The sequence below is a fragment of the Mercenaria mercenaria genome, chromosome 16, assembly GCF_021730395.1.
Source record: "Mercenaria mercenaria strain notata chromosome 16, MADL_Memer_1, whole genome shotgun sequence".
NCBI classification, from domain to species: Eukaryota; Metazoa; Mollusca; class Bivalvia; order Venerida; family Veneridae; genus Mercenaria; species Mercenaria mercenaria.
Window position 1 is genome coordinate 73,180,170 of NC_069376.1, and position 72,089 is coordinate 73,252,258.

Genomic DNA, 72,089 nt, shown 5'->3' on the forward strand with positions numbered 1-72,089 from the left:
TTCAGTTTAAATTTAATTTGTTATACACCATCCACATCAACTGGGCATGCTTTTATTGCCTAGAGTATTGTACCAGGCGTTTTGCACCTGCTTCTGTTCTGACACTGTGTATATTCATTCGTTCAAATGCAATGTATGCTGTCAAGGGTTTCGAGAAAACCCCTTGAAATCGATCGAAATACATATACGTTTTTGTAGTCGTATTACATTTGCACCGAAAAGGTCTATTGTAAGAACAATCATACGGTATACCTGACATGGATGAAGTACTAATTCATATGTTATTATCCTGTTAATTAAACTTGACAATCAATACTTGACACGCGTATTACATAAATATGAACATATCCATTTTCCATGTTTTATTTATAGAAATTAGGTCAGTCAATATTCTAATATCTTAAAGGAACTTAAAATTGTTGGCGTGACTGATTATCTTAATTTAATGTATATGTAACCGTGATTAGTTATTTTAAACTATTAAATGCAATAATACAAGCTATGTAATAGGGTTAAATAAGTTACTGAATGAAATCGTGACAATTTGCCAAGGTCAAATAAACCATAACCGAAAATGTAAACAAGGATACCACTTTATCAAAAAGGAGAAAGGTAAGTTATTTTTAGTTTTGTTTTTATTTTAACTTAAATTTAACAGTTGACAGAAATAAACATAGCTTCCATTTGCAATTGAAAGTTTTAACCTAATTTTTCAATTACGTGGTTTATTAATGTAACTAGTTAATGTTTCCGAAAGTTACCTGAATATACATTCGGTAGTTGTCATTAATTATGCACAAAATATAGTATTTCTTTTAGGCATGATAAATGCATTCAACCAACCATTCAAGTTATAAGGGTAACAGGTCAAGACGGGTGTAATTTAATATAGCAGACCCTTACCTAAATACCTATTTTGAACAAATTTCAGTTTAAGGCTGTAAGATTATCACGGTAACTTTATTCCATTGTAAGTCGGACATAATGAAAGTGTTTATACTTAAAAATGTATAATTCAAACAAAAGCTAATACCTTCACTTATGTGAGAAGCTCTTACAACGATTTGTCGCTAATTTAATATATCCCACTCCCTCCCCCCACCCCCGCCTCTCCCTTGCGTCCCCTAAACCTGAAAAATCATAAAAAGAAACAGTGATTAGAAGAATAGTTCTGTAATATCAATTCTTGAGGTCCTTGCTCATTGAACCGGGTTGCGAACGCCATTTACTGCATTTTCTCTATTCAGCTATCATAATGTGAAAAATACTTAAAAACATAAACATTTTATTTTGAAACTATATTAAAATAGTTTGCATTCTTTTTATGCGACGTAGTATTTTGCACGTTTGTTATACCGGAAATCATACTTAACTTCATTCACCGAGACAAACATAAACTGATAAAGCGCATATCTTTTTTATAATTTGCATGTTTTCGACTTACCATTGTGTTTTTAGAAACATTTTGATCGGAAGTTCTGTTCTACCTTAAATTGAACTTGCACATGAATTATAAGCCAATCACGATATATTTGAATGCTTTTTCTGTCTGTCTCAGCGTGAAAAACATGTCTAAACGAAAAAACGAAGATTTAACTGAGCAAAACAAAGTTCACGGAAGTCTTAAAAGGAAGAAGTCACAGGACAATCAGGAATTACAACATCCAAATTCCTCTACAACTGAACATGCTGCCATCGAGGAAACGGGTATGTCAACAGCAATATATTTTTTACATATTTATATAACTTTCAAAACGTTTATTCATTCGTAACATACATAAAGAATCCTTCTCATGAACATACTTAATCGATTGGTCTGTTAATATGCTTAGTAGCATTCTATGCATTCAAATTATCTTCCAATATTTATTATTCCTTTGTAACATTTTGAAAAAAAAACAAAACAACAGTTTACCCGACTGATAAGACGGAAAGTCGTTTTCAACGTTTAAACTTGTTTAACCTTATCAACAGCAGTAGGTTACCATAGCATGCCCTTTTTGAAATGTGTTTACCAATTTAAAAATTAATCTTGGACATGAAAACGTGTTATTTTTTGTGTGAAGTTAGCACTGAATTTAAGACAGTTATACAATGTTCTATTATACTGATTATGTTTTAAAAACTATAGACCAATATTATCAATAATTGGATTTGTTGGTGACCCGAAAATATGTGGAAAAGTTGAGACGGGGAGGGGGAGGGGAATGGGTGCGGTGTGAAGCTTTGCTCACAACACCAATCATTGATTTATTTGACTGAGTACTTAATTTTAGCCTAACCCAATTGAAACATCTATTGACCCTTCTCAGAAATATAGAGGGCCACAACTCGACCACCATTTAACGCATGAAAGGCTAGAATATTGTTGGAGTTAAAAGAATATGAGTGATTGTCTAAACTCTTACTGCCGTATCTATTACTATACAACACGTAAGTAAATTGTATGGTAATAGAGTATTAGTTACATGTCGTTGTTTTAACAATAATAATGCAGTTTAGGTTATATTGCAACTTTTCTGCCCTATTTCGGAGGAGGACAACATGTCATTTACGATAAGAACGTGCACGCACGAGCGCCATTCTGAATATAATGACAATTGTGTGATACCCCGTAGACGTTTGACACACGACAAAACTGTGGATTACATGGATAATACATGAATAACCCATTTATAATCCTGCCGAGCTTTATTGATAACTATCGCACCATTTCGGAGATATCTAGTTTTTTTATCAGGTAAAGCCATACACACAAAGCAAAATACATCTAGCTATGAAAAGCAAACAAGAATACGAAATTAGGGCTTACATTAAAGTACGTTGAAATACCCGCAAGGCAGATACTCAGCGAACTGAATACTAGTAATTATTTCAAATGGGAAACATAAATTTAAAAATGGTCAAGCAGTACTTAAAGATAGGACTCGTCCTGGCAGGTCCAAAACATCAGTGACGTCAAAGAACATTGCTGCTGTAAGATGTCTGATTGACGATTGTCCTTATTTATTTATGTATTATTTACATGTCAACGGGGAGATCTCATAAGATTCTCACTAAGCACTTGGGATTAAGAAAGGTTTGTGTCCGATGGTGCCTTAACCGAGAGGCAAAGGTCATTGGGGTCATTTGTGTTAAAGAAAGGCTGAAAGTTCTCAAAATAAGATATTTTCACAATGTCACAGCTCCTGATACATACTTTTGTGAGTTACGGCGTCGCGTTGGCAACAGAAAGTGTCTGGAAAAGGTGACCGTAGAACAGAAATTGCAAAAAGAAATGAACAAAAAGTGTAAAAAAAGTTTTGTATTCATCGGGTACTGTTGTACAAATTCCTACACTGTTAGGAAAGCCAGCTACTGCGGTCAAAAACTGAACTTCGCGGTGTCAAGTTGATTCTTGACCACGCTGCGGCTCACAAACGTGCCATCGTTCAAAGGTTTCTCGGAGATGAAAAAGTGATGCAAGTCAATTATCATGTACCAGATCTAAGTCCTTGTGACTTCGTCCTCTTTCCAAGGCTGAAAATAATGCTAGCTGGGCGCATATATTTATCAAATAAAGCACTTGGGAATGGTATTTTCAGGTATTTAAGACCATACCATGGGGAAGTCAACGGCGATCACTTTAAATGTGTTTGTTTGTTGTTTGTTTGTTTGGGTTTAACGCCATTTTGCAACAGTATTTCAGTCATATAACGGCGGGCAGTTAATCTAACCAGTGTTCCTGGATTCTGTACCAGTATAAACCTGTTCTCCGCAAGTAAATGCCAACTTTCCCACATGAATCAGAGGTGGAGGACAAATTATTTCAGATACAATGTCTTTCATCAAATCGTCACGGAGAACATATGCCCCGCCCGGGGATCGAACTCACGACCCCGCGGTCTGTAGAACAACGTTCTCCCTACTGAGCTAAGCGGGCGGATCACTTTGAATGGACAATTAAAAACAATACAGAAGAAAAATGAAAATGCTTAAAGTAACGTTTACTAATATACTGTCTTATGCGTAAATTAAATACTACTTCGAATCAAATTTGAATAGAATACACTCATCGAAATTATCTGTTTGTATTAAGATAGGTTGTGTACAACAGACGTTAGTCATTGAAGTTTAATGCACAGATTAGCATATATTGTGCATGTGGTATCTGATAACGGATCCGTTTCAGTTAAACTATATGATTATACTACATGTTCTTTCACTCAGGCATGACATTTTTGCATTAAGGACTAAAATGATTCCGTCAAAGTTTTAGTTTTGTAGATCTAATTGCTTACAGATTCTAAGGATGACTTCAAAAGTATACAGATGAACATCAGGCCGTACTATATTTCAAAGTGCCATATCAACTGTTGCGCGTATGAGTTAATAAATATAACATTGTTGTCAGCAGAAACCATCGCAGTATACTTACAATACTACCATCGGTTTTCCATTTCAAATATAATTATGAGTAATCAGAAAAACTTCTTTCTTTTAGGGTTTTCAAGTGGGATTTGCAATAACGAACTTGCAATAGGCGGCTCCATACAGCCTTTCAATACAGAACTATCCGGAACAATTGGTCCATTTGTCCGGATAACTGACACTGGAGAATTATGCTTTTTGACGGCAAGGTACATTTTTGGACCCTATCAACCGCTTGAAACTTTCAAAGGGACATTGGTTTATCAGAATATATTTTGCGGGGACAAGACAAAGAAATTGCAGCGGATTTGTGGACATGTAGTTGCAGCTGAGTATAGCGAAAATATGGACATTGCTTTGGTGAAGATATCTAAAGAGTGCATACCTGTTAAGTTCCAGTTTATAGATGTCAAAGAGGAACAGATGATACAAGCAGGCAAGTTTAAGAAATCTGCATAAATCTCAGGTTTGATACTCTAAACATACAAAAACAAACAACATGCAAATGTGCTACATAGAATACAAAAATATGGCCAGACACAATCCGAATAAGAAATATATATATTTCGTTTTTAGCTCCCCTGAGCAGGAAGTGCTCAAACGTGAGCTTTTGTGATCGCCCTGTGTCCGTCGTCATCCGTCGTCTGTCGTCAACAGTTTGACTGTTAACATTCCAGAGGTCACAAATTTAGCCCAATCTTAATGAAACTTAATTTTTGCTAATTCATGTTTTTTTTTCTTAGTTATATTTCGTGGCCAAGAATAAGCAAAAGATTTTCAGCACTTTAGAGCATTTCTATGATATGAAAACCATATATGGTCATTTAGTATGACATGTCTCCTTATCAAAAATAGAAAAATATTGACATGTTATGTTACGAAAAATAATCTGTTCTGAGAAACATCACCCTCTAAGAATGCCCCCATGAAAACAGCCGTTTAGCAATTACGCGTATTTAGATATTTTTCGCAAAAAATAAAACTTATTCAAGGAATTTCACAATGAAAATGGTCTACATCTTTTCTCAATACAATAAGATATAATAAAACTAAGCCAAAAATATAACTGACACCTCCTCATACCACTCATTACACCAGATTTCATCCAAAGCATGGAACTACATTTTGGACTACTTCACAAGTAAAACTGAACAGTCACTTCCGGTTTGGTGTAATCCGTCCTTAAGCGATTCTTCACAATCACGTTTTAGGCAAAAGGGTTTGTTCCTGCTTTTTTGTTGTTGTTGTTATACTTCGGGAGAAGAAAACACAAACACACTACCTGTTACGTTTGGATAAAAAGTTATCTATCTGTTTGGCCTTTTATTGCTAATTTGACCAACCAGCACCACTTTTTCAGGTAATTTAAATTTGCCTTGCATTCAAATCGTAATCGAAATGGTTTAACAGCGGGGAATCAACAAACAAAATACATTCGAATACGCCTGTGCCGAGATACATAGCTTTCACCCGATGAACCTTGTTCATGATTCCTAGATCGGAGGTTAGTATCATAACTTTCGGAATACCCCTCTATGGAAACAAAACAACAAAAATAATTGATGTTTAATTCAGCTATCAATGTAAAACAGAAGAATAAAAAAGATGATTGTGGATGGCGCCTTGATAAAATATACATAATGATAAATATCGTTTTATTAATATAGGCTTGGACAGAACAAATTTTCCTTTGTGTGGAAATACTAGTACAGCAATGGATGCAAGAGGGCTTACATCACAAGAAACAGAAACATACAGACTGGTAAAAGTTGGAATGGCAACTGGGTTCACATCAGGGATATTCTATCTAAAGGAAGGCAAAGTCATGACTGATGAGTACTTTTTTCAAATTCAAAGGGAGACGGCAAATTGTAGTTTGACCGAATTTGTTACATATCAAAATCAGCTCCGTGTGTTATCCAATGGTGATGGCAGGTTTGCAAAGGAAAGCGATGCAGGAGCAGCAGTTTATCTTGTAGACACAAACAACAGATTTCATTGTATTGGTACGATTTGCCGCGCTATGGAAGATGGTGCACTTGTAACTCCAATTCAGGATATCCTCCAGCATCTTAGTCGTCAACTTGGTCAAACACTAGAACTTGTTACATTCGACTCTCAAGTACGAAACTAATTTTCTGCACAATATCATCATTCTCGCATACCAGAGGCCAACTATTGTTACCTGGTTGAACTTCGCCTTTGCATGTTTCATCAATATTTTAATTTATTTCGTCACAATTCTTCTCTAACCAATTAAAATCGTCCTTTCAATATTAACGCAGATTTAAGACGAATAAATTTGTTCTAGAGTTGGATTTTCAACTACTTTGTTAGTGGAGTATGGTTTGGTTAAGTTATCGTCTTTATTGTTTGTTGGCAAGTATTTTGTTGAGATATTTCGGGCCGAATATTGCAAACATTGACTGGCTGAAACCTGTCCCGGTAGTTATTACGAGTGCTCATAAATAAGAGGTTCATGCCGCCATGAAAGGTTTTTGAGAAATTAATTTTATATGAGAGGATTTTCAAGTGAGTTTTAGATTATAGTTATATTTTCACCGAATGGTATGACAATGAAATATATGTTACACCAGGGGATGAAAAAAGGTAATTATAGTACAAAGTTGAGTTTTCTTTTCATCATAATGCTTACAAGGTTGAAAAAAAAAGGCAATGTTCAGTCTGTACTTGCCAACAATTACTTTACAGCAAACACGGAGCTTTAGTTGTACGAGTTGAAAAATACTTATCAGTTTCCGACCGATAGTTTCGACATGTTGTAACCCCACCCCCACCCCCCACAGAAGAAATACATAGACCCCCTCTCATACCTACTGCACATAGAATTACGTAGTCCTGGAATAACTTTAATACTGTGGCGAGTACCGCGTTAGTGCTCAAATCTAATCTTTAAATATCAAATATATAACGTACGTATGGCGCGGGACCATTGAAAAGCAAATGTGCAGTTCAGAACGGTATGCCATTTCAGCACTCATTGCATGCACTCATCCAATCTTGTCTCTAAGTAAAGACAGTTGAACTTACCTTATTTTGCTGTGCGACATTTAGCGTTGGTGTTGCGACATATAACGATGGACATATGTTTGCGACATTTAACGTTAAAGGTGCGACATTTAGCGGCAGATGATTTTGCGACATTTAGCGGTGGTTGCGACATCTAGCGTCAACCTTGTGACATTAAACGGTGGTTGCGACATTTAGCGATATTGCGACATTTCACGGTGCCACAGTATCTCTCTGCGGTTAATTATCAAGATGGTATTTGGTCAAAAAGATAGAAAACTTGATTTGATAAGTGTTATAACATATTGATAGCCATGCTTATATATATATTTAGTTTTTCAATATGAAACAACAATACGATGGGTCAGTGCAAAATGGTCGTAACTTGATTTTTTTACCAAATACACTTTTTTACATAATTTGCCTTATTTAACAGAAATACATCACTTGTTAAAATATCTTAATCACATTCTTAAAATTAAAGTGAAAAAAGTAAAATTGTCAAAAGGTTGTATCTCAGGAAGACACTTTCAGTCAGTGCAACATGGTCGTAACTCAACATACGTCTTTGTTGCACAGAGTTAGTATGCTATTTCACTTTGAAATTTCTGTGCAACATGGTTGTAACTCACAAAGAGTAACATATTACAATAGTTAAATGATAAATAAGGATGATTTTAGTTTTTAAACAACTTAGAAATGGTATTTATACTACAAAATTAATATTATTACCATATTTCATATTTTATCAATGCAAAGTGGTGTTAAGAATTTATTGACCAACATGTTTAGGATTTTACCAAAACATTAAAAAGTCTTGCTCTGTTAAAAAAATACTCTGTTAACTATTTCTCAGCAAAACCTCTTCCAAATTCAGTAGTTTTTAGCATCAGAAGCCCTATTCATAATGTCTTGACTTAATTTTAAGAGGAAAAAATGCACCTTTTTCAAACCTGTCAAGACACACGCATTTCGGCCCTAGATCACGCTCACATGCCTTCTATTCAAGGTCACACGCATTTTAAAGAAATAAAGAAATCAATTGTTTTTTTTTTCGTAGAAAATTTATAATAATACTGAATCAAACATGCGAGGAGACATTGACACGGTGTTTCCATACCGTATAATACAGCTTTTACATTCACCAGTGCAACGTGTTATTTCCACCTCATGAATAAACGTCACAAAAAGTAAACACGGAGGGAGACTATTCAAAACTAGATATATTTTGTGTTAAAAATCTATATTTTCCGTGTGAGGGCGTTTCCGGCTTTTAGGGATTATCGCCCTCTAGACCCCCATGAGGGAAAACCTTCCCTTTGAACCCCGATCACACTCGTGGCCTTTGTGGAGCCTTGACAGCTATGCTTTTTATACTTGTAATTTTTAAATAAACTTTCCTTTATGCAAGTTTCATGTAAAACTGTGAAAGGATAACAATGAACATTTTTCCTTTCGTATGCATATTTCCATGAATTGTGCAAAATACAAAATGGTATTATTAAAGGTGGAAATTTTTCTGTGCTATAAGTGAAGCATGACTTCTGCTTGTAAAGCTCGTATTCCGATAAGTTTTATTTGGATATACAGAAGATTTTGTTAGGTATATCGAATATTTGTATAAGTTGTTAAACCACTAAAACATAAATGATCAGCATTAATAATTTTACATTTAAATTTAATGAATGATTTACTTGATTTTTATGTTGCAAAACACCAACATAAAGGCCTGGCTGATCAAGGGCCATGGCCAAGAGAGCCCATGCTCCCCCTATATCCCCCACCCCACACTGACTTAAACTCATCGAAGTTACATGCAAACAAAATAATATTTTTTCAATATATAGACCCAAAACTGCACCAGAGGCCACCATTTCATGCCTGCATTTCAAAATTTCCAGGAGGGGAGATGCTCCCGAGCCCATAACAGGAGGGAAGTATCCCCTCTATACCTAAACATATAGACCGATGCAAATGCACTAGAGGCCATTATTATGTCTCCCACACCACTGTGTGGTGGGAGACATATTGATTAACTCTGTCTGTCCATCCATCCGTCTATCACAGATCTTGTCCACACTCTTTAAGTCGAACAGTTCTCATCCAATTTTCCCCAAACTTGAAAAAATGTGTTTGCCAATAAGTCCTCATCCAAGTTTGATAACTAGCCAAATCAACCCAGGCACTTTGGAAGTATGGCCCTTGAAACATTGGTTTTTGATAAACAAAGCACTGAAAGTCTGATTGCATTGTATTTGATAATCAAAGTTCTGGAAGTCTGATTAGGTTGTATCAAAGCTCTGAAAGTCTGATTGGGTTGTTTTTGATAATCAAAGAACTGGAAGTCTGATTGGGAATTAAGAATATATAGGGAGAAAGGTTTACGCTTGAACATTTCTCGTCCGATCTCATACTACTATTCTGATGACTTGGCAGCTGTGGGAGACATGTGCTTTTCTCAAAAGCAGCTCTAGTTTCATACCTAATTTTCAAAAACTTCCAGAGGAGACACATTCCCCTCCCCAAATAGGAAGGAGGTATTATACCAAACAGGAAGGCGTTATCCCCTCCTGTACTTCGAAATTTAGGCCCAGAAATGCACAAGAGGCAACCATTTCATACCTAAATTACAGAAATTTCCAGGGGAGAGCCCTTCCCCTCTCTCCTCACTTTAGTCTTACTAAAAGTAGGGAGGGCTAACCTCTTGTACCTCAAAATTCAGACCCAAAAATTCACAAGAAGCCAGTATTTCATAACTATGTTTAAAATATTTCTAGGGGGGAAACCCTCTGAACCCCTTCTATACCTTTACATTTAAACCCAATTGCACCTGAGGCCACCATTTCATACCTATGTTAAAAAAGAAAATCCAGGGAGAGAACCACCTGACCCCCTTAACAGGAGGGAGGTATCCCATCATGTACCTCAAAGTTGTGACCCAAAAAGGCACTAGAGGCTTCTATTTTATACCTATATTCCAGAGGGAGACCCCGCTGACCAACCTAATAGGAAGAGGGGACCCTCTTAATACCTGAAAATTTAGACAAAAAATATGCATCAGAGGCTGTCACTTCATACATATATTACAAAATTTTCCAGGAACAGACCATACTGACTTTCAAATTTTACATCAGGTGTATGGCATCATTTTTGATGTTAGTTTCATGTGACTGTGTTGTTGTGTTTATCATGTTCTTTAATTATAACATTTTCAGTTTTACTCAAGCTAAAGAACAAATTTATACCATTGATAATTGTTTAAGTGTAGATTTTTATGTAATAAAAAGACATTTAGACTTGTATCAAGAAGCATGCACATGTTTATTTGCAGAATAGTATTTTGCTCCTGGGGCATGCGTTATTCATGCTGCAGAACCGGTGCATATTTCTTGTTGAAAATCTAATAACTAAACAAAGACATATTCAAATACCTTAGACCTTAAAGGCTCATAATGCCTATATTCTGTAAAATATGCAAATATCTTGTACTTTAAAGACACTCAGTGTCTACATACTGTAAAATATTCAAGTACCTTGGACCAGTCAAGCACTTTTTGTCCATTTACTGTAAAATACTGAAATAACTTTGACCATAAAAGCTCTCAGAGCCTATATTCATTAAAATATGTAAATATTTTGGACCAGTCAAGCTTCTTTTGTCCATTTACTGTAAAATAATGAAATAAGTTTGACCATAAAGGCTCCCAGTGCCTATATTCAGTAAAATATTCAAGTACCTTTGATCAGTCAAGCTCTTATATTATGTCCATTTACTGTAAAATACTGAAATAACTTTGAATATTAAAACTCTCAGAGCCTACATTCAGTAAATATGCAAATATCTTGGACCAAGTCAAGCTCTTATTGTCTTTTTACTGTAAAATACTTTTAATAATTTAAAATGTGTTTTTGTAGTAGTACATTTTTATTTCTACATATTATATGATTTTTTTTGACATTTTTGCGAGTAAAACAAGTCAATGAAAGTACAGAAAAAGATAAATGGATATGCTTAAAAATATTGAATTAATAGACTTTTGAATAAACATCTCTGTTATGAATTATCTCCCATAAATTATTTGTTATCATTTAGTTACGACCTTGTTGCACTAAGTTTTTGACAAAATTTCCACACATTTCAGCGCAACATGGTCGTAACTGAAAACTTTCAAATAACTCCTCAGTGAACATTTTTTTGACATTTTTTCCCATAGTATTGTAGTTATTATTGTTATTTGATAAAAATAATATAGATTGTATGTTTTTCATTACATCATTTGAATACAAAAATGTTTTTTGCTTCTCCTGTAAAGTTTTCAAAAAATGAGTTACGACCGTGTTGCACTGACTCATCGAATATCTTTCGTAGAAGAGTAGTCTGTTTAAATTTAACATCATCTGCCAAAGTATTAAGGTAAATAATAAGATAACACTGTATTAAGAAAAAATACAATTCAACTTTTGACATTACGAATAACATTAAATTTCATGTACTGATATTTCATGTCATGGGTTACTTTCAGATGGCAACTGATTCCTTTAACCCCTATGAGAAGGCAATTTTTGATCGAGCTTTGAAGACTGGAAAGGAAAATGACAGACACATACGAGTAAACATTATAGGCTTTTATGGACAAGGAAAAACATCTCTCACCAGAAGGTTATTGCAGGACTCATTAGATGATATTGAAAGCACCGATGGTATAGACGTGCATATAAGAAAGTGTAAAATAAGCAAAGGCGGCTGGGAAACATTTGGAGCAAAGAATGAAATTCATGAGCTTTCTCGTCGACTTGTCGCGGTAGCACACTCAGAAAATGTCAAGGGAACAAAAGGCAATGAAAATACCGAAAAGTGGGAAGACAGTTTAGATCTCACATCCCCGCTGAGTGAATGCAAATCAGCGTCACTTACATCACTGGACAGTGATACAAAAAATGGAGAATCGAGCAAACGTACGCGTGAACCTGAAAATGCAGGAGGGGATATAAACATCGAAAATTGTAATATTTACACAAAAAATAGAACACTGTTGAGACATTTTTCTGAAAACCTACGTCACAATAAAGCCTTACAAGACGATGAGCTGCTGGCAACTATTTGGGATTTTGGAGGACAGTTTATTTATTACACAACACACCAGATATTTCATTCAAGAGATGCAATATATCTGTTGGTGTTTGACCTAAATAAAGATCTAGATAACGTTATAGAAGATACAGACTTCCCTGAGAGACAGGAAAAGATGAAAAACAGTTTGATGTTTTGGGTGAATTCCATTAATGCCTTTGTTGGCACAGACGATAGCATGGAACCTGTCATCATCCTCGTAGGAACACACAAAGATACGTTCGAAGGTGATGTAGACGCCAAATTAGAAGAAGTTAAAAATCTATTTGCTGGCACAGATGTACGAAAACATATTTATGAACAGACATTTGCTGTCGCTATTTTTGACACGCATGATAATGTAATTAATGACTTGCGCAGTATAATTCATCAGATCGGAATCAAAAAGGCAGCAAATAAACAAATACCAGCTAACTGGATTCCATTAGAAATGTTACTGTTAGAAGAGAGAGAAACACGTATAGTTACATTTGAAAGGGTAAAATGTATAAATGCTCATTCTGATTCGCCAATAGAAGACGTGAATGAGTTAAAGCTCTTCCTGAAGTACCATCATGATAAGGGGACTCTTGTTTATTTTGATGAAGAAGAACTGAATGAATATGTCATATTAAATCCTCAATTTCTTGTGGATGCATTTCGATGCATCATTACATCTAAATCAGTCTGTGACGGAAGTGCTAGGCTGTATCAGCTTTGGAAGAGAATGATAAATATGGCCATTTTAGAACAGGAATTACTAAACGCTGTTTTGAGTAAGAACAAACAGTTCTCCAAGTTTTCCGCAATTGTACTTAAGTTTTTGAAAAGGCACAGAATTTTAGCAGAGATTCTTAAAATGGAAGAAATCAAAACTCCGAAATCAGTCACAATAACTAGAACTGGAAATTACATGATACCAAGTTTTTTGAAAGCTTGTTGTAATAGCGAAACGGCTGAAAAATTTATTCACGGTAAAACGTTTTCTAGTGTTATTCTTGGGATATCGCTGGAAAACAATATCGTGCTAAGTACTCTTTATGAAAGAGTTACAGCTGCTGCAGTCGGAATATGGCCTCCAATAGTCTTCCGAGATCAGTATTTAGTTTTCCAGAATGCAGGTTACTTTCTGCTAGATTTCCAACATACAGGGAAGATCACAAAGGTGGAAGGAAAGGGTCTCGAATTGATGGTAATAAAACTGGTTCCATCAAAAGAGGATTTAGCGGTTATAAGTGACGGTTTTCGAAGATATGTGGAGATGGTCGTGCGTCAAGAATTTAGAAAACTTCATGATGACCCAAGAAATGATCCATTTAGTCATTATATTAAATGCAACCATACCGAACATAATGGCAAAGGAAGTACGTTGTCTCATGTATTTGAAGAAATCAAAGGAAAAAAGAAAGTTTGTTGTCCTGATTATGAAAACCATAGCATACAGGTTAGACAAGCAGATGATGAATGGTTTCAGAAAGAAACATTATCAGAAAACAAACAAAAACTTGCTGATCGTAAAGTGACAGAGAGAGATTTAGTGAAGATAGCACAAGCGATCGGTTCCAACTGGAAGCTTCTTGCGTTTGAACTAGATATTCCCGCAGATGAGGTTGACAGGATTGAAATGAAAAATCATCATGCTGGAATTTCAACAACGCTTTTCTACATTCTCAAATATTGGATGGACCATAATTCCGAGAATGCGTATTTGTCAAGTTTAATAGCATCAATACAAAGTATTGGCGAGCTTACAGTGAACAACGATAAATTAAGAAATGTAATTGATGATTTCTGAGCCACATTTGAAGAGATCTAAAATACTGTATAGTCTCTATCTGAAATTAATCTTTCTTACCACTGTTGTGAATCAAGTTTTGAGCTGTGAAACGTCTCCCACTTAATTGAAATTTGTTTAGCTATGCGTGTCGTAAGGCTAACAGGGCAGTATAGTCACAGCACCATGTGGGATGCCAAATATGACAGAATGAGAAACATGTGCAATAAGACGGAAACTAAAACCGAAGGCCTCCGAATTCCGACCAGATTCTCTACCGACTGATCTACATCTGACTCTTGACTAAAGTCGGAAACAATGATGTACCTCTTCTATGACAGCACGTTGAACATTAGCTGTCACATGGTGAGAAAACTTGTCAGCGAGACCGGCACTCAAACCAAGGGCTCAGAAGACGACAGAGCTACCGCATCACAAGTCACCTTTACTGCGTCTTCACATGAACTAACGCTACGTCCTAAATGGCGAGTTGCAAGTAATTAGATCTCAGCTATTGTAAATATATTCGTGACGTTTACAAAGGACAGTTACATTATCTCAAACTTAGATATCCTGTAAGTTTTATAACAATCCATTGCCAAATAAAGCCAACATTAAAATCTTAAAACTTCTTTGAGTCCTAAGTCGTTGAAATATCAACATCTTCCTATTGACGACCAACTCAAGACATCAAACAACGATCCGCTCACAAGTACTCGAGATATTTTAACAGATTAAAGTCTCTGTTAAATGTACCATGATCTTTAGAGCAATGTGTAGTTTGTATTAATTCATACTGAATGGGAGATCAGGATGTTAAGTATTGCAAAGTATACGTTTTCAATTTCTTGTTGTAAAACGACTTTTTCTCGTACATTTGTACCAATGTTTGTTGTTACATGACAGAGAACAGGAAAACATGGAATTGCAGCCTTGATCTTTTCATGCACCCCCACCTTCCCCCCGAAGGTGGGTATATTAAAATCGCACTGTCCGCGCGTACGTGCGTGCTTGCGTGTAAATTCTTGTCCTAGCTGCCATCCATACAGGGATTTCAAAATAACTTGGCATTTATATTCACCATAATGAGACGACGTGTCATGCTTAAGACAAAGATCCCTAGCTCCAAGATCAAGGTCACACTTAGAGGTCAAAGGTTAACAGGGTCTGTTTCGTGTCCGGTCCAGAACTCTGCCGTCCATGAAGGGATTTGAAAAAATAACTTGGTCTCAATGTTAACCATAATGAGACGATGTGTCATGCGCAAGACTCAGATACCTAGCTCCAAGGTCAAGATCACACTTAGAAGTCAAAGGTTAACAGGTATCCGCTTCTTAACTCTGTCATTTATCCAGGGATTTTGAAATTACTTGGATAATTGTTCCCCATAATTAGACGACGTGTCATGCGCAAGATCCAGACCCCTAGCTCTTAGATCAACGTCACACTTAGAGGTTAACATGGTCTGTTTCTTAACTCTGCCATCGATGAAGGATTTTAAAATTACTTGGCATAATCGTTCCCTATAATGAGATGACATTTCATGCGCAAGACCCAGACCCCTAGCTCCAAGGTCATGGTCACACTTAGAAGTCGAAGGTTAGCATGGTCTTTTTCTTGTCTGGTCCATAACTCTGCCATTTATCAAGGGATTTGAAAATAATTTGACACAAATGTTAACCACATTAGGTTGCAAGGTGTGTTGCGCTTATGACCCGGGCCACTCAGATCAAGGTCACAAAATGATTCCTACCTAAACTATTCTGGCATATATTGCTCAGACAACTGTAGCATTTTTGGGCACGCTTCGGGGGCATTTGTCACTAATAGAGACAACTCTTGTTCCTTGTAACATGTGCGACAGAGGGTCAGACTGCAGTCAAAATTGCGTTTACAAAAACAAAATCATATTGTTAAGCTAACTGTGAAAAATTATCCAGAATAAAAACCATGCATTCATGTATTAGTGTACTCGTCTTATGAACGGAAGATAATCTTCTTTGCTATCTTAGACATTAAATGCAGGGTAATCTCCCTTTATACTTCTCCTCCGAAAGTTCCGATAGGAATTATAACTGTATTATAAAGTAACAACAATTATAATTGAGTTATCTAAAGCTTAATAATACGCCGTGCACATGGCCGTCTTAAAGTGGCATTATGTGTATCTCTCTACACATAGTGTGTTTTTGGTGAATGTTTTATAAAAACAATTTTCGATTGCTATGCATTAAAATGTGTTAAATTAACGATAATTCCGCATAAGTATTTGAAGTTGATGCTTTAGAAATAAAGAATTCGGACTAATAAAATAATACATGTAGTTCTTTTCTTCAATCTTCTATGCAGTGAACTCCATTACCTATAGGTAGAGATTTCTGAAGTTCCTGCGTGCAGTTTGACTTTTCTTAAAAAGACTGCCCCAGTGTTTGGAAAGTTATTATTTCGTACTGGTAACAGGAAGAGTTTGGTATATTGGGTTAAAAGCTTTAATTCCCTCCACCCTTTTTGCAGACAGATCAATTTTAGCTGCATTTTTACTTTAAAAATGCGCATATTTCCACGTTAATTAGCGTTCTGATAATTCACTTGACAATGTTCCTTTGTGTGATACGTCGAACAATATAAAATGTTTGTTAAATCATAAATTTATTGCAATTATCACACAAGACATGATAGTAAATTTGCCACAAGACATGAATATACAGTACAGATATATACAACAGCAACAGTACATCAAGACATATAATACTATAGTACATCAAAATACATTCGGTATATAAAATATTAGGATGTTAAGTCTTGAGTGATATTTTGTTATTGTTATAATAATGTTTCTACTGTTTACATTTACTTGGTAATTGCTTTTATTCTGTGGATGATTGATTATATTTAGGGCCTGTAAATTTTAAAGCAAAAAAAAATCATTCTGTATATTTGCAATGAATCGAGTGCGTTTTTTTTTTAGAACATTTTCCTTTTATCGTAATATCATTGTTGGGGATTTCGCATTGCAAGTAATATCTAAGTGCTAAAGACTTTTGAACTTACCTTTGTTATTCTTTGACTTCGTTTGTAGTGCGACAGTAAACGTTGGTGTTGCAACATATAACGGTGGTAAATTCTTGCGACATTTATAGTATAATGTCCGACATATAGCGGTATTTGTATTGAATCTGTAACATTTAGCGGTAGTTCTGACATTTAATGTCAACCTTGGGTCATTTAATGGTGGTTGAAATATTTAGAGGTGGCGGGACACGAAACGGTGTCACAACGTTGTTCGAAAATGCACTTAAAGTAAACGTCTACTATAGTTTAAAGGAATTAATGAAATGGACAAATTTATGTGGATATTTTCTGTGTATCATCTCATTGTACCGATAATTCATTAACCCATAAAAGGGATTATTTGTCATTTGACGTATAGAACAGTTTTAGCACACATATAGGCTTAAGTGAAAATCTTACGTAAGGCGTACGCGGGTACACAAGTCGTATCATTTTTTTTTCTTTTCAAATTGGTATTATCATTAAAAACGTTTTCTCTAAGCATGAACATAGAGCATGAAATACTTTTATGTTTCTTTAAAGTTCAATACAACGCCATGCTAAAACTATAATGATTATTATAAGACAAATTTGTGCGCCTACATATTTTGATATAGGATAATGTGGAAGCCCTTGAAAGACTTCTTACTTCAGTACTTTTAACTTCTGTCTTCCATCTTCATTACTTCTAACTTCAATTTGTCATCTTCTGTACTTTTTACGTCATAACTTCTATCTTCCATCTTCATTACTTCAAACTTCAATTTGTGATCTTCTGTACTTCTTACGTCATAACTTCTAGCTTCCAACTTCATAACTGCCAACTTCGGTACTTCTGACTTTTCAATGTCAATACTTCTAACTTTATTACTTGTAACTTCCACCTTCATTTCCAGCTTCAGTACTTCTATCCTCTAACTTCTTTACTTCCACTTCTTACTTCAAATTTCGCTACTTTTATCTTCCAACTTCAATTCTTCAAACTTTACAACTTCTAACTTTACCGTCATTACTTTCATATATCTAATGTTGGACTTCATCATATCCAACTTCATTACTTTTAACTTCTAACTTCATTACTTGTAATTTCTAAGTCGCATCTTCTATATTTCCATATTTCGTCACACCTAGATTCTTAATTCTATACTTCTAATTTCAAACTGTCAACTTCATTATTTCTAACTTCTCAGATGAAACTTCGTTATTTCTAGTTTCCATATGTATTACTTAAAAAAAACATTACTTCTAACTTCCAGTTTCATTACATCCTACTTCTAAATTCCATCTTCTGTATTTCTAACTTCCATCTTCTCTATTCCTAACTTCCAATGCCTTTACTTTTCATTTCCAATTTCAGTGTTCTACATGTAAGGGAATAAGTAATAAAGTTGCAAGTTATAAGTTAAAAGTCATCTAGTTTGAAGTTGGAAGTCATAAAATAATTAAGAAGTAAGGAAGTTAGAAGCCAAAAGTATTGAAGTTAGAGCACTTTGTTTGATCATATTAAACACAGGGAGATCAAGCCATTGATTAAATAGATACTACTTGGTTAGTGGAGTTATGCCCCTTAGACTTTTGCTGTTCTGTGTATGTTTGATACTGTATTGTTTTTTTTTGCATTTTTGCATTAATATGCTGCTGTACAAAATCTAAATGTTAAGTTGAACCTGATATAAAAACACATTTACAAACTAGATAGAGGTGTGAACTCTATGTGCAAAGTTGTGCGGTCTTAAAATATTTCCCCGCCGTTACATGACTGAAAAACTGTTGAAAAACGACGTTAAACCCAAAACAAACAAACAAACTTAAAATATTCCTGCTTTCATATTCAGTTTCATTTTATCCAGTACAAATCAACTTCATTCATTTGAAAAAATACAGTGTGTTGCAGTGAAAGTTATGATAACTAAGTCATGTTTTTGTCCTTATTTGTCGTGAAACAAAATTCCCTTCAGAAACAAAAACACACAACGGGAATACTAAAGTTGAACGGATTTATAGTAACCTGACGGGTTTATTCGTATGAGGAGAAATTAAGCTAAGCCTTTCTTGAGGCGGAAGTTAATTAAATAGTGATAGGCTAACTTTAATCAACGAAGATTCTGTACTTAATCAATTTTTATTCATTCTATTTATAACAATCAGTTTGTGCATTTATATAAACACAAGAGCAATCGTTTGTATATAAGTTATCCATTCTAACATAGTCGTCGACAACACGTGGCATGCAAACATATCTTATGAACAAAAAACAATCAAAATGAGTCCCCGGCTACGTTCTATGCTTCCAAAGAATATTTTCATAATCAGAGGGTAACAACACATTTTATATGTGTAAGTATATGAAAGAAGAAAACAACATATATTCTTTTAAAGCAATTATATCAGAAATGAATACACCAGATGTTAAATAGCGAGTTTTCGCACTTTAATTTACATGCCGTTGATATGTAAATGAGACAGGTTTGATAGACAGCGCAAGGAACATGGCTGCAGTTGATCTGTTCTTAACTGTAACTGACTGGTTAGATTTGCGTGCTTTAAAAATGTAATCGTTTGCAAAATACATTAATTAGGTCATTTTATAGAACCCCTGTTGTAGTGTGATTCGTTTCAAACCAAGGTCATGGCAATTTTACAAATAAAGAGTCAGTGTGTTGTCTACATAATAAGAACATGGTGTTTTATTCATGGATTTAATTACGTCCAGTCGTGTTGGACAAGATTTTGGACTAATTTGACAATTTCACTAGTAAATATTTTGTATTATTTTCGTAATAAGTTATATTTTCATTAACGTATCGTGACTGATTAATTTGTTAAGAGACACATTTTGACTCGGGTAGTCATGTGTATAAATCTTGAAATCATTATATCCCCCAGACAGAAAGTATATGGGGCTATATTGAGGTCACGCATGTCAGTCCGTTGGTCCGTCCGTCCGACAATATTAGTGTCCGCTCCCTATCTGTTTAATCGCTATGCGATTTTCATAATATAAGCATTAAATATTTACCATGGGGCCAAAGATCAAATAGCTCATATTTATGTATGCTTCGTTTTCAAAACCACTGAAATGAGTTTCATAGAATTAGTATCGGCTGTTAACCTCATTCAAACGACAGAGAGACACGGTCCAATGCCAAGGTCACACTAAGAGGTGAAAGATTTGTGACCTCTTCGTATTGTCTTGACCACTACAATGATTTTCATAAAACCAGCATCGATTGTTTAACCTCAACAAGACGACATGAAGAGTGCACAGCCCAGGGCAAAAGTAACACTTGAAGGTTAAATGTCATGTTAAGAACATTTTAATTTCTTAGTGTTAATGTAGCGTTTGTGAATTTCATCATAATATAAATGATCGTACCAAATATTTTTCTGGCGTTTTCGTTAATTTGTCTGCGCAATATTTGTATCCTGAAAATATCTTTACTAAAATAACCTATATCAGTCAACCGATTACACGGTAGCGTTGTTGTAAGGTGTCTTGACTTTCATGCACGTTACATTGCGTTCGAAATCACTTCAGCTCATTTTCCTTTAATTCAGTGTTATGTAATTTTATCGATATTGCTTTTATTTATATATTATCATCATGATTATATTGTTTTATGTAACATATTAACGATTTTATTTTTTTCCCTGTATTGTTTATTTTCTTCAAACGACGATGACAAGCAATCTGTCTTTAGACCAAAGATGTTTTAAAGATTTTTATTGGACATCTTCTACAAAAGTGTATTTCTTTCATTAAATGAACCATAAAATCATGATAAGTTTGATCAGATATGTGCTGCAGTATTCCTTCCTGTTACGTCTGCAGATAGAATTTGAATAAAAAATAGTCAGAGGTAGGATTTGAATCCACAACGCCAAGCGTTTTGTCTGCACAGCTGTCTGCATACGCGACATGACATGCATTTCAATTAAAATATATATAATAGTTGTACTGCTATTTATGTCACGGTATAGAATTTGAAATATATTAAAACGGGGAGAAAGTGTGTAGGCGGCCGGGTAGCTCAGTCGGTAGAGCATCGGAACGGTAATCCGAGGCCCCGGGTTCGAGTCCCGGTCTGGCTCCACATTTTCTCACCCTGTGACATTTGGCGCCCAACGTGGGGCCGTGACGGCATTACACTGGTTAGTCTCCGACGCCTGTAATTGCTTATATATAAAGTATCCGCAGAAATTCGAGGACGAATTTCAAAATGGTGGGGAAATATGTCACGGTATAGAACTTGAAATATATTAAAACGGGGAGAAAGTGTGTAGGCGGCCGGGTAGCTCAGTCGGTAGAGCATCGGAACGGTATTCCGAGGCCCCGGGTTCGAACAATCTTGAACTTAGGGACGGCATACTGTTTAGATCCGGTCAATACAGAGAGCAGAAGTATAAGCAGCTCATATTACCAGATTCTGTCAAAGAGGAAGTGTTCAGCGCCTTACATGATGATCTCGGACATCAGGGCCGTGATAGAACAACATCCCTCTTCAAACAACGATTCTGCTGGATTGGTATGGATGCTTATATTGAAGACAGAATTCGGAAATGCCAGCGTTGTATTGCAAGAAAAACGCAGCCAGGTAAAGCACCTCTTGTCAGTATCTCGTCAACTGCTCCGATGGAAATTGTATGTGTGGACTTTCTGAGTCTTGAGCGGTCCAAGGGTGGCTTTGAACATATACTTGTAGTTACAGACCACTTTTCAAGATATGCATAAGCCTACCCAACCAAGAATCAAACTGCTAAGACTACAGCAAAGGTGCTATTTGAACAGTTCATCGTCCACTACGGATTTCCCGACAGAATACATAGCGATCAAGGAGCTAATTTTGAGTCAAGTCTCATAAAAGAACTATGTATTCTGGGAGGCACAGAAAAGTCCCACACTACTCCATATCATGCTATGGGAAACGGAATGACGGAAAGGTTTAACCAGACGCTTTTGAAAATGCTGGGAACACTAGAGGAAATCAAGAAATCAGACTGGAAATCATTTGTAGCCCCTTTGGTCCATGCCTACAATGTTACCATCCATGACAGTACCAGCTTTTCCCCATATTATATCATGTTCGGGAGACAGTCAAAACTTGCCATCGACGCCTTGCTTGGTATTCATTTCGATGAAGATAAAGCCAAGACAAGAAATGAATATGTCCGCAAGCTACGAGACAGACTAAGCTTTGCATATGAAAAGGCAAAGAAAGCCACAGATGAAATGGCACAAACGAACAAGAAAATATACGACCAGAAAGCAAGGGCCGCTAAATTACATCCAGGCGATATTGTTCTTGCAAGAAACGTAACAACCAGGGGAAAACATAAGATCGCGGACAGATGGGAGTCAAATCCATATGAAATTATTTCCCAGCCAGATGAAAACACTCCAGTATACATAATCAAATCATGTAATTCAAAATCGAAGAAAACGAGAACATTGCACAGAAATCTTCTATTGCCAGTCAGAACTAAACAAGCAGAAAAAGCCAGTGAATCAACCAATCATAACAAAAGCGTCGAGGTTGAGAAATACGTCATACCACGGAAAAGAAGGAATACACAACAGACAAGACATATGGACAACTTAGACGAGGAGAGGCCAAAACGTCAGAGGCGTCCACCAAAGTGGCAATCTACAGGAGAATGGACAGTGTGAAAATAAACACGAGTGAACAGTAGTAACGAACAGTTGTTAATTAGTGATCATAAGTGCTAAGTTTAGACTTAACTGTGTCAGTGTGAATTAGTATGTACTTACCTTTTGTGTGATAAATGCGTCATACTTAATAATACTTACCTTCATGAACAAACAGTCGAGTTCGAATGAAAATAAAAATGTGTAAATGCTTACCTGTTGTATTTGTGTGTACGTTATCACTTCATGAATACTTACCATTAAGAGACGGAATGAAACTATACGCCAACGAGATTAACCTGAAATAGAAAGGTCATAATGATTCCATATATTCTGTTTTCAGTGTGAACTGAGTAAGGTTTTAGATGAGAACTACACAAATGTGTCAATATAATCACTGTGAAATGTGAAATATACCAGTAATATCTGGAAGAACTTTAAGAGTGCAAGATACTTACCTATGCTATTGAAACAAATGTATATACATACCTACCTTAATTGAATAGCATCCGTTAAAAGATACGGAAGTGCAGGATACGACATTAAAGTGTGTAAACTATACTTGAATGCTACTTATATACTTACCTATGGTAAATAAGATATGTGTATATATAGAAATATATACTGAATTAACACGGATATATATTCATCATTCTATACTATGTATGGATAAAATATGGATACAATCGTCATACTTACCTTTTTATACAAGTAAGTATGGAAATTATGATGAATACGTGTTGGTCACACATATAATATGTTATAATTACAACTATTACTCAATTCATAGATTTGCGCGTTTCTGATTGGCTGCTTCAGCACACGTGACCAACTTTCATTTCTCAATGAAGCCATCACGTATTCATTAGATCTAATTAATATTCATAATTTTACGGACTACTTTTTCCGTTTCTGGGTCACGCACTTTCAGTTTCAATTCGCCGATTTAGTACATTTTCTAACCATAAATCATGGAACAAAAATAAAATATATAATATTAATTATTTGTTTTTATTTATACCCTTTTAATCTTTTATTAAACATTTATATAAACATATATTTACTGCCGCATCTAGCGTTCTGTAAACTTCGTCTGCACAACAACAACAATGGCCGAAGGGGAATCGGATTTTGTTTTGTTTAAACAATTATCTGGCACTTTCGAATTGTATGAACCAGAAGAAAGTCGTCCAGAAGAAATTCCCGAGGACATTCAGGCCCTCTTGGCTCTTCCTTTCGATGATGAACTTCAAATTGAAAGTGAAACTGAAAGTGAAACCACTAACAATCCGGAGCATCCGGAGTCTACTGTCACCAAAGATGAAAGTGAAAGTGAAGGCATAGGGAATAATGTAGAACAAACAGAAACTGTTGTTGTTGAGGCTAAACCTGTAAATGTGACACAGACTGCTCCTGCCAGAAGAAATTGAAAAAATCAAAGAGAACAAATATGCCCCCAAGACTAAACAAAATACCAAATGGGGAATAAATTTATTCCAAGGTAAATACTGAGTTACAACAATATATTAAGTAAAAAATGCATTTTTACATTTTATCGGTATCTTCCATAAAAACTTAAAAAATGCAAGAGTTTGCACAGCCAGACCAGGATTCGAACCTGGAACCTCCCCAAAACACAAATTACCATATGTAATTTCCTCAATTTTGGGTTGCTCTGCCAATTGAGCTATCTGGCCAGTAGTACTGTAATATGCTAGCAAAAACACTTGCGATAATTTTTCGATTGCTGGTTTATAATAGCTAAAATGGAGCATTAGTGGGAAAAAAATTGGTAATGGGCGTTTACAGTAACCATTCAAGTTTCTTACTACAGTACTGTAAGTCAACTATGCATCAACATTTTCTAATTAGCCTGCTGAAATTCTCCCAACAATATTAAATAAAATCCTCTTTTAATTTATTACAAGCATGGTCACAAACAAATACAAATTAGGCGTAAAAATGTTTGTTTCCGGTATCCTGACCTACCCTATCTAAAATTTTTGGCCCGACCCTAAATAACCTTAGAGGATTTTTTTCCTTAAATTTTTTAACAAAACATTGAAAAACTGCATTTTTTATGCTTTAAACAAGACATGGTCAGAGATATTATAAATCAACTTACAAATGCTCTAAAGACATAATACCCTTATTTGCATTCATATTTTTACACAGAAATAGATTCCAAATAGCCCCACTTAATAAAAAAATCAAACAAACCAAAAAAAATACCAATACACCTACCCTATTTTTATTTAGCATGTTACCGGAAACAAACAATTTTTTTTTTGCCTTTTACCTAAACTATAATACACTTCTTTGAAATTCTTGCATGCTTAAAAATGCCAAATTAACAAGTACTTGGTAGTCTATATAATAACTGAATTAATTTCTCTTTTAAGAATGGAGCATGGAGAGATATGGTCATAAAATTAATCTGGAAACTGTCCAAAAGGAGCAACTGAACAACTATCTAAAGCAATTCTATGCAGAAGCTCAACCCAAAATTACACCAGACAGAAAAAGAAAATTTCAAGACACAAACCTAGCTTCTGAATACCACCGTAACACAATGAAAAATGCACGAGCAGCCATTAACAGACATTTCCGTGACATTAGCCGGAGCATAGATATTGTCCGTGATACTGTTTTTCAGGAGGCAAATGATATTTTAGACGCAAAACTAAAATCTAACCTAAAAGCTGGTCTTAACCTACCAACTGCCCACAAACCAATCATTCCACCTAAAGATCTGCAAGCCATACATTCTTATCTGAAAGCGAATAATCCAATAGCACTCAGATACCGAGCCTGGTTCATTCTTAGTATACAGTTTGTATCTCGGGGCCTTGAATTTCACCCACAGTTGAACCGCAACAGCCTTCAAATTCATGCCGACGAGGAAGGCAGAGAGTATATTCATCTCACCCATGACGTAAAAGAAAAACAAAATCAAAGCGGCATCACAAATGAAAAGAGAATTTATGCCATAGAAGGCGACAGTGAAAATTGTCCTGTACAGAACTTGAAGGCTTTTATGGCGCACTGTGACCCAAATGCTGAAAAGCTGTTTTGCCATGTAAACAAACTAGCTTTGGAGGCTCCAGATGTTTGTCAGATTTGGTACAACACTAAACCTGTCAGCACCAAACAATTCACCAGTTTTATGGGCGACATTTCTAGAAATGCAGGTCTTGACACACGGTAATTATGTTTTCAGTTAATTTCATTTCTATTAAAACAAAAACAAAAAAAAACTGAGACTCTGTTAAATCAAGTTCAATCCTAAACACTTCACACAGATTTTCAAATAACAACTGAATTGTAACTGTCAGGAAGTTTACGACTGATTTGCATAAACACCGAAGATTGTATCTTATTGTATGGTACCATTGCATTTTCAGATACACCGCACACTGCCTTCGTGCTACTGCAACCCAGGGTCTGGATGATGCCGGATGTGAGATCCGGCATATAATGTTTATGACCGGACATCGTAACGAGGCATCTGTTCGGTCGTACAGCAGAGGAACGACAACAGAGCAGAAAATGAAGATGTCTAAAATCCTCACCGAATTATCAACTGGCTCCAGGGAAAATTCTCAGCTAAATTCATGTGCAGTTCCGGTTCCCAGTTCGGATGGTCCAAATCCAACCTATGAAAATAAAAAAATCACCATGTGTCAACAAGATTCCGGAATGGGAATGTTTAATCCGTCTTCGTGCACGTTTAGCAACTGCACATTCACTCTGCAAAGTAGCCTTAATACTCCAAATTAAGTTCAGATTTTTCATTTCAGTTGAAAAAAAAACACTGAAAACACAAACACAATTTCAATTTGTGAACAGATTCTGAAATATGTTCACTTTGTTACATGTTACAATTCATTGTTCCATTGTTTAAATGTTCCATACCAGATCGAATTTCCAGAACACAGGTACATAATACCTGTTGACCTGTTCACATAATATAAATTGATATAAACTCATGTGAACAGCTGAACTTAATTAATAACAAAAATTGTTCAATTTGTGGATTTTTTCCATGTTTATTGATTTGTGGATACTAGTGTGTACTGTAGAGACTTTTAATTGCAATAAAACAGACATAATTATTATGATGTACTTAAATTCCTTACCTATCGCTGTCATCCAAGTTTTTCCTTGCTCCATTTTCTGAAAATATCATTTCCAAATTCCCGTCACTGGCTCTGACACGTGTTTTTACCAAATTATCCTTTAAATCGATTTCATGAACATTATATCCATAAAAATTAAATATCTTTGATAAAAGTTCAAGTTGTTAAACCACAAAATCGTTCTAAGCAACCACATCAAATCCGATTTCAATTAAATCACGCCTAAAATTGAAGACCGACACGATCGCGACGTTGATGTCGGCCATCTTTCTTTTGCTTTATGCAAATGAGTCGTTCGCCTGCGTCCATGACGACGAAATTAATGCGCGTAACACAGGTACTCTTAAAGCTTGCATTTCAGTAAAAAAGGTTAGATTTTTTTTCAAATAGGAAACAAATGGAAGAAGTTTTTATAGTTGTAATTATAAGAATTGAATGGTATTTTTCTGCGGTTCATCGATGTATGAACTGTCAGGAAGTTTACACCTAATTTTTACATAAACACCGAACTGTCAGGAAGTTTACACCTAATTTTTACATAAACACCGAAGGTGTTTATGTAAAAATTAGGTGTAAACTTCCTGACAGTTCATACATCGATGAACCGCAGAAAAATACCATTCAATTCTTAAATGTTTCCGGCAAAAGTGTTGAAAAAGGTGTTCGGAAATATTCCATCGCATGAGGAATTACGACACGCATTCAATAGTTGACACTATCACGCATGGCGATAGTTACATTGAACTTGATCTTCTATGAAGAAGTTGCCAGAAATATGTGCGATACAATAGATTTAAAGTCTATCAATTGTCTAACTTTTACCTGGAGAAAATAAATCTTCGTACACTACTTGGATGTATTTCTTAAACTCCTATGTAAATGGCAATAGAACGGATACTTCATTTCTGTTGTTGTTTACATGCACAGATTTCTAAACATAGCCATGAGTGAATTTCATAGATGTTGTTCATTTATTTATGTAATTGCCATATGTTTCCGACATAACAGTCTAATTACATGATATTTTTTTCAGGTTGCTGAAGACCGAAAAGTTTTAACTATATAGTCATGATGTATTATGTGATTTTTTTTTCAGATTTTCTTGTTTGCCATTTTATCGCCTTGTCGAAATGTCGGGACGACATTTTTCTGCCGGGGGGAATATGTCATAGAGTGTGTTGTATTTAACACCTTTGTTTATACTTAGTCGAAAACACCTTATACAGTTCCGTTAGTTAATATAGTATTTGTAGTCAGTAGTCCAAAATAGTTGTATTACGTAGAATTTACTACCTTTAGACCTTTAATCTCATATTTATGTTCGATTAATCTTCTACTTAACATTCATTTGCATGAATCGATAACCAATCACAACCACTACGCCATATTCAAAAGTGTAAACAAAAGTCATAGCCATTATATGCTAAAATATTTTTCCATCTATTGTCTATATACATTTATATATATACAGGTAATTGTGTGTTTCAGTTTATAAACATGTATTTATTGTAATTATCGATTTTGTGCATTCATCAATTGTTCCAATACTCGTAATTATTGTTTTCCATTGGTACGATCGAATGTTTATGTTATAGTTGCAGGATCGTATCTGTCGTCAAATACATAAGAACCCCAGATTTGGGCTGTCATTACTCAATCTACCGGCTGGCGAGGTCGGCGACATTTATAACGTGTTTATTATAATGAGAGGTGAGAGGTTTATACATTCGCTATTTTCACAGAATTATTGTACTATTTATTTGAACTGTCAAAACTTGTTCCCGGCTTTCAAAAGTAAGGTAAATTGTTTGTTTATTATAATGTCACCACTACTGAAAGGGCCAGCCAAGTTGACTTATAAGGCACCTACATACATTGAACAGCAGTACTTCCTGATTCATATTTTTAATGCCAGGCACCAGGCAGGTAGGCAATCGGTAACCATTATTTAACTAGCTGGCGGCTCACTAACCGGTCTGTCTTCAGAAACAAGAACCGCCTCTGACAGGGCTCGAACCTTCGACCTCCCGGTTGCGGGGCAGGGGCCTTATCCATTAGGTCACCGCAGCTCGGTATCTTATGTTCGATGAGTAAAAGTTTTACGACTAAATGTACTTTACAGACCTGTTCTTAACCATTTCTGTCATGTAATTTATATTTTCTTTTTAGGGGACAACACACTTCCAAATGATACCAAAATTATATAAACTTACCAGGCATCAATATTTGACATATTTTAATAGAACTGTTATATAGATCTTGTTAATTTGTGGACCGGATACCTTTTATAATAAATAATATAAAATCAGTATGTATGTAAATGTTTCACACATTTCACGTGCATTCCTTATTATCATATGGTGGGATCTTTTTTTTAAATCTGCTGATGTCACGCCGCAAGATAAATATACTAAACGAAGCATCTAATTCAGCCTCAGTGTTATTAATGATTCTAATTGTATATTCCCCATTGTTAAGACAATTTCTAATTGCCAAGATTATACTGAAACTGGGTGCAAATACATAAGTTCACTCATTTTACAACTCTATTCATCTTTATACTGTCACACAGTGCAGATATATGTTTCAGAATACAGTGGAGAAGATATTAAACTGTCACTGATATATGGCCGAGTATTCAATTAAATTAACCCTTACCATGCTAAACTTCTATAATGAACTTGTCCATCTTTTAATTTGTACAGTACCATTAACTTTTTAAAGTGGTGCATACTACAAAGATACTGACAGTGTTGTGAACAGTGCAGATCATGATCAGACTTCACGGTTGTGCAGGCTGATCTTGATATACACTAGTCCCAAAGGCAGAATAAATTGTGTCCGTCATGGTAAGGGTTAGGTTCGATTCAAGATATTACTGGATAAAGAAGTTATTTTATTCTTATCAGGATTGTTTTGTCGTTTAAAAAATTGTCTAACTTGCTTATTCTAGAATTTTTCTGTGTTTTGTATGTGAGTCATAAAATGATGTCACATTACTATTCAATCTTATTGAAATCTTAATATCTAATCAACAACGTATTTTCTAAGTGCGTGAAAAAGTTCAAAGATATACTAGTAGCAATATGAAAAATATAGCCAATATATCGAAGGGCTCCTGAAGCTTTTGAAGTGTATAAACCATAGACCAGTTTGACAACACCGCCCTTCTTAGCCATAGATGATAGATAGATAAAATAGATAACTTTATTACTTTCATATAGGCTACAAAACCCATGTTTACATAATACAAGATATAGCAAAACAGTGGTAAACTTCACACTATGCGAAATTTTTAAGTTGAAATTTAAAATTCAGTTCCGGAGAAGGTCACAAATAGCTTTGAGAAAAATTCTGTCCTCTGACCTTTTATACGCCCTTTTGAAAAACGGGACGTTGTATGGGAACACCCCTGGCGGGCGGGCGGCGTCCACAGACTTTGTTCGGAGCAAATCTTCTTCATGCATGGAGAAATTTTTAATGAAACTTGGCACAAATGTTCACCATCATGAGACGGAGTGTCATGCGCAAGAATCAGGTTTCTAGGTCTAAGGTCAAGGTAACACTTAGAGGCCAAAGGTCAAATTCAAGAATGACTTTGTCCGGAGCATATCTTCTCCATGCATAGAGGGATTTTGATGTAACTTGGCACAATTTGTTCACCATCATGAAACGGAGTGTCACGTGCAAGAACCAGATCCCTAGGTCTAAGGTCAAGGTCACACTTAGAGGTCGAAGGATACAAGAATGATACTTTGTCCGGAGTATTTCTTCTTCGTGCATGGAGGAATTTTGATATAACTAGGCACAAATGTTCACCGCCACAAGACGGAGTGTCATGTACAAGAAGCAGGTCCCTAAGTCTAAGGTCAAGGTCACACATAGAGGCCAAAGTTCAGATGCAAGAATGACTTTGTCCAGAGCATTTCTTCTTCATGCATGGAGGGATTTTGATGTAACTTGGCGCAGTTGTACACCATCATGAGACAGAGTGTCATGCGCAGGTCCCTTATTCAGAATTACTTCCCTTTGTTGTTACTATAATAATAATAATAATAATAATAATAATAATAATAATAATAACTTTATTTAAAGAGGATAACATATTTGGCCATAGCCAGTCTAACATATGGTCCTCTAACATAATAATGTAAAAAATCATCCTAATATATACAGTGAATTGAAAGACATGAATAAAAATCATGTATTATGACAAATTAATTCTTAGTGGCATAAACAGTATGTAGTACAATGAACAGAGATTAAGATAAGATAAAATTATGTACAAGTGGTGAAAGAATAAATGTTATTTGTAATCCGCGCACTAAAACCCTAAAAACTCTTTTGTGAGAAAAAATCATTTGATAAGCGATTTCTTGCTGTTCAAAGTGAATTTACCTCTGAAACAATAAATAGCTTACTAATATATTGTAACCTTTTCACTACAAGTCGTAGGGAAAAGTCGAGACCATTTTTCTGTAGTACAACATGCATGTTACATCCAATTTTGAGGTGTATTTTGACCTATCTCTACCTGGTAAGGATTTTTGTGTGGACTTACATTTTTTAAAGATTAACTTCCCTTAGTTATTGCTATAAATAAATTAAATTGTAACTTTTTATAACTGACCTTAGGGAAAAACCAAGACCACTTTTCTGTGGTACAACATAGATGTTACTTTCAAAGTTTAGGTGTATTTTAAGGTAAAACAAAAGAATTACTATAATTACTAAACAACCTCAAAATTAAAATTCCATTTGCAAAACAGGTTTTAGTGTAAAGAAATTTGCTGTGACGGGAATATATTGTGACATTTTGGCACTCTTGTTACTACTGAAAATAATGCAAAATAGCATTTAATGTAAATTGTTAAACAATTTGGGGCTCGTGGCAGTATCTACTCCAAAAGTGTTTGTTTTACCTGACCTTCAGTATAATTTTAGTTTGCGTGAAAAAAATACTCTTAGATATTTCTGACATTAAATATCAAAATACCGACAGTGTAAAGAGTGTAAAATTTAGAATTTTTATCGGTATATAATAAATACATTTACATACATGAAAACAATAACAAACACATATTACACCTGTCTATACAGATATACATGTGGCACATATCAATATATAAAATTACACTCACAATTTTACATATACATACATATAATTATGTAACACATATAATATAATAATAAAGATGATATGTGACTAAAAACAGGACAAAACTAAACAGTTAACCTTTAACGAAAGGAGACAAACGACAAAGGATAACTGAATGAGTTTCATTGGTAGCTGTTACTGAAAACCGAAAGCGTAATATAAGAGTTGCACACATCGATGCTTAAAACAAAAGTCATTCCTAAATGTTTATAATGAAGATGAAAGCAAAATGTTTTGAAAATGTAATGTCCTACAAAATTGTTTTTCTGATTTCAAATGCATTATGTATGAATTTTCCTAAATTTCGTACTATATTTTGATTTTCTGAATCAAAGAAGTATAAAATTCATTTTTATAGCTCTTTGTCTGAATTTAAAAGTTCTACGAATTTGAACATATTCGGTCTGTGCCAGTATCTTTTTGGTATGAATTGCTTTCTTAAGTCCTTAAATATTTGACATTCTAATACAAAATGATACACGTCTTCAAGTGTTTGACATACAATACATTTTCTATCATTTACAGGAATACTAACTGGTTTAACCCGTCTTCCGGCCTCAATCTGTAACCTATGAGATGAGATGTTTCAGTTACACGACCACTTGGTGAAGTTACCCATTTGCAAAGTATGCATATATCTTGCTAAACGTTTACCGGTATTCTTGCATAAAAACTACTTTTTTCACTGGATCCGCCCATGTATAAACGGGAGGAAAATCGTGTGCAAACAAGGCAATTCACGTGCTGTTAATACATGATTTTTATTTTTGAAATGCTTTGCCAGGGACGTATGTATGTATTTCTGCGCAGACTGATATTTGGCATTTGCATCTTGTTTCTTCCATAATAACGTCTTCTTGTAGCATTATAGATACAATGTAATTCATAGTATGTTAAGCTGTATCAGTTTCCAACCCCAAACGTACCGCCCCCATCAATGTACGCACTAGCATCTCTTAGAGTTTACTCCCTTAACAAAGCGTCTGTTCAGTTATTGTAAATAACTGTGAATAAATAAGTATCGCGTGTAACTTATGCTATTTCCCGTTTTTAGGTATTATATTTATGATTTTTGTTAGTCTCAGTCGGTTTGTTTTTACCTGATTTTTCGCAGAATTCATATAATAAACATCGAAACCTAGTCACAAGCTTCGTACTCATCCGTACTCTGTTTGTTAGTACTCAAAATAATTCGAATGTAAAATTGTTATTCTTAAAATAATTGTGTTCCTGTTTATCAAATTTTTAAGTTAAATGCAAAATTATGTGTAATGTAACGTTTGTAATAACTAAAAATAAAAATAAAATGCTCAAAAACCTTCAAATCACGCTTTTAGTAGTGTTGTTGTTATGTGTGCCCCGGTTATGGATATTTAAAACATGTTTACCGTTTCCAAGAACAACAAGAATGGTAAATAAAAAAATTACCGGAATCGTCAAGTCATCACATATGAAAACAATGCATTTAGTCATCGTGTAATGTTTTTTATGCAAGAATAGCGACAATACACGTTTGTTTTGTGTAGTAACGCCTGCAGAAGCCCTTGGGATATGTTTGTGACCTCGACCTTCGGACACGGTCACAAACAATCCCGCGGGCTTCTGCAGACGTTAATACACAAAAAAACGTGTATTATCCCTACAATTAATTGAACATAATGAAATAGTGCAACATAACTGGGAAATTGTCGTTTTGATCATTAAAAGTACCACACTATGTCATATGTTTTAGTAAAGTTGTTAAAAGAGAACACAACATTTTCAAAGTGTGCATGAACGTTCTTGCGAAACTGGCAAAAATACACTTCTCAGACTAATAGAGTCTGGAAATGAAACAGACCTGCGGAAAATGAGAATATCTATGATGACAAATTAACGGAAATAATGTAATGCTGTCTAAGCGTATTTTACTGTGTCAAATGCACGTCTGTCTTCATTGTTATGAGTAGTAAGTACTTGACACTTTTTTCGGAAACATTTTTGTGACTGCAACTTGATAGAGTGAGGAAATTGTGAATATGTTCGTGACATTTTAAGTACATAGTTTTCTCATAGTTAAGACAAATGTTTCAAAAAGGCAAGTAAGTAAAATTCTGACATGGTTGGGTTTAATTTGCCAGTTAAATTCTGCGATAAACAACGGGTGACCGGTTAAAGAGAATTATAACGTGAATTATGACGTAAGATTGCTGCTAGACTATAATATATATTTTTTCATTTTTATTTTTACAATATTATAGTGAATATAGCCAGTCTATATCCTATGTCCAATATCATAATTGTGCAATTGCAGAGATTATTATAGTTTTTGTTTGCCAATATTGCATGGATCTTACAAGTTATTTAAACTCTATTATAAAGCCATCGGTGGAAGGGCTTTGAAGCCTTCTTCATTAAGTAGATAAGCAGACAACTACCGAATAAAAAAACACACTTAACACAATTACATTTCATTTACATTTGTACCAGGAATAATTTAAGCCGTTAAAAAAAAAATCTGAATTGCAAATAAATTGTATATCTAAAATGTATTTGAGCCAAAAAGATTAAACATAGCTGCAGTCTTAGAGTCATCAAGTTTCAAATGTGTGTAATAATTATGCGTCCATTTTATGTGAAGACATACTGTATCTGGACCGTCCGTCTGTCCGTCATAAAATCGTGTCCATTCTGTATTTTTTCGCCCCTTTGAAGAACCTTCAAATAACTAGACCAGTATTAGGATACAATGGACAGAAATGTCTGAATATGTTAATGGGTATACAGGAAAAAACAGGATAAAGAATATGATATATCATGATATATGAATCGTAAGTTATCTTACATTGCATTTGAATAGGTATATTATTTGAAAATTGAAACAGATAGATATATTTTTCAATTGGTTTTCATTTGTACCACCCATCACCCACTAAGTAAGAAAGCTGCTTGTTGTGTTGCAAAAGTTTAATGTGATCTCAAATTTTATCTGTCGTGGGATTATCCTTTTTCAATAAAAATGATGTTGCTATTTCTGTTAATTAAGAAGATAAATTTTGAAGAAAAAATGGTGATTTCATTGAATAGGTAATCAGACTAACTACATGGTTAATCACAAGCAGATTTATTCATAAAATTTAGACAATATGCTAAAAAGACTACAATGTTTCATTAAATAGAACTGGTAAGGAGTTTTTTTGCGGACTTAGAAATTTTGTTGAAAGGTTGACAATGGATAACTTTTTATTAAATCATTGATCAGACTTGGAATATAAATGACTGATCTTATAATGTTTTTATAAGATCAGTCATTTATATTCCAAGTCTGATCAATGATTTAATAAAAAGTTATCCATTGTCAACCTTACAACAAAATTGCCATAATTTTATAAACTTAGTCTTTTTTTTATATCTTGAGTCAGACCTATTTCATGAAAAAACATTTATCTCATCTTGTAAGATTATTTCTGAGAACAAATAGTTGGAGGAATTCTTGAAAATAGAAGTCATAACCATTAAAAAGCCGTTAACTAAACATGTCACTGGCCAGCTAAATAACTCTTGATCATTGGATGATGTACCACATTACCTAGGAATTCAATAGCCATAGGTGCCAAACAACCCTCCCAGAGCATTTCGGATGATACTTGACTGATAATATTAGTCTGAGAAAACATACAAAATAGACTGGCATTTGTCACTATTACAAAAAGTAAAAGAAAAAAAAAGAAACATACAATAGATATGATTTAGCGACGTTAAAATACTAGTACATGTCATACATATGTTCTGCAGTGTAATACAACTTTATTTATGTTCTTATCATGCATACTTGCGTTATAAATACATAGTGCCAATTGTATAATTCTTATACGCCCGAATGGACATATTGTGTTTTGGATGGCTTGCTTCAAGGTCAAGGTCATAGGTCATACCTGAACACATTGGAAGAGTTTCAAAGACATCTGACACAAATGTTCACCACATGGAGACAACGTGCACAGCGCAAGTTCTGGATGGCTCGCCTCAAGGTCAAGGTCACACATAGGGGTCAAAGGTCATCTGACTTTGTTTCGGTTCCGCTTTATAACTCTTGAACTGCTTGAAGAATTTTAAAGAAACTTGGCACAAATATTCATCACATCAAGACGACGTGCAGAGCGCATGTTTTGGATGGCTGACTTCAAGATCAAGGTCATACTCAGGGGTCAAATGTCAAATGACTATGTTTTATGTCCGCTCTGTAACTCTTAAACTGCTTGAAGGATTTGTAAGAAACTTGGCACAAATGTTTACTACATCAAGGCGACTTGCAGAACGCATGTTCTGGATGGCTCGCTTCGAGGCCAAGGCCATACTTAGTGGTTAATGGTTATACCTTCGGGCGTATATTTATGCGCATTGTGGTGCTTTTGTTTTTTATTACCGATAGTAATATTCATCACTGTTTAGAGACAAACATAATTTATTAAAAACCTCCTTTATTGTGGAGACAGTTCATTTTTGTAAATTTAAAACTTGCGGAACTGATGGTAAAACATAATCTTATCATGGAAATAAATGTCTACCAAATGTATTTATTCTGTAGTCCATTAACAATATATGCTTTTGATAAATACTGCATTTCTGCGCTGCAACGCTGTATCAATTACTGCACTTGAGCTTTAGTACTTCCTCCTTGCAAACTTTTAATGACAGTAAAGATCCATTAAATATAAAATAAAACAGTTTCGCTAATGTGTTTTATTCATTTCTTGTGAAATCGATGACTCTAAAAAGACTACTGTAGACGGTTTTCGAAATTTCTTATTTTTATTTTAAATATATGTTAGCTGATTATTTACAACCAACCTTTTTTCATTTTAAGGGAATGGACAAGCCTTTTGTCAAAGATCATTGTAAACAAACATTAGAAAACTAGTCTTTAGTCTAAAGTTAAAAGAAAACAAAACAAACAGCAGGACTAACTAGGAATAGACAATGTTTACACAAATATTAGGAGAAAATACCACTCTTTCTTCAATGTATTCTAACATCTACTATAATCTTAATGAATATTATTACTGTTCGGCAATAAAATGTATCCGAGATATATCTGTACAACCATACAATTACGAAAGTTATTTAAAACTATTTGAATTCGCGTAAAAATACATGAAGAAATAACGCTTAATCGGCGATAATCATCGAAATCTTTTTAACTTATTTAGTCGATGATAAAGTGGTGCAAAACTTTAAAAAATATAAGCAGGAAAGAAATGTTTTTTATTTTTGTTGCAATGCAATCTGCAGGTAATAGTTTTACCTGGTGCCGTTGATCAGTTTATAAAAGTAAAATATAGATGTGTGTTTTCTTGATGAAAGTAAGAAATATTCCACATTGTCTCTAAAATATGTATAAAATCAATAAAGCTGGCAATACCGTTTGGGATGCGTTAGGTGGGCAAAAAAAGTTCTGTGAACATATAGAAAGGGAATCATTAGATTCTATAATATTGTGTCTGGATACCCCGTTTGATGTCTGGAAATTGCACACACATGGAAACTTCTTTATCTGGGGAAAAGATGGCAACATAGAAGTCTTGTGAAATGTGCGTTGACTGACTTTATTTAGAGTTATGTAAAAGTTTACACCAATTGTGGGACGGACTACAACCGTAAATATCTCATGTTTTATATGTGCCTGTCGCATGTCAGAAACATGATCGAGTCTGCAAAACCTTTTTTTCAATTGCAAAACTCAGCATGTGGATATTAATATTACTTCAATGTAACAAGGGGGCATCAATGGCAAAGTTGTGCATTTTGTTGACTTCAATTTACTTATCATCATCGCAGAGGGCTCGAAAGCCGCCACGAACGGTTATGACCATATCTTAAGAAAACACCAAACCACACGAAATCATAGAAAGAAAGAATTGTTTAAGATGAAAATTAAACAGTTCAGGAAACATGTATATTACTCTTGTTTCAACACGAGTGTCAGTGTACTGATATAATATGTGTTCACTTCTGGAAAAGACAGTATAAAGGGGTCACACTTAGGGATAGTTCAGCATTTTCAAAGAACTGTTACTTAGCTTTGATAAATTTGCAATAATGATACATCACATTTCTGTTTTATGTAGTTTTCAGCAATTATTTTATTTTTATTTCTTTGCAGATGACATTCATTTTTATAGAGGCATTACTGGACAAGTAGATTGTTGTTCGTTTACTAAATATGTCTGTGATTTGATAATACACTGCTAAACCGTAAGCTGACTAACGGAGGGTCAGTAGTTCTACTATAGTGCTTGAAATATTGCCTGGAGGGCCACCTGATGTCTTGCTATATTTTAAAAGCTGGGAAATTGCCATATGATTTCAATTCTGTCGGTGTGAGTTGAAACCCTCAACAAAATACACAAATGCAAGGTGATTCGTCATAAGTGGCATATTTCAAAAAACAAACCCCTTGAGATAGGCTGGAGTAACATATTTTATAAACCTGTAAAAATCTTGAATATTATTAACAAATAATCAAGGCCTTCGAGTTGTTTATCGTCTGATTTACCACGGTTCAGAGTTCAGATGCGTAGGAATTGAACCACGAGGGCGTAAGCCCGAGTGGTTAAATACTGAAGCATCTGAACGATGAACCGTGGTAAATTAGACGATAAATAACAAGAAGGCCTTGATTGTTGTCATTCTGACATGCTCATTGATATATTTTAATAGATATTATACTGGACTTCGTTTACCTGAGGAGTAATGTATCGAACGTCATGCGGCAATATGACGTCATAATTGACGTCATAATGCTTTCTTACCGGTCCGCGTGTCAACCGTTGTTTATCGCAGAATATATAGAGCTTGATTTTCTTCTTTGTTTAACTGGAAAATAAATCGAACCATGTTAGAATGAATATAAAACAATAGAAGTATCGCTTTAATCAGTTGCTCAATACTAAAGAAGGACTTTATCGACAATCGCTTGTATTCTCCCACCGGACGGCGAGTCCAGATTGTTATTAAACTGATACTTTCCAATGATACATAAACTTGAAACTGTTTTATTTGATTAATAACCTATTTTTACGCAAAACATATTCAATGGCGTTTTACAAATACATAAAAAATACGACAAAAAATAAGATATTTTAAATGACATATGACATAAATGAGCATAAATATCATTGTGAATAAACTATTTAGTAAGCATTAAACAAAAGATCAGGCATCAGATAGAATTAATAAACTATTAGAACATTAAGACACAGTAAGATAGCTGTTTGTTATTAAGTAAGAAAAAGCGGGTTATTGCGACATGTGCAGAAGTTATTACAAACAACTGTATTTTGTATTTGTTATAAAATAGTTCATATTCGAATGTATTTACACAATAAAATCATCCAGTTCGCGTTACATCCTGATGACTTTGAAAGCTGAGACTGCTCATAAATATTGTGACGTTTTGGATAGACAGTTAATTTTCCGTGAGTCCGTTAGACGATTTCCTTGCTCACAATATTAAAAAAACTACATACCAATTATCGCATTTTGAGCGGAAGAAATCGTTGGACTATTCGAAACGTCAGAAAAATGGCAGCATGAATTCTGTCTTCTCAGAACCATGTAGTGTAGGTTCTTTATTTGCTGATTATTGTGTGAAGTTACACTCTTAAACAAAATAGCGATACAGACAAGACAAACGAAATTTGTTTTGAAAAGCGTTTAAAAGTAATTATTTCGTTATGAAATGAGACAAATGAAATTCTTTCATTTCGAAGAAACATTTCAGTTAAGAAAGAATTCACGCATTGTTTCAAGTGACATTTATTTTCATCTTTACACTGAAGTAATATCAGACCTTAGGAGAGCGTTGACAAGTACTGCTTGCATTACAACTCATCAAATTATTACATTTGTAATCATTATTTCAAACACGATTTGTGAACTAATTCCACATTTCAAGACTGTATTTTCAGTATTTAGGAGTAACCGTAAACTATAGCAAAATGTTCTTAATTTACATACACATATACTCATCGCAACACACCCATTAGCGGATTATGTCAGTTCTTTTTTGTTTTTGTTTGTTTAGTTTTGATGAGATAAATGTCATACTGTAATCGTACCAGGTCTTTGTCATGGATGGCGCTATAACAGTTAGTACTGGATGGCTCTTAGAATTTACTACTGTAAAAACCTGATCTCTGAATTATATCATTGGATGGCATTTACTACCTTGTAACCTGTACGTATATCTGATGGTAGAGACGTAATTCAATAGAAAGATTTATTCGTTTCAATTACTTTTAATGATGTTGAAATATTTGCTATATTATTATAACGATGTTGAATTAAATCATGTAATTAATACGCTATTGTGTTTTGTTTTATATTTCATAACCCATGGTTGTCACTGTAGCTGTAAACTTCTGTATTTCAATGTTCTTGATTGTTAAAATGTTATGAAAATGTCCCTTTGGCAAAGGAGATGTACACGTTTTTGCTGTTTTTGTGTTATTTTGACGGAATTCACTATTTTGACGGCGTCCACAGGTTTCGACGGATTTTACAGTATTGACGGCAACCACCTTTTGACGGCATTCGCGAAATTGACGGCGTTTAGTATTGTCATGTAGAAATCAATGTTATTAATGCTCTTTTGACGGTATACCTTGACGGTTGACGGCACCAGTGAAGTTTGACGGACTAGAGACCTATCTCTGATGACCTACGGGTTTCAACCATTTACCCGTTTTGACGGTGGAAAACTGAAAACTTGACGGCATTCGCTTTATTTATAGCCTTTTGCGTACTAATATCCCCAGAGTGAATAGTCCCGCCAGAAAAGTTTCAAACATAGCGCTGTCCAATCAGCGCGCACAGCGGCTCCAGTTAGCCAATGAAATCGTTACGCGTCACGATCATCGTCTGTATCAAATCGCTGTCATGCGAGATAGATCCGTCAAAGGTCCAGTAAAAGCACGATTACAAGGTCCACAAAGAACGGATCCCTAAAAGGGTTACGGCTTTGAAATTGGCAGTCTTAGGGGATTTAATATTTACTAAGTAGTTATGCTGCTTGTTGGTAATTTCTCACAGCGTCTGGCATGGAAGGAACTAGCTTCCGTCAAAAGTTTGACGAGTAAATGTAAGCAATCCAGAGTTTATACGTTTGTCAACATTATTGAACGAGATTGTTATTGGCATGAACTCTGTTGATGATGGTAAATATCTATGACTATGAATAGCTGCCGTAAGTTTGTTTGTTGAAACATAATTTGCAATTGTAACGCATTTCCGCGATCATAACAAATCTTGACGGAATTCATGTCTTTGTCATTTGTGTACCAATTCACACTAGTTACTGGTCTATTAAGATGATTTATGCATCGTACATGTTTGGTTTGGTCTGAAATAATTCCTCACCCAGTTATTTTGTGATTGTACACTTATTTACCAGTGTCAGCTAGACTGACTATTACACTACTGACATAATTTAGCTGATCTGACTACTTTCCAGCTTTTTGCGGTGGAGGAAGATCTTAGGTAACCCTCCAGATATTTCATGTCGGGCGGACACCTGGCTAGAACCACCGACCATCCATAAGCCAGCAGGTTGACTTCCTCACATGAAGAATTCTAAACCCTAAGCGAGGATTCAAACCTAATTCAGTGCGCAGCAGGTGATTCAATGTCAGCGACATTAACTACACGAACAAAGAGGGTCCGAATTATGTTGGTTTCAAGATAGATAAATGATTCTTTATTACTTTTATCTGTTTTCATTCTTGTTTAGGGAGTAATTAGAAACCCATTGTTATGTTTATTTTGAACGTACTATTGCAAGTATCATTCCATTCATCCTTCGAGCACAATATACGTAAACCGTTAACACATGAATTATGTCATATAGCTTAACAATCAACTGAACGAAGTGTCCTCATATATTTTTCATAACATGCATATTCGTTTGCCATCCCCTTTTCGCTTTTTTGTTATTCAGCCAAATCATATGTATTCCAGGACAAATGAAAAAAAACTTTATATTTCATTACTTTCTTCTCTTTTCGTTCTTGCCACAAGTTCAGACCAAGCAGCATTACTACTGGTTCAACATGAAACAAGATATCAGCCTGTTTATTAAAAGGTGTGACACATGTGCAGCAGATAAGCCCCCACACAAGACACCTAAAGCTCCTTTGGGTCACCTCAGAAGTGGGGCACCATGGGATACTTTGGCGACGGATTATGTAGGCCCATTCCCTATAACATGTCGCGGGAATCGATTTATCCTTGTCTTGACAGACCATTTCACGAAGTATGTGGAAATCCTGCCAGTGCCAAATCAATCTGCAGAAGAATGTGCTTCAAGAATTGCCAACGACTTCGTAGCAAGGTGGGGCTCCCCTCTATCCATACACAGTGACCAGGGTTCCCCCTTTGAAAGCAGAGTGTTTAAGGAGCTGTGCAAAATATTTAAAGTGAGAAAGACCAGAACAAGTGCCAGGCATGCTCGCGGAAATGGCCAGACCGAAAGATTTAACAGGACAATGCTAAAGATGATAAAAGCCTATTTGACAGGTACACAAGATGAATGGGACGTCCATCTCGGTTGTTTAGCTGGAGCGTATAGGGCAACCCCACATGAATCCACAAAGTTAACACCAAATTTGTTAAGCTTAGGCCGTGAAGTACGACTGCTAAAAGAAGTAAAGAGTTGTATGATACCAAGTTAAACTACCATAACTATCGAAAGGGAGATTTGGTCTGGTGTCGTCACGAAACGCGAAAAGTGGGCATAAGTCAAAAGTTGGAAAAGAATTATGATGGGCCTTTTGTAATCAAGCAGAAGAGTTCTGCGTTCAATTTCGTCCTACAATTGAACCAGAATGGCCAAGAAAGATTGGTGCATCATGATAAGCTTAAGCCTTATGAAGGACAGAACCCGCCAAAATGGGCCCTTAAAGTGAAAAAGGCCCTCTTAAAACATTAGTGATTAAAAAGGATAACAGAATATTCTAGGGACACATGAGTTTGAATGTGCCATGTTATTTTGTTATTTTCAAGCTATTAACAGTGAATAAAGAATTAAATATTGAGTAAATACGTGTTAACTCTGTAACTGATATGATTTGTGAAGTACTTCAAGTCATTAATGAACATTTAAACAGCTAACTGTAAATATTATTGTCAGTAGTTGAACCCGTCTAGAAGGCCATGGTAACTGTAACATTATGTTGAACATTTTAAATCAAATCTTTCGGACTTGGATGAAACTGTCAGTAAGTTATGGTGCACATTCAATTATGTATTCACTTGGGTATTGAAGTCAGTAAAGTAAGGTTGGTTTCGGTTTATCTTTCTAGGTTGATATGGATAGCAGGCCTGCAAAGAAGGGAAGACTCTACTGCTGTGTCTATTGTGAGAAGGCCGGCAAATCGTACAAGGAAGCCAGATATCGGGTGATAGGCCATGTCCTGAAACATCATCGTTCACTTGATGAGACGCCTTATTACTGCATTCTCTGCATGTTCAGGTGCACAACGTTAGATGCCCTCAAGAAACATGTCACCAGCTACAAGCGCCATACGCTAATGGCCCAGGGAGGACACTCTGACAGCAGCCGCTTCTTAGTGGAAAATCCTTCCGCAAGAGTATTGATGATGGTACAGAGTTCAGGGTTCTGACACTGAGAGAGCAGTATTGTACTGGGGAACCTGAAGAAGATCCACTAAGCATCATAGATGAATGCCTGTTAAATGAGTTTGATGCTCTGGATGAGCAGCCTATGCCTAGCGTCGGTCAGTCTAATATGCCAACGCAAACCTGTTTAGCCAACAGGGGTTCAGCCGAGAGCCAGAAGTTGACTGTACAGATCACCCCAAAGATGTTTTCTCAGTTTGGTCTGGTGCAGCCAGCAGCCGCTTCCGCACATGGGTCCGGAAATCTAATGATGCAGCATCCACCACCTATCCAACGACAGGTACTTCCACCTCAACCATCATGCACGCAGGTACAAGTCAGTCAACCAGTAAACAGCCTGTCATTCCCTAGAAATACGGTACCTACCACTTCAAATATATGGCAAGCACCTACCCTCACACAACAACCAGCTTTTAATCAACAGATGCCCAGCTCTCTTTGCAACACACCACTAATGGATGAACCTAGTAATACCATCATTGGTTTTCCAACAATAAAACCAGTGACCAACACACTAAGGAGGCGACACCGAAAAGTACCCAGCTAAATACGCCAAAGCCTGATTCTCCAGAGAACATAATGGGGCAGCTTTTAGAGAAGGTACCTAACTCGCCAACTTTTAGTGAGGTTGGAGCTACCAAGTCTAACGAGACTCAACCACCTATAATGGTATCAAAGCTGAGCCAAACAGACCCAAAGCTGAGCCAAACACCTGAGCCGAAGAGAGCTAGGACAGAAGACACAACATCTAGGGCCCTTCTAGAGACACTTGGCAAAATTACTTCCGCCATAGACTGGAACAGCCGTGCTATTCGGAACCAAGACAAAACACTTTGTCAAGTTGTCGACGTTTCATCTAGACTGTCAAAGTCAGTGGAGAATATTGCCGATGACCTACATAAGAGGAGTTCCTCACCCCGACACAAAGAAAATACTTCGCCTCGGAGTCCAAACCGCAAGGTCCTCAAATCGGTTGTTAAGAAAAAATGAACTTCAAAATTATAGAATTGTTTTATTAAGATGGCGGTGACTTACATATGTACAATCTGAGGAATATTGGACTTGTTAAAGTAATACTGAACATTAAGACTTGATGTTTAACTTAACGAAGTGATTCGAATTGAATTGAACTGAAATATTTAACAAAACCAATTATAACTGAAATCATTTTCCAGAGAAACTTTAGAAAACTCTAAGGTCTGAGTAAAAGCAGAATTTGATACTTGTGCATAGTGACAGTAAAAGACTATTATTGTGAATGAACATTTTGTCTTAAGTGTGAAAATGACAATACATTGTACTATGAAAATTGTAAATCTATACCAAGACATTTTAAGGGCTAAAGTTGTACTGTCATTTTAGATGAGCATGGAAAGGACAATTAATTTGATATTAAACATTAAGTGAATTAATAAATTTAAAAGTTTAATGATTCTTAAGGTGGTTATTCACATTGGTGGCTTTAAGGTGATTGCACACATTAATGACTCTTAAAGTGTAAACTGAACAAGTGTTAACTTACTATTTCAAAGATGTTTGATGTTTTGTTATATGATTACTGTATGTCAGTTGGGACTTTGACATAATTAGAGGGGGGTAATGTAATACTTCAGGGTATTGTGACCTACTTTACTCATTGGGACTTTAAGCTTAACTGTAATTTTATTATAAGGTTTCAGACTACTTTAATTAATTATTTATCTAGTTTGATCTTGAAACTGGTGATTTGGCCCAGCCTCACCTACTTTATTAATTTATAAAAGTAGTAATTTTTGTTAAATCACTAGAAACAGCTGACTTCCTGGTTTTGCAGACATACTGTTGTTGTTGTACTTGCAATGCACTGTGGGTAGTTGCTTAGCAACTGCTGCCTGGAGACTTTGTTTGCTCTACTGTAGATAGAAATGTCATTTAACTTTAAAGCAAATATGCTTCCTAGAAACGCCCTTAAAAGGAAATTTGAGGTTATAATCTTTTAGATTATTCATTTTTCTTTCTTTTCATACTAATTTTATTTATGATCTTTAATGTTTTAATAGAAATACTGGCTTTAGTTTCCTTTCAGTCTAAGTTAACAGCTTCCACAACTCCACAGTTTTTAGTGTGAAGCTGGGTTCACATTTATTTGTGTAGAGTTCACATATCCTCACATTTTTGTGTGTGCACTTCCACAACTATTTTTGTGACGTCCGGGAGGTATAAATACCCCACTCTGCCTGTTTTCAGGGTTCACAATCTTAAATCTCTGGCCTTGAGTGGCTGTTATAGTCAGATAATTTTAAAGAAATATTTAAAGAAGTCTAGCAAATTTTATACAAAGATAGTCATACTTGGTGTGTTTTTTACCTGCAGTATTTTAATATGTTAACTTTTGATAAGCATTTTTGAACTCTTAGCTGAATAAAACTGCTATTTTTCACTGGATCAACTTTAAATTTTAACTGTTGCTCAGAGTTATGTATTAGAAGCTTACTGACAGTTATCAAAATTATCAGAGGCTGGGCTTGATTATTATCTTTAATGAATAATAGACCTTATAAGTAAAAATACCATATTATCACACTATTCTTGAGAACTGTGAATTATTTACAGAATTATTGTGTGAGTTTTATTAAATGATGATTGTTGCTGAACACGAACTGTTTCTGTTGAAATTCATACTTCAATAAACTATAGTTTAACTGTCAAAGGAGTTGATAATTTCTGTAGTTAAGTGCAAGAAAACCGGCCAGCCTATTAGTACCTCCAGTTGTTTAACATACTTATAGAAGAATTGTCTATATAAGTTTCCCAAAGGGCTTACACTTCAGCCATGGTGCAACACTAATAATCAGGCTACATCTAACTGCCAATTGCATCATACCAAGTCAGCATAATCATAGAAATAGATTCCATCAATTGAAGTTAACACAGAAACTACATCGGCCATAGCGTAACACTATTTTTGGTGTCAGAAGTGGGAAAGTAACAGGGGACCCAATATTACGTTTGTAATTACAATAACATTACAACAATTATGGTGATTTTTCCCACATTAGGCATAAAGTCATACGTTTTCATATGATAGTTGAATGTAATCTTCTGTTATCATTATTGTTGTAAAGACTTTGCTGCCTCCGAGTCTATTTATTGGTCCTTAAGTAGGCCATAACAGATACAAGTAAAATGTGTTTAGAGTTTCCGTTTGTAACTGACCCAAATTCAGTTTTAGACAGCGTTTTACGAAACATTATTTCCATATTCACTTAAAATACTCCTGTGGAATTCTCACACATTTTTACTGGCTAAGTTTTTTTGTTTTTAGACTTATCTAACGAATACAAATTTGATCTGTAAAAGTTATGCACAAGGTCTATCCTGGATGTATGTGTCTGACTTCAAATCACTTGTCCCTCCAGATCTGGGTTCCAGCCATGCTTTGGACGTAGAATTCATCATGTGAGGAAACCATGTAGCTGGCTGACATAAGGTTACTGGTTCTACATGCCTGTTCGTGATGAAATAATGCCAGGATAGGCGCCCGGGGTCATCCTCCACCATGAAAAGCTGCAAAGTCGTCTAAATTGTGTCTGTGTGACGTTAAACCCTACAAAAAAGCTTGATTCAAATAAAAAAAATATGTGTTGTCAAAATATATACCTACCGCCATCTGTACATAAATGTGTTCATGTTTAAAGTGATTTATTTACGACGAATCGAATGTGAACGTTAAACGATGATCTTTGACTTGAACTACCTTTTGTTTTTGATTTGTTTTCGGCACGACACTTCATTTGTTTTGTAATTCCTGACTAGAATAGAGTTTTCTGTTAAAGAGTCTAGGGACACTTTAGCTGACAAACCGTGTGACCACGTACATTCACTTTATTGCAGTGTGTATATAAACATTTCATACACATGCCCAATTAATAACGTAGTGACAGGGTGAGCTTTTGTGATCGACCTACGTCCGTTCACAATTTCTTGTGAACACGATAGAGACCAAATTTTGCAATTGATTTTAATCAAACTTGCAAACAACTTGTATTGTCATAATATATTGGTTCCTTTCGAAAACTGGCCAGATTCCTTCATGGGTTCTAGAGTTATGGCCCCTTAAAGGGTCAAAATTTGCTATTTTGGCTTTGCAGCCGTATAGAAACATCATTTATAGTTTGATTTAATACAAACTTGCAATATATCTTTAACAACAATAGATCTTAAATCCTATGGTAAATCCGCCAGATCCAATCATAGGTTCTGGAGTTACGGCCCCTAATTGACCCCTGAAAGAGCCAACATTTGTTAATTTTTACCTTGCGAACACGATAGAAGTGACATTTTACATTTGATTTTAACCACACTTACACAAAACTTAAGTCACAATAAGATCTCAGTTCCTTTCGAAAACCGGCTAGATTCCTTCATGGGTTATAGAGTTACTGCCCCTGAAGTGTGCAAAAATTTCTATTTTCGTACAGAGTTCATTTATGCTTTGATTTGATACAAACTTGCACAGAATGTTTATCTTGATGATCTCTAAGCCAAGTTCGCAACTGGGTCATATGATGTCGAAAAGTAGGTTGTTTTTTTTGCTTTGTATGAAAATGAGATGTTTGTAATTAGAACATAATATCATACATTAAATATAGCTCTAAAATACGGAAATATCTGACGTCCAGGACATATACTGACAATTTTGACAACATCTAAAAGGACCTTTTGAACGATTTGATGAAGTTACAAAAATCTCCATATACCCTTGCTCCGTTACGGACCCCTGTGGGATTTGTGCTTTTCCCGAGTGCAAATATTTTTCATAGGTGAAAAGCTGACATGTCGCGCTAAAGCCCGGGTATTTTAAAATTATAAGAAAGTACTGAAAATTGACACCCCATTAGCAATCAGCATATTAACACATTTATATAATGTTTATAATGTTTTTCGAACGAAGCAAGCAGAAAATTTCTTGTACATTGACAGGAGTTCTGAAATTTAGGCTAGTATCAAAATGTTAGCTCGTGTGATATTAACTGGGACGTGTGCCGGAAACATACCTCGCCCCTCAATCCAGTGTATACACAGTACAAAATGTTATTGCTTGTTAAAATGTCTTAACATGGTAAGCACTGGCAGTTGATTATTAAAGTTTTGTAAAATCCTGAGAGCTCTACTGCTATTTTCCCTGACAATTTTATCTATATACACATAATGTAGACAAAAATTGCTTCAATATTTATAAATGAATCTTGCACTTTTCTTCAGCTGTGCTTAATATTAAAATCTTGATTAAAATGCTGCTTTTCTTGAAGTTACTAATAAACAAAAGGTGTTTTGTTCTTCGATAAAAAAATGAAATCCAGAGTAAGGAAATAATTATTTTTATAATCCGAATATGGTGACAATTTTGTTTCAAAATACAAAATCTCGTTTCACAGTAATCAAAAGCGAGAATGTAGTGGAACTCCTTTAAATGAACAAGACTTCTGTTAGGTTTGTAAGCAGGGTTTTTGGTTTAGAGGGTTTTAGCCGTGGAATGCGCGTTGCCTTACGTAAAGTTTTACCATTCACAAGCAAGATTCGTTTTAAATCCTTGTCGTTTTTAGTTACTGCATGAAACAGAACTATTTAAGCTTTTTATGGACACATGCTATCAAATAGAGTGAACTTATTAATCATGATAAAAAGCAAGTGCCAAAATCTGATTGCCTTAAAATTGTTGTGTCTGTTTCTGGTTTAGTTTAGAGGGTTTCCTGCATTCAGAACTTCCAGAATACAGTTATTTCACTTCCTTTTTTTTCAGCAAATTTAGTTCAGTTTTGAGTTTTCTTATCATAAACATTTCCTGCACTCCACACCAATCTAAGAATATCAATGATCGGCGTTAAATTCTTTAATCAAATAGTAATAATGAATTCAACATAATTATATTATTACTGTTCTTTTATTCTGATATCTATTTTGCTATCAGCATTCAATGAAACTATTTGAAATCAAAGTTTTTTTCTTTATTAACAGAACTGTTTGTTTTGATCGTCGTCCCGTTTGATAGCAATACCTCTGGTGACCTGTAACAAAGATTAAAGGGGAAATCATCAGATACTGCTCAACCCGCTGGGATGTGTAGACTGGAGCCACAAGGGACGTCTGTCATGATGCAGAAAGGAAACATTGTTGCGACAGCTTGGAGGGACAAGAAGACTGTATTCATTTTGTCTACAAACTTCGATCCAACAACGTCGAGGACAACGGTTCGACGGATTCTTGCCCGAAGACAGTACAAACTTACACGAAGTATATAAGTTCGGACCAGCTACGGGCAAGGTACAGTCTCGCACGTAAGTCAGCCAAGTGATGGAAGTATCTTTTTTGGTTTTAGTTGATCTGGCCTTAGTTGGAGCCTACATATTGATGAAGGAATCACCAAATTACCAGCAGAAGATAAGAAAAGGAAAATCTAAGCCACTGACACAACTGGATTTTCGAAAGAAATTCGCGAAGCAGCTATATAATTGGGGACTTTATGCAGAAAAGGAAAGGAAAATATTCAACTACAAGGCGGGATATGTTGGCCGGCTTATTCAGGAAAAAGGCGAACATGTAGTATGGTCTGTTCGAAAAATGGAAAACGACACGAAACGCAGTATGACTGTGAAGGATGTGGAGTGAATCTTTGTGTTGAGTGTTATATTTGTTGTACATATTTGTTATTACAAATTCTATCAAATATTTAACATTTCTACATTTCAAATAATTCAAAATAATTACTGGCCCTCTAGAAAGTGTGCTAAATTAAAGGTGCCTTTGACAGAAGTGTGTGTTTTATGAGCTAATGCAGTGCCGCGTAGCTATATAAAAAGTAAAAAATTCATTATTCGATATTCGGAAAAATACAGGAATATGAAGTGCAAAGGAAAATTAATATAGTGAACATCAAGGAGCTGGTAGTAATTAAAAAAATAAAATATACCCCCCCCCCCAACCCCTAAAAACACATTTATTGTACTTAACTGTATATAAGTGAAATGATACGCTGCTTCATTTTATTTTGAGAGCATGCCCTGTTACGCCGTGTAGAGCTTGCGTCGTATATAGCTCGCGCGTGGTTGGCAACGCATACAGCTTACGAGTAGCTATATTCGTGAGCATGCAACGTATACAGCTTACGTAAGTTGTATACGTTGGATATATACATATGCTTTTCAGACAGGTCTGTCGTCTTAACGCATATAACTTACATGGTCAGTATTAAACATATTTGATCATCATCGTCATCGTAATGATGTTATGTTTCGCATATGATTATGATGATGATGCTATGTTTGACATAATGATGATGATGGTGATGTTATGTTTCACATAATGATTACTAGTATGCTGTTTCACTCGTGATGGTGATGATGATGATGTTATGTTTCACGTAATGATGATGATGGTAATGTTGTGTTTTAACATAACTAGGATGATTTTGACGATGGCTTTATGTTTCACTTATTTTGGTTTAGATGATTACGTTACACATTTGGTGTTTTGGTTTGAAACATGATAATAAATTTGAAAATCACGTGTTCTGGTTTAAAGATTGAAAAAAAAAACAAAAAAAAAAAAACAGTAAACCTGTTGCCATGACCCACCATGTCGTCTGTGTGAATGCTTTACAATGTCCAAGAAAGCTACATGTTCCAAGATATATTCGAAAAGAAATGCATGCCAGAAAATACATTACTTGAGGCGGGAAATTGCACGTCTGCAAATATGCTAGCAAACATTTTGCAAATACAATTTTGATATAAATTGATATAATAATCGGTGATGACTATATGCTGCTGCTCTTGAAGTTGTTGGCGACGGTGGTGATAACGTAGTGTGCAATAATGATATTGTTGATCCTGTCTGAAATCATTCGTCCTCCACCTCTGATAATTCGTGTGGGGAAGTTGGCAGTTACTTGCAGAGAACAGGTTTGTACTGGTACAGAATCCAGGAACACTGGTTAGGTTAACTGCCCCCCGTTACATGACTGAACTACTGTTGAAAATTGGCGTTAAACCCAAAACAAACAAACAAAAAACAACCTATCAAAAAAGAGCTATAGCATCTTTACGTATACAGCTTACGGTGAGCTGCATTCAGTGTAAGCTATATACGGTTTTATAGTCAACGAATAAGCTCACATATGAGCTGTATATGGCGCAAGCTCTATACGGCGTTACAGTGCCCACACCGTAATGTAAGTAATGTACACACATATTATATAGTTCTTTTACAGATTTTCCTATATAAAAGTAAAAAAAAAATATAAAATAAAAGAACTACCAGCTTCCTTGAAAGTGTGTTATACAATGAAAATAAATTGAAAATAAATTGAAAATAAGTGTAAAGGCTTAAAATCATGAAAATTCAGTGTAATTGTGTAGTGTTGTGTTTATTCAAGCCTTGGAATTTAATCTAATACAAATATATTGGATTTAACTCACACCACAAGAAAGATACAAGTTTGCCTGACATGCATATGAAGTTTGGCGAGTCTGTATTTCATAATGACCCAGTTACAACCTTTTTTTGCATGGCGTGTGCATGTTGTTCAAAATCCTTGTACAGGATTTATCAATTTGTCACTTTTGCTGTGATAAACCCTTAGACTCTTATCAGAGATAAGTTATCAGACCTAAATGATTTAAGTTTGATTTTCTTTGTTGGAAGTTTGTCTTTTTTTTAGAGAGATATACCTATGATTCATGTTGTCATCAGACATGATATAATAGGACAGCGTATAGCATTCAAAATGTAAATGCTGTGAATATGAAATATGCGGCTTGTTTCAAAATATTTGGTTAAATATCTTCTTTTTAACTACTCCTGTTGGAACGTTCTGCCCTGCTTGACTCTGTGCTCTAATAAACCATTTATCGTGATATTAAACAAGAGACGATCGTATTTCTGTAAGGAACGTTTGCAATTTAGAGTACAGATCTGATTATATCCTTATTTCTAGGAAGCAACCTAATACAGTTATTATGTAAGATGGTAATTAATATATTCGACATAATTGAGATTTTGGTTTAATTACCAAAAGTCTTAGGTGCATTAAACGAACGAAAATAATTGAAAATCACCCTACAAATCTGATAAACGTTTGAAATGGAACTAGATACTTTTTTGAATTTGCAATTGTGTGCGTGCGTACGCGTGCGTACATGCGTGCGTGTGTGTGTGTTACAAATGTTTTACTGATAAAGCGATACAGTATAATATAATATAAAAATGCATCAGTGCAGCATTGAGAAACTGGAAGAGATTGAAATATAGTGTTATCAGACAAATAGTTTCTTTCCTGCTCAAATATATCGCAATATTTTTTAAAAGATTACACTTGAATTTTAAAACTAAGTCGGAATTCGTATGTACTTTTATTTACACGAAAACCGATGGAAACGTCTCTTGAGAATATATTTAGATTTATACAAGAACTTTGATTGAAACTATAAAGCAACAGACATAAGGTAAATATACCTCTGAAGTCTTAACATAAGACAACTATTGTTAATAATGATCGACTAGATATGTGAAAATAAAAGAATTACGTTTTTGCTCGATATCACATGTCCGTTCCGTAAAGTAAAATGTCATAATCCAATGACATATCTTGAACGATCTCGTTCTAGTTGTCTGCCGAAGATCAAAAGGATACGTCAGTTAGGACAATGTGGTGCTCCTTCGTAATATGGTTAATTCTATTTGGATGTTATATCATTTTCTGTCTATGTATAAGTTACACAGAAAAGAATAAGTCGAACAAGAGCTATTTTGTTCAGGACAAAGAATATTTAGGACATATTTCTTATTTTTCTAAATAATATTTAACATAGAAAACCTCCATCCTAATATGAAGAAGAACTGAAAATCAAAATCTGATAAAACTGTGTAGAAAATTTGAATTATGACCATGATGACTTAATACTGATTTGTATTATCACATTATTTAATGGATAAAAACTGTGAATTTTCAACTAAAGTAGTCGAAATCGTATGATCAGACTAACATAAAATCTTTCAATGTCAAAATGCGGGCTTAATTCATATTTGAAAAATTCTAACCTTATCACAATACACGTTTTATTTTGCTCACTAAAAGTTTCATTGCAATGCACATTTTTACACCATAGGTGGTGTTTGACCATACATATAAGGCTGTTTTCGTCCTTTATACTCCTAATCCACTTGGTAGAAAATCTGACAGCCTTAAAAATCAAAAATGATATGTAATTAGCACATTTTAAAAATGGAAAGAAATATAAGGGGACCGCATGATCGGTATGTATGTACAGTACTTGTTGAGCATTGTCAAAACTGCAATATACCTTTATCTTCTCGACTATTATTCGTTGTCCTGAAAATATAAACAAGTAGATATCATTATTATCTTATTGTCTTTTTTTTGTAAAAATGATACATTTGAGCTATTTATTTGTTTGACCAGTAGTGGAAAATGAAAATACTATTTTTGTAAATATATCAGTTTTAAAACTTCAACCAGTTTATTATTGCGTAATAATTGCACACTTATATAATGTTTTTCGAACGGAGCGAGCAGAAAATTTCTTGTAAATGGACAGGAGTTCTGAAATTCAGGCTATCAAAATGTTAGCTCGTGGGGTATTAATTGGGACGTGTGCCGGAAACAAACCTCGCCCCTCAATCCTGTATACATAGTATAAAGTGTTATTGCTTGAGGAAATGTCATTACATGGAAAGCACTAGCAGTTGATAACTAAAGTTTTGTAAATACTTTCGGAAGTAAAACAAATTGCATTTCCGCTTAATATCACGTGCCCATTCCAGTATACACCAGTAATACATCTTCTACAATCTCGTGAAAGTAAAATAAGAAAATTTTTCAGGAATCAGAGGAAATCATGTTGCTAAACATCTCCCAGATGTGTTCTACCGAAGTTCTTCTAATTATAATCTCTGAAGATTTGTATCAATTTTTATCATTTATATTGTTATTTCTCATTGCATGACGAAAAACAAATACTTTATATCATCTTAATATCAGCTTGAAGGTACGGAAACACGTTATAACGTTGTGGCCGTGATCTGCAAAAGAAACATGGATATTGTTTGGTAAAACGTAGGCTGCGTTATTGGAACATGGCTTTCCCTAGCGGATATTCATCCATGGTACCTGTGTGCACAACTGTTGAAATAGTGTGATGAAACGATTTTATATAAAATAATAATGACGAAAAACATAGTATCTCGTTTCTTTGTGTAATGGTCGTTAATTAATTATATGTGTATATATCAGTTAAAGTGAGCAACGTCAAGATATATTTCAGGTGTTCCAATGCCGACATAAAATTATTAATTTACAATGTTTACATGTAATACTAGTACATTTGTTTATTTTTTCCGCTTCGCAAACAAAAGTGTATTATCCATCAGTTGCATGGAGATGACAATCTGAAAGCACATTTTCAGACATTTTAACGATTTTCGGCCAAGGTTCCAAAGAAGACGAAATACAGAAAAACTGGCATAATGTACCGCGGTTGAATTAATGAAAGGTTTTTAAACTGCGTAAAATAATTCCAATCTCTAATATCACAAACTGATGTGAGTACCTATTAAACTGTTCCTGAATGAAAATATAGACACGTACATTTTAGTAATTGATATTTAAAAGAAATTTCATTCATACAATACAACGTATGGTTTCTGCTTATTGAGCGATTTTATGAAAAGTTTCATAACATTTGCCCACAAGGGCTTTAATGATCACTCAATTAAATCGAGCAAAGTGATTGCAATAACCATATACACTTCCCAGAGGTTTACCGTGGATATGTTTGTGTGATGATAAATTATTATCACTTTATTTTATTCACTGTCATACTGGTGCAATGAAATAGAAACTGTTTCTATAATTTTACTGGTCATTTGGGGACAACCATCTATTTGCAGAGAGGCATTTTGGTACAGACAAATATCAGTTTAGTCATACTCTAGCAATAAAAATAGAAATAGTGTTTCTCACCGACGCCGACCAAAAGTAATATTATGACTTTCCCGCTTTAGATGATGGGAATACCAAAGATGCTCTAGATATGTCAGGCACGAGCAGGTACCTAGGTAAGAGCAACGATCTTCCATAAGCCAACTGGTTGTCTTCCGCACATGAAAAAGTTGCACAACTTTAGCAAGGTTGTGAACACATAACGGAGTGAGGCGATTTGCTCAAGGCTGTGACATTAATCACTCGACAAAGGAGGCCCTAGCATTTATTAGAACACACGTACTTATATATGTATTAAGTGCTCAAGGCAAGAAACTAGCGATAATAGGATGATCATACTATAGCCATTCTATCATCCTTACACTATTCAAACAATTTTTTCGGCGACGCCGTCTAAATTCGTTTTCGTTACCTATGCCACGTGACTTCAGTTTGCAAATCAAACTACTTGATAACGCATTATAGATAAATTATTAAAATGGAAGATTTATGCAACACTCTGCCTGATTGGACGAGAGTGTCAATTTCTTTCACTCTGTTGATTGTGCTACGCTGAGTGAAATGTAGACAAAGCGTTTATCCTAAACGACGCTGTTAACAGTTTTTAAGCTAACTTTGGCTCAGTATATTTAACAAGAATATTGATATATCTCAAAATGATAAGTAAGTTTAATAAATATGATAAAAACCTGTTCAAATACCAACATATATCAAATTAAAGAAAGAGCTGAATACGGTCTGCGTATCACATGAATAAGGGTGTGATAAGAGTCTTTTTATGTAGAGAAGTGCTTTTTAAAAGATTTTCCTTGTCACAATTGTCGTCTGTATATGAAAAGGTTTCTTGCTTTTGTGACTTATTCAGATTGCATATTAAAATGAGTACTTGTTTGCTTTGATATATTTGTTATAAATTATTTAACTGATTTATTATATATGAATATTTTTCTTTAGTATGGTATGCAAATACTGAATTCAGTTGAAATCTGTTTTATTATATATATGCTATATAAATACAGAAATATTGAAATAATTGTATGTTTTGCTTGACCTTCACTTTTTTATAGGTGTGACGTCTTGTCCAAAGATTCATGAATAGCGAATATGCATTTGTTAAAGCGGGATCAGTTGGCCCATTTTAGAAATAAATAAAAATAATGAATAAAAAAATCCTTTAATTGATTTTTTCTCATGTATTCTAATCAAACTTGATTTGTAGCACCTTTATTAGACCCGCAGCCAACTTTGTTCAGATGGGACATTTAACCGCTTTTAGGGGCTGCTAGAGCTAAAACTAGAAATGCCTTTATACAACGTCTCATGAACAGTGTAGCAGTGTGTATATATTGTATATAATTAGTCTATGATATCGATTGTCCGATTAGCTCAGTTGGTAGAGCATCTGATTTGCAAGCAGAAGGTCGCAGGTTCGAGTCCTGTATCGGGCTGCACATTTTTCCGCTCCTATTACATTGGTGCCGTGAGTGTGGTGACTAGCCTTGGAATCCTAGAGCTAGGGTGAAGCAATGGCTGGGTTAGTCAAAAAGAATCTGAGTTTGTCTTTGAAAAAAAGGAGGGAGAAATGTAGCAGTGTGTATATAATGTATATTATTAGTCTATGATATCGATTGTCCGATTAGCTCAGTTGGTAGAGCATCTGACTTGCAAGCAGAAGGTCGCAGGTTCGAGTCCTGTATCGGGCTGCACATTTTTCCGCTCCTATTACAAACAGCTTGGTGGATCTTTGTCATACTTGGTCTGGAGCATCATTATTAAGGTCCTCTTCCAAATTTATTCATACAGGTCCTTGGTCCCTATTAGGGACCACTATAGCTAAAAGTAGATATGCCTTCCTTCGCATTAACCACTAAAATGTAATGGATTTTTATCAAACTCGATGTGTAACAATATCGTAAGGTCTCCTGCTATTTTGTTACAAATGGGGATAGGGACCAATTTAGCTAAAAATATAAACACGTTTAATGACCTCTTCTCATGAACCGCTTCATGAATCTTCATCAAACTACTGCTGTAATTATTCGTCTAAGGATAAACGAAACAAAATTGCAACCCTACGAAACCTTTGCGAAAAATTAAAAGAGAACCATTTAAATTGTTAAAGTGCGGTGTTTAGTTTTGCAATTTGAAAAATGTTAGATGAAAGATGAATGTTAGATGAAACATTCATAAACTTCTTTCCTTATTGCAATTCGCCGATCATCATTTTTAAAGATATTTCTTGTTTAAATATGTGTACATGAAATTCGCACACTTACTTACAGAGACTTTGTTTGTCATTGGCTTTGAAGTCTACAATAAGTCCCAAATCCATTACATCAAGGACGACTAGCATACTGGTTATAATACAGCTGTAATGTAAACATAATATATTCCATTATACAAAGCTTAAGGTATAGGTCCATGTTCCGGAGAAAAAAAGTTCGAACGTCATCAGATCATAGAAAGAAAGCATTGTCTTACATGAAAATATAATAGCATATAAAACATTTATATTATTGTACAAAACCATTGTCAATTTATTCATATATGCTTTGAATTCCGGAAAGGGACTACATGAAGGGGCCCCACTTCTGAACAGTCCAGCGCCTTTAAAAACTCACCATTTTTAAAACAAAAATGTTACATGTCTTCGTTTCGATGCATTTGCAACATCGTGCGAGTTTTTAAACTTTACATTACTAGTTGAAACATCGTTTTGACAATTGTTTACATTTATTTCTTTACAAATGGTATTCTTATTTAAAGGGGACCAACTCATTTAGAATATTTTAAGTATCCAACTCCGTGGGACAGAACTGTAAAACATGTATTGGACAGATAAATTGAGCGTCAAGATGCCTCGCTAAAAAAATCTGTTGTTTTGTGATATACTGCTAAACCTTAACCTCAGAACTTATCTATAAATCGAAAACTATAATGAACGTCTAATAAATGTTGAATTTCATATAAAACATAATAAAGTATTCTGTTGTACTACATCAAATTCTTGGATCAAGATCTTTCAAATGTATCTCGAAATAGTCAGCAATAAACACTTTATGGTTTAAAATTGCATTTGTTTACTTCCATCCACGACTGATGTAAATGATTAATGGGTGATCCGTAATGGTTGTTATGACGTCATTAAACCATTATCGGCTATTGTTTTTCTCCATCAGGACGTACAAGTGACAATAAATTATCATTAGAAATTTGATTTGATTATTTATTCGTCTCGGTATTATATGTAAGGAAGATTTTAGATACCTCTTCCGATGACGATTAGTGTTGTTCTTTTTCGGTACACTGTTAAAATACCGTAACATCTAAAACATCTAATGGGTATAACGGTAATATAGTGACGGGTACAGGTCCGTAGTATATGTTATGGTATAAGACCGTTCGAACGGCATGTATTCTGGGAAAGAGCGGTCGCCATCATGCTGGTATGAAAGTGACTTTGATGATGGGCTGTTTTGCCAAGGGCTAGCTAATACCCTTCCATCAAAATATTTGTTTGGTAGATGATGGGTTCGTTTTGGGAATGGCTCAACTGCAACTTACTGAAACAATAGATGTAATTATCAAAGATAATTTATTGCATATATATGTTATATCACTAAAGCTGTCACTTTTTATAAAAGGATAGCTTTAAACAAAACATTCAATAACCAATTTTAATTCACTTTATATTTCTATTTAGCTTTTTACTCTACGACAATTTCAAATTGATTATTTTATTATTACCAAGTAATATGTTGATTTTGCCATCATGCCATCAATTTCGGTTTAAAAGATGACCATGCTATGTTAGTCATGTTTGAGGATTTGAACGGCTGTCTGTCCATACATTATTACAATGGTACGATTTACCAATTCTTTAGCCCACTGTGCCACCTTGGAATTTTCAAACTATGCAGGTTAATTAACTGATGCTGACCTAGAACTGACCCTGCATACAATCCCAATTTTGATATTTTTGACTGGGGACTTGTTTTCTAATTTAAGTAAGGGTGACCTTGACATTGGGTTTACTGACAACTGTGTATATTGAAGCTATGTCAGTTCAAAACAAAAAGTTTGACCGTAAAGGCAAAATGGAGTCATACTGGAGAGAAACAATTTAGCTGTAGGTTTTGCAATGTTATAGAAAAAGAAACATAAAGGTACATGAACGAAATTGGCATATTGACCAGTCAACGGAGTTCTGAAGTATGAATAAAGTTAGGATGTAATTGGATGAGTTATATTTATGTTCATGAACAAAATATAAGTAGACATAGGCGTAGGAGCGAGTTAAACTTGGGGGTGGGTGGGGGGAGGGGGGGGGGGGGGGGCTAAACCTTTTCGACGGGGACCGGGCTCTGGCAAGGAATCCCCGGTGCATTCATGACAAAAGCTTGTCCAGGGGCCAAATGGGCCATAGGCCCCTCAAGCCCCAGTCATTGAGTTATTCTGATGCATTTCTAATGAACCACACGATGGTGTAACTTAATCGGTCAAAATATGTATTGTTCTAAATCAAGAGTGCCATTTTTACAGTCTTTGGTTGAAGCCCTGGAGATACAAACAAATAGCACTGCATTTGTCTAATTTTGATATAAAATTGTTGAAATATTATTTCCCTTGAATACACCATGAAAAATATAAATACATAACGTTTACATGTGTAAACAGGCTAAATACTTACAACGTTTTTGCAGACGCTCAAATCGGAACTGTAGTGATGCGCTAGATATTATACTCTTTTTATAAAATATAATCGAACAATCCTAGGCGCATGCGAGGTTTCAATACTCACCTAACAGAGACAAGTCAAAATGCAAAGAAAGGCCAAATGCAAATCAGAAATCAGGTTGAAAAGAATTAGATCTATATGATTCTAAATAAATGTTCTATTTTATGTTTTCCAGTGAATTATAGAGTTTTTTCGGTGATATAAAAATGATAATCCACAGTTTTGAAACAGTAGATTATCATTTTTATTTTTCACTGTTTTTGCCGAACTAGTTCCGGTCCTCCGTCGCGATTGAAGTCAAATTGTATACAAAGCGTTATGAATACCGGCGACCACAATGGCGACGACGTCGTTAAAATGACGTCATTTGTGTTATGCTTTCTGTTGATTGTTCCCGCGATTTTCGACATTTTATTAGTTACGCAACAAAAGAATAGTTTTACACATGACATAAAAAGAAAATTTGTTTGTGTCAGTGAAATATCAATTTTATTTCAGAAGTGAGCATCAATAACTGATATTTTCACGAGGGGCGCTGCAAGTTATATCTCTTTTTCAAAATATTGCAGGGGCCAAACTATAGTCCGGCCCCCCATCCTAGCCCCCCCCCCCCCTGCCTCCCCTCGGCTCCTACGCCTATGGTAGAACATAAAGGAAATGACTTCCTTACAGCATCTTTTTTCTTAGGAAAGCGTACAAAATAAAGCACGGGAAATTTACTTCTTAAATTCACGAAAAAAACTGCATTTTTCTTTTTATTTATGCTAGATCTACATGTTATTCCATTGAAATAAACATTTTCCAAAATCTTAGGGCGCGAAACAGACGTGCGTTTGCGAAAGTGATGTCAGTCGTCTTGTGACGTAACAAAGACGCACACGACATAAAGTTTCATTTCATTATATTATTTGCGGCATTATATTATAAATTCTTATCAAGTAGCTAACATTATTTAAATAGAAACTAGATCTACAAATTTCATTCCTTTATTCTTCAAAACATTTTTAATTGAAACGCACGTTTACGAAACTGACGTCAGAGTTCTTGTGATGTAACGGAGACGCATACAACTTTAAATGCCATTTCGTTATATAACACGTATGAAATTTGCAGTGTAACGATATAAATTCTTATCAAATAACATTTGTTGGATCGGAAAATACAAGATCTATGCAAAATACATCGTGTCTACAATTTTCATGCCGTTTTACACGAAGCATTAGCAGTTGATACACAACGTACAGGTAGATGACAAAGTTGTATTAAGCACAGTGAGTGAGTGAGTGATATTCAGTGGGCGATATGGATTACATCTCACTGATAAAAAAGGCTTAAATAAAAGTAATATCTGTTTGTCGAATTGGACTATAATAGTATAACGACAGACTTCTCATGTAAGTATGTCCTTTTGAATTAAAAAATAGCATCTTTAAATTGTGGAGACATAGTGTCCATTGAAAATATTTACAAAATAATATTATTTACAACAAAAGACCAGACCGAAAAATTTAAATGTTAACATAAAATACAAAAAAAAGAGAGGAAAAACAGAACATGATGAAAACCGGCTTTCTTGTGTATTTAATGTCAGTCTACGCGCATGAATAAGAAACACTAACGAGGAGACATACTATAGCTTTCCCCCTGAAAAATGTGTATCAGGTGTATCTTTCAGAGCACTATTTCAGTTGCCACATAAAATGAAAAATTAAACTTAAAAACAAGAGCTGTCACTATTAGTGACAAATGCCCCCGAAGCGTGTCCAAGAATGCTACAGTTGTCTGCGCAAAATATGCCAGAATAGTTTAGGTATGAATCATTTTGTGACCTTAACCTTGACCTGAGAGACCCGGACCATAAGCGCGACACACCTTCTCAGTATGGTTAACATTTATGTCAAATTATTTTCAAATCCCTTTATAAATTGCAGAGTTATGGACCAGACAAGAAACAGACCATGTTAACCTTTGACTTAAAGCGTGACCTTGACCTTGGAGCTAGGAGGGGGGGGGTAGGTCTTGCGCATAGCATGTCATCTCATTATAGGGAACATTTATGCCAAGTAATTTTAAAATCCCTTCACCGATGGTTATTGACTAGACAAGAAACAGACCATGTTAACATTTAACCTCTAAGTGTAACCTTGACTTTAGAGCTAGGGGTCTGGGTCTTGGGCGTGACATATTGTCTCATCATGGTAAACATTTGTGCCAAGTTATTCTAAAATCCCTTCATGGATGGCAGAGTTATAGACCGGACATGAAACAGACCCTGTTAACCTTTGACCTCTAAGTGTGACCTTGACATTGGAGCTAGGGGTCTGGGTCTTGCGCATGACACGTCGTCTTATTATGGTTAACATTTATGCCAAGTTATTTCAAAATCCATTTAGGGATTGGAGAGTTACAGCCCGGACAAGAATTTACCGGACGCACGAACAGACGCACGGACGGACGCACGGACGGACAAAAAAAATAAAATTCAAACAATAGATACAAAGCTGGCCAAGTATTCCGCGTATATAATCTGAAATGCTTTTAAAAGAAAACCCCCAACTTTGAAGTTGCATACAGTTGAGTAGTCACTTCCTTATTTCCTAACTGAGCATGTACATGTAAATATAATTATAACCCCAGTTCATCCACTACACCGTAAAACAATTCTGCTAATATTACGACCTTATAAAATGGCATTGTCCTACAGAGGGCATTAAAACGGGCTAGTAATAATATTAACTTGATAAAAGTCCATCGGTAATATTTGCTGAGAGAAGATATATATTAACTTCTTTTCAGGCAATGTCTATATCATATCAAAATATTTAGCAATATTATTATTATCTTTGAATTAACTGGTCACTTAGGAGCGATTGCCCGCTTGGAAAATAAGATCACCATGGTATTTGCTATACATTTTGATTAGAAAGAAAAACGCGTTTCATTTCGTATAAACAACATTGGTTTAATGATATCAAGGATGGCTCTCTCCGCGAGGTTGCACTCGCAATATGACATAATTTAAAATATGACAAAATGGCTGTTTCAAAAGTATATACCAAAATTTCACAAACAGCGAAACACTTGTATTTCTCACTGTTAACTTCAAACCTGAAGCAACACGACTGTATGATTTTTCAATGGATTTAACGATGTTTTAAATAAAAACCAGGAACAATGTTTTTTATTTTGTGGAAGGATAAAAACGATTGACCGTGGGCAGGTCTGTTCGGCTATTATTTATTGAGATGTTAAAAAGAGCGATATTCTGACATTTATTTTGATTTTCTCATACTCATGTATGGCAGACAACATATTTTCGTAGCAAGCTACTGTAAAAATGTAAATGCAAGTTGTGTACATTTAATCACCCAGTTAAAAACCACTTCGGGACTCCTAGCAGAATTGCTAGTGCCATCATGGAATAGCAAGGAGCTTTAATGTGGTACACCCAAAATAGTATTTAATCCTTAATAAGCACAAAGTGGCACCTTTGAGACAATTGATAAAAAACTGTCTATTGATTTTAGTTCTGCTGTTACTGAAAAGAAAGTTTACCCATTTAAAAAGTATTCTGGCGATACTTCATTACATCTCTCCGTTTTAATAGTAACAAATCTTACAATAGTCAAATAAGCATTATACTCTTCCAACATTTTTAAGATATGTTATATGCCTTATGGTAGTCTTGCCTACCATTCTAAGATAATTCCGAAACGTTGTGTTTCATAATAGTACCGTATAGCGTGTTATTTCTACGGGGTGTGTGTGTGTGTGGGGGGGGGGGGGGGGGGGGGGGGGGGGGAGGATATTTCTGCATTTTTGCGCTCTCTCGGTAGAATCGCAAAAATATATCCAGCAGAATATTCATCCAGCAAAAATTTAAAACGCAAAAACATCTGCATTTTTTCACCAACGTTGTTTCACGCTATGTTACCTGAGTAATAATCCGAAGTTCACAATGGCATGGTCTAATTATTGGAAATTACCATGGCAACTAACAATTTCCGATAATGGTGTAATTAGGTGTGATGTTTAATCAAAGTCCTAACTGTTAATCCCTCAGAAAATTTTTCTTTTTGTGTGAATGAAGTAAAGTGAGTGAATTTTACTCGAGTTGTTCTTATTAATCCCTCGTGAAGATCTTCCGAACTATACTTAAGTAACCGTTATGCCGATATACCATAGTTTGCAGTTGTAGTTTGTACAATTGTTGTTGGACTTTTTTTTTCAATTCACATGTTATTATATCTTACAATGTATTCATTAAAAGCAATTTTACTTTACAGCAGTTACCGGTAATTTAGTTTATTGTTTTCATACGCTATCATTCTCACGACGTCCGATCATGCGGGGAATTACCTCCTCCCTGGCATCGAAAACGCAAAAAATTCTCTTCCTTTTATGTGAAAACGCAGAATTTAAACACGCAGAAATTTGTTTCACAGTTTTTGGAGCCAAAACGCAGAATATTTTGACAGCAGAAATAACCCGCTATACGGTATTTCTGGTAGCTAGCCTAACCAATGTGTACATGGTGTTTGTACCTAGTATACGAACCTGTTCTCCGAAAGTCACTGCCAATTTCTTCACACGAAACAGTGATGGAGGATGAACTTTGTACTGGTACAGAATCCAGGAACACTGGTTAGGTTAACTGCCCGCCGTTACATGACTGAAATACTGTTAAAAAACGGCGTTAAACCCAAAACAAACAAACAAAACAAAAAAAACAGCAACAACCTTTTTCATTTCATTTCATTGTTGTAAAAGGTGGCGTGTACCAAGAGGAAACTAACATTAACACGACACTACAACTACGCAAATTGTACTATACTTTTATTTCAAGATATCAACTCTGTGATAGTAAAGGTGTTTGTTCGATCGGTTTTGATTTATATAACTGATGTTTTTTTTTTATTAAAAAACTGTCTGCTATGTAAGATGACCAGTTATTTTCTTGTTCAAGTGCCTGTTGAAGCAACCCGAGTATTACCATTGACCACTTACTAAGCACTAGCAGAGTATCACGCAAGCTGGATTCAAAGTCGCATATACTTGTAAGTTTGACACAGTTTCTCCTTAGTCTCAATACTTTTATAACTAGTAAGTTTGGAACAGTTTCTCTTTAGTCTCAATACTTTTATAACTAGGCCATGGAGGAACCTTAATTAATATTTTTTTTAAAAATGCAAGCAATGAATTAATATCACATACATGTATTGAATCAAGGAAATAACTTAAATATTTTACAATTAAACATTTCGAAACTTGGAAAAAAGACGAACTGCGAAATCATGTCATCAACGGTAAACGCGATATCAGATACAAATTGACTTCAGCTGGCCCCTCTCAGAACGTTATTCTCAGCGTCAAACATAAAAAACGCTTAATAGTTTAAAGAAAACTTCTTTCCATTTTGAAAAAGTAAGCAAGTATAGATCTAGTACAAGTATGGAAATTAAGACATGTATAGTCTGGTATATTGATATATTTTTAATTCATATGGTTCATCAATTATCTACTTATTGGAGAAATGCAATTTTATGGGTACACTACTTTCACAAAATGTCGGCGATATATGACCATTTTGTGTCGATTCGCCGTAAAACCCAACTCACTCACTCACGAAAGGTCAAATTTTGAATATATACCAGCATAACTTTAAACTGATTCAAAAACTAGATTAACGCAAAATTTTTAAATACTGTCAGCACAATACAAATTCATGTACTCAGTATAGTAACTGTTAAATGAGTACAAATTCATTGCACATATTTGTGTTTTTAAGTCTGCAAGTTGCCTGGTCCGATAAAATTTGGTGAAAAAGTCATTACTTTCAGCGTTATATATACCAAATGATAAACTTACACCGACTGACATTCATTTATCTAAACGTTTTCATTTATGAAACCATGATCATAACCTATGACGTAAGTAGTCTCAATGAATAGTTTAGACCTTCTTAGAGTATGTAGCATCTCGGTAAAATGATATACCGGCGTAAAAAAAAAATGCTTGTTTCCGGTATCCCGACCTACCCTAAGTGTTTGGCCCGACCCTAAATGTTTTTATGGCCTTGGAGAATATTTTTTTAAACTGCACTTTTAATGATTTATGGTCAGTGATGTTAGAAATCAACTTACTGATCCTCTAAAGGCATAACCCCCTTATTTATATTCATTTTTTTGACACAAAAATAATTTCCGAAAAGCAACTTAATAAAAAAAAAAAATTGTCTCCGACCTACCTACCCTATTTTTTTGAGCATGTTACCAGAAACAAAGAATTTTTTTAGACCCAAGAACTACCTTGTAACTTTTAATTTGAATGATACAATTTACTTCATATAGTATATTGACATTAGTTACTGTATTGTTTTAATGCCATTGTCGATATCCATTGTAGAAAGCGGACTAATTAGGTCTGATTGTTTCCAGTTGAGTTTGATTGACAGGATAATTGTTTAACACGTGCAAAGAATTACTGTTTTATGATTTGTTTATAAATAGCAGACACAGCGCTAAAATGATAGGACAATGAGCCACCAGAACACATTATCATGCGTTACTAACATAATGAAGCAATTATGTTTGTAATGAGGATCGTAAATGCTTATTCAAGGCAAGTTTGTACAATAAGCTGTCTAGATTGAATATCTAGAGTCATTACCTATGCTCGACCAGCCAAGTGCTCGACCACTATTTATACAACAGCAACACTTACTTTTATAAATGTGCATGTTTACTGAAAAAAACCTTTGAACTCATGATTGTTGTTTACTTATTTCCATCCAAGCACCCTGTATTATAACATACACACTTGATCTAGATCTTTAAGGGACTTTTTTTGTTTACAGAAGACAGCTTCTTTGCCTCTGTCAAAATACTTACCGTGAATTTCCTCTTGAAAATGATGCGTCTTTCCCGAATTCTTAAAGAAGAGTACCGGAATAACGTATTTGATAGTCTTCTAACATTTATTGATAATTTGGTAAACTATACAAATACAAGTACATTTATATGGCGCAAAAAGAATGCGCTTTACAATAATCTTAAAATGTATAACTTAATTTGTCACAATCCAAAAAAGGCTTTGTCATACTATAACAATTACAAATTATACAGTCACTTTAAAAGTATGACAGTGTGACATTATTGTCCTGCTTTTTATTTGTAAAGTCACTTGAACAACTTTTCAAAAAGGTGTGTATTAAGTTTACATCTGAACTTATTTTCACTTTTAATTCTTTTTAAGTCTCTTGGAAGGGCATTCCAACATTTTGGACTTATAACACGCACTGATCTATCTGCAAATGTTGTTCTTTTTCTTGTTATAGCAAAGTTTATTTCATTTGATGATCTTGTTTTGCATGTAGTATTTTGAACAGGATGAAGAAGTTCATTAAGATAAGATGGAGCAGTGCCTTGAATAACTAGAAAAATCAACACTAGAACATTGAATATCACTCTTGCCTTTACAGGGAGCCAATATAGTTGTTTCAAGATGCTAGTAATTGGTTCAATAAATAAAGCATTGGTCACAACTCGTGCAGCATGATTTTGGTCTTTTTGAAGTTTTTCAATCTGATATGCTGGTATGTCGGTAAAACAACCATTGCAGAAATGAATATGAGAATGAATTAAACCATGCACTAGAATTTATGTTGATTTTTGTGACAGGTGTTTCTGAATTCCTTTCAGATTTTTCAGATTCTTCAGCTGACCATATGCAAATTGACATTTCTTTTTAATGTGTAGGTTAAAATTCAGAGTATTTTCCATATGCACACCAAGATCTCGAACATGATCCATAACCACCAACATTTACACTCGTGATGTTAACTTTAGCTAGCTGATTATTAGTTCCATAGATAATAATTTCCGTTTTTGAATAGGTCATCCACATAAATATGTCATCCAAACAACTACGAACTTGGTTAAAGATATATGACTCATTTTGCATGTTGCCAGCTTGAATTCTGAAAGCGAGTTTATGATCGTCGGCATATCCATAGAGTTCTGCAGAATACTTTTGAACAACTTTGTTCAGGGTAGCAATGTACATTGTAAATATCACTGGGCCTGCACAGGAGCCTTGAGGGACACCATAATGCATTGACTCAGTCTCAGAGGACGCATTATTAATGATGACTTTCATTTGTCTCTCTGTTAGACAAGATTCTACCTATTTCAACGGCTTGTCAGTGATGCCAAAATCAACTTTCAGAATTTTTAAAACAGTTGGAATATCAATAGTATCAAAAGCAGCGCTAAGGTCAATCATTACCACGATCGTAACTTGTTTCTTGCTTGAAGCATCTAATAGATCACCGTACATTTTAATCATTGCGGTTTCTACACAATGGTATTTACGATATGCACTTTGATATGATGGTAGAAGGCTATTTGACTCAGTGTGTAGTTATTTGTTGCAATGCAGATTTTTCCAATTATCTTTGATAAAAATGACAAATTTGACACAAGGCGATAGTTCTTGAGTTTTAAGGGAAGACCTTTTTTTTCTCCAACAGGGGTATAATGGCTGCACTCTTCCACTCACTTGGAAACACGCCTGATATCAGTGACGTTTAGATGATATTTGTAATTTTGATGAAATATGGCAAGTTCTCTTTCAATTTTAGAATGGGAATGACGTCCAACTTTGAAGATGTTATCAGTTTTTCAACGGCGGTTTCTGAAAGAAGCTCGAACCCACTAAAAACTGAATCACACTGAGGGTTGTTCATGAAATTCAAATTAGTAGCAGTATACTAAAAATTATCTATATTGTCTAACTCAATTCTCATTTTCTTATCTACAAAAAAAATTCAGGAAATCATTTGCAAGTGTCAATTCACTATTGACTTGAAAGTAAAATTTAAAATGTAAACAAACCTCTCAACAGGGCCCGTATTCATAAAGAATCTTAGATAGAAATATATCTTAGAAGTTAACATTTTCTAAGTTTTTCTCATTTTTGGCTTAAAATGTGTCTTAGAAACACTTTTGCCTAAGAATTGTACTACAAAATTTGGCTTAGAAATTATCTTAAGTAGGTGATTTTTCTCTTAAAATTTAAGACAGGTGGCCATTTATCTTAACTTTTAAGAATTATCTTAGAAAAGTAAAAATAGAATGGACGCCAATGACCGCAGTTAACAGTTTTTCATGAATTGCATATTTACTGTATAAACTTATTGGAATATTCAGCTTAATTTAACATGTGACAGGCTTTCCTAATTTCTTATTAAATATAGACATAGAAATGAAACTAAGAAAAAATTATTCTTTTTTCGCTAAGATTTTTCTAAGTCGTTTTATGAACAAGAACTTAAGAATATCTCATAACTAAGTCTAAAAAAATAAGATAAGAAATATCTTAGAGGTGATTCTAAGATTCTTTATGAATACGGGCCCTGGTCAAAACAAAAATGGCGCTTTCATTAGTTGCATCATGTAGACGCTTGAGATAAAAATATCAACTGTGCCATATGACAAGTTGGATAAGTGATTATGGAAATTTGACTTTTTGAAGTTTTTAGGTTTGTTTGATTGTTAAAATAGTTCGATTGCTTGTTAAATTACTTGATGGATATTGCAGACACACCATTTACCACACCATTTACCAATGTTCCTTAAACCCGCAGTTCAGGTAGGTGTTTCTATCTCTTGTTTGAACGTCAGAAACTTATTGGTTTTCAAATCTGAAAACAAAACTAGAAAATATGAAATTTTGACTATAAAAATATTTGTTTGTTTGATTTTATAATTACCTCTGAAAAAAAGAAATCGGTCTGGCCGAGCATAGGAAAATGTCACTTTAAAATTTAGTGTTTTACACCCTAAAGTTTGAACCGGCACATATTTTATCCTGATCAATGTCAGTAACTCTTGGGTGGAAATTTACCAATAAAAGTAGGTCACTTAAAAAACTAAAGGTTTTCCACAACCTTGTCAGGTTTTAATTTGTTCCGAAAAAGTACATGTAAATTTGGTCGAGCATAGGTAAAACGAGTCTATACTTAGATCGGGTTAGACAGAATTATGAACAATCATGATGAGTTTTCATTTAAATATTAAAGATCATTATCTTTGAGACATCCATTCCATTAAGCCACAGGCGTATGGCACAACATCGGCCGCATGCGTCAATTCTAGTGAGACGTAGATAAATCGCAACACAGAATTTTACAAAAATAATTTAATATAGTTTTCATAGCATACATTACTATGGCGTTGTATATAATAATAAAAATAATAATATCAATAATAGTTATTATAACAATATTAATAATGACAATAATAATACGAGGATTGTTCAAATATGAATGCATCTAAGCACATAAAAATGTATCCTTGACAGAGTTCAATGAAAATTTTATTTGATCCCCTCGAAGTATTCACCTCCAACAGATATACAAGGTTTCAGTCTTCTAATCTAAACCTAGAAGGCATTTTCATAGTCTTTTCTAGGTATACTAAGAAGACACTGGAATATTGCAGAACCGAGGTGTTTGAGCTGCACAAAGTTTCGACCAGAAAGGTATTTTTTTGAGGAAGTCACACGGGGCAAGGTCAGGCGAATACGGAGGGTAAGGGAACACAACAACCTTTTCCTGCTTCAGAAAGTCTTGTACAACAGACGCCTTGTGCGATGGCGCATTGTCATGTAGCAATCTGACATTGGTCAAACCAGTTGCAGGTCTTCGATTTTTGAAATATTTCTTCAGTTTTCGAAGAACTTTAGTCCTGTAAAACTTCGCATTTACGGATTTGCCTTTAGGTACAGCAAACTGAATGGCAGGACCCTGAGTTGTGAAGAATATGGCATACATTACCTTCTTGACACTCATGATCCGCTTTGCAATGAATGGTCTTTTGCCAGACTTTGTTGCCAATATTTTGTTCTGAATCTTTCGTTTGAGCTCAAAAAAGTGAACCCATGTCTCGTCACCAGTGACGACATTTGCGAAAGACCGTGCACTGTAAATTGGAAACTGTTTAAGCAACAATATTGCGCATTGCACGCGTGCCTTTTTCTGCTCATCTGTCAACAGATGGGGAATCCACCTAGCACGATCTTTTTCGTTTTCAAATTACTTTTTAGAATTGTATGAGCTGCTCCTAATGAGATGCCAACCATACTAGCTATTTGCCTAGTGGTCTATCTTGCATCAGTAGCAACTATTTCTTTCACTCTAGCAACCATCTTGGCAGACGTTGCTGTTTTCGGCCGACGGCCATGTGATGCAGCTTCTGTTGAAACTAATCCACATTTGAATTTCTTAAACCAACGAATAACTGTCGAAAAAGACATTTCATTATGCCCATAAACAGAACATATTTCATCAAAATTGTC

The 72,089-nt window shown here is 34.9% G+C and overlaps 2 protein-coding genes across 2 annotated transcripts; both read left to right on the forward strand.

Moving 5' to 3' along the window:
* The first annotated feature begins 305 nt into the window (after nucleotides 1-305).
* LOC123540198 (uncharacterized) lies at nucleotides 306-16,283 on the forward strand. The gene is made up of 5 exons (XM_053527446.1): nucleotides 306-612; nucleotides 1,559-1,707; nucleotides 4,484-4,846; nucleotides 6,078-6,532; nucleotides 11,964-16,283. Exons 2-5 carry the CDS (start codon nucleotides 1,569-1,571, stop codon nucleotides 14,343-14,345), a joined length of 3,339 nt encoding a protein of 1,112 aa, XP_053383421.1. The 5' UTR covers nucleotides 306-612; nucleotides 1,559-1,568; the 3' UTR covers nucleotides 14,346-16,283.
* Nucleotides 16,284-24,492: 8,209 nt separating this feature from the next.
* Nucleotides 24,493-27,559, forward strand: LOC123541323 (uncharacterized). Its single transcript, XM_053525764.1, has 2 exons — nucleotides 24,493-26,226; nucleotides 26,427-27,559. The coding sequence occupies exons 1-2, from the start codon at nucleotides 25,433-25,435 to the stop codon at nucleotides 26,800-26,802; spliced, it is 1,170 nt and encodes a 389-aa protein (XP_053381739.1). The 5' UTR covers nucleotides 24,493-25,432; the 3' UTR covers nucleotides 26,803-27,559.
* The last annotated feature ends 44,530 nt before the right edge of the window (nucleotides 27,560-72,089 follow it).

Coding starts and splice junctions, on each gene's coding strand:
- LOC123540198 (XM_053527446.1), top strand. CDS start 1,569: ATGTCTAAACGAAAAAACGAAGATTTAACTGAGCAAAACAAAGTTCAC. Junction 1,708..4,483: donor TGCTGCCATCGAGGAAACGG/GTATGTCAACAG, acceptor TCTTTCTTTTAG/GGTTTTCAAGTGGGATTTGC. Junction 4,847..6,077: donor GGAACAGATGATACAAGCAG/GCAAGTTTAAGA, acceptor TTATTAATATAG/GCTTGGACAGAACAAATTTT.
- LOC123541323 (XM_053525764.1), top strand. CDS start 25,433: ATGGAGAGATATGGTCATAAAATTAATCTGGAAACTGTCCAAAAGGAG. Junction 26,227..26,426: donor AATGCAGGTCTTGACACACG/GTAATTATGTTT, acceptor TTGCATTTTCAG/ATACACCGCACACTGCCTTC.